The sequence below is a fragment of the Phyllostomus hastatus genome, unplaced genomic scaffold (genome assembly GCF_019186645.2).
Source record: "Phyllostomus hastatus isolate PE091 unplaced genomic scaffold, TTU_PhHast_1.1 phas_contig_86, whole genome shotgun sequence".
Taxonomy (NCBI): domain Eukaryota; kingdom Metazoa; phylum Chordata; class Mammalia; order Chiroptera; family Phyllostomidae; genus Phyllostomus; species Phyllostomus hastatus.
The window spans coordinates 81942568-82014656 of NW_025333977.1; the positions used below are offsets into that span (position 1 = coordinate 81942568).

Below are 72089 nucleotides of genomic sequence, written 5' to 3' on the forward strand. Positions count from 1 at the left end.
ACCTCTCCCTCCTGCCCTCGTCCCCCCTTCCCTCTGGCCATCACCTCACTGTGTCCATGGGTTTTTTTATATATGTTCTTTGGCTAATCACTCCCCCTTCTTTCATGCAGTCCTCCTCTTCCCCCTCCCCTCTGACAACTGTCAGTCTGTTCCATGTATCTATGTCTCTATTTCTATTTTGTTTATCACTTTATTTTGTTCATTAGGTTCCACATATAAGTGAGATTATATGGTATTTACCTTTCACCAATTGGCTTATTTCACTTCACATAATAATCTCCAGGGTCATCCATGCTGTCACAAAAGGTTAGATTTCCTTCTTTTTAACAGCTGCATCGTATTCCTTTGTGTAAATGTGCCAACAGTGGAAAAGAATATATACATCCCTATGTTCATAACAGTGTTATTTACAATAGCCAAGATCTGGAAACAGCCCTAGTGCCCATCAGTAGACATTGATGGTGTCAAGGTTAATGGTGTCTTAACCCTGACAATGTCTAAGGAGCCTTCTCAAGGGAGAATATGGGACTTCCAAACACCATGAAATCCCTTCACTATAGACAGCAAGTGGGTCATTGCCATGTGCATGAATTCTGCCCCCACTCCCCACAGACTGTAAGCTCTGGGGCCAAGGACTGTGTCTTCCTCCACCATGCGTCCTAGCACCAAGCACTGTGCCTGGTACATAGAAGGCAATCAATCAACATTTACTGAACAAGTGATTGATTTAGTTAATGAATAATGCATGGACTTTTGGAGCATAGTGTCCTGGAAGAAGGAAATATAGTTCTTATACTTAAGGTCTGAAATTGAACATTGGTTATAATGTATTTGGATTTTCCATACTATTTGTATTTCATTCAAATAGTGTAGATAGAGATGAGGCTACTTTGAGCCCACACACGGTTTGCCCCAAGAACTCTGCCCTGCTTCATTCGGGCCAACACCTTTCCTGGGATTTTAGGCCTAGCTGGCTCTGAAAGTGGCAAGCCCTGAGGTCACATAGGAACTGTGGAGGTAGAGGAGGTAGAATGCAGAATCCTGGAAGGAGGAGGCTGAAGCGAGTGCTTGGGATTCCTCCAGCAGGGTCTTCCTGGATAAGAAGGAGATTCTGGGAGGGGGATGTTGCCTTCTAATACACACTGTTTAGGGAAAAATTACCTCTCAGTTTATGGTGGAGGTGACAACATGACTTTCACCTCCTATCTATATGATAGAAGTTTATAGTTTTTATAGGGTTCTTGGGAAAGAGTGCTGAACTAGGACTCAGCAGACTTGAGTGCTTTCCTGTCGTTAACCAACACAGGACAACAGTTTTAGGCTGTGTCTGTGAATGAAGGAGAGGGCAAACCAAATACCCTCTAAGTTACTACTGTCCCATGATTCTGTAGAAGTAGATTATGGATTTCCCATGTGAATGTTTCAGAAATTGAACTTGTCTGGAGAGGGAGAGTAATACCTTGGTCTGGGTTGTTAGGAAAGCCTAGGGGTGGAGGTGGGTGGAGTAAAGTGAGATTCTCCCAGAAACCTTGTTCCATCTTTTTCTTCCCACCCCTTTATCTCTCTGGTGGGAGGAAGTGATTAATTGCATGGGCTTGGGAATCAGAGAGAAATATATTTGAATCCCAGCTCCATCACTTACTGTGTGTGAGTTGGGGCAAATTTCTAACTTCCGTCTGCCTTAGCTTCCTTACCTACAAATGTAGTTTGTCTTCCTAAAGTTATCAGTAGGGTTGAATGACTTGATGTGAAGAGAAGATACACAACATTTGCTATCATTCCTCACAAATAGATTAGTAATGATGTTGTTTATGTTTATATCCTAAAACTCTAGTTTTGACATGGAATTCTGTGACCTTTTACCCCACTGTCCAACCTGTTTACTATTGACTTTGCATGGGAAAACCTAGGAATCACATACTTTTACTTCTTCAGATATTTAGTTGTCCCAGTCCCCAGTTCTGCTTGGACCGTAAACCTGTTGAGCTAAATGCACAAGGTTCAAGAACTAGTGGGCAGTCAGAGTTTTCTGCCAAGTTACAGTATGAACATTGCTGCAGACAATAACGTTTAAAAAATGCTGTCATCCAAAGCATTCAGGAATAACAGGTAACGGACTCAGCAGGGGTAAGTGTTTCCTCCATACACTTTAAGGGCTAGAGGAACGGGGAAGGGGAAGCCTTGGGTCCCTCATGAATTTCTTGTGTACTTTAAAGTTGAACAGCTTTGCAGAAGGTATGTCATGCCTATGTACTAATAGCTAACAGTAAATTTACTGAGGTTCGGGATGATGACACTTCAAAAATTATCCACAAATTGTATGCTGATTCTGTAATCAACAAGAAATATCTTCTGAAGTGAAAAGGTAAATGATGAAAATATTCAAGTTCCTTGCAAATGTGATTTTGAATGACATGTAAACGTTATTTCTAACATTATTTCTATATACCTTTAATGTCAGTTGTTGGATGGGTGACGTTTAGGATCAGTGGTAGGACTTCACCAAGACCGTCCGGGTGATGGCTCTGGACAGCCACCCTGCCCGGTACACTCAGTTCTGAGGGCCACTGGCCATCTGAGCAGGTACCTACCATCCTCCAACAAGTGAATGGGCAAACGTGGGAGCCAGCGCTGGGCTCCTTGTGGGCAGGATCTGTCTAACTCATTGTTGTGTATCTACAACCTAGGAGGTGATAGGCACTTTACAGACACTTCATGCTTAATGCATTTCAGGGTCTGAGATCACTGGGTCTCTATTAAGCAGAAGATGGAGATGCCTGGGTAGGAAAACCTTATAGCATTATGAAAAGTGTATCTAAGGCCTGTTCTGAACTACAAGGTTCAAGAGTGATACCTCCTCAGTGGGATTTGTCCTTCCTTTTTCACTTAACATCCCATCTTGAATACTCTGGAGTTGAGACTCTGAGAGTAAGGGGAAGGAATCCAAGGGCTTTCGTAGCTAGAACTGAAATACAGGAGTAGCGAGGTTTGAAATGAAGCCTGGGTCCCAATGTGGGACAATGTCTCCTTCAGGGTAAGCGGCGCCCCTCACCAAATATAGCCAATCAAATTTTATGAAGAGGTAGCAGCATTAGTTTTGCCATTATATTTCAGGGTGCAATGAATGAAAGGAATTACTGAAAGGGAGTGGGCCCACAGAAGTACAAGGTTAGCCTGACAGTTAATTAGAGGTTTGAAGGAAGAGAGACTGTCTGTTCTGCAAGATGGCTTCCTGGCTGAGACTTCAAGGAGTCCTGGCAAGTTGAGAATTATGAGATCTGTTCATTTTTCCTTCACTGAAATGAATCATGCCTTTGATGATGATTTTGTGTATGTGTAGAGTCACGTTTTATCAGCTTCTTTCTGAATGATTGCTTATCACCAGGGGCCTTCCAACCAGCTAAAGATTGCCAGAGTGAAGTCAGACTTGAGCTGGAGAGGTAGAACATTCTGTTTTGGAGGAAGCAGTTGGTTGCACCTGCTACTCAGAAACATCCTGGTTCCAGCAACCTCCTGCCTCCCCATGCCAGAGGATATGGCCCACTCTTTGTGACCAGGCCCTGGCCAGTGGCTCAGTGGCATGGCGGCTGAAGGTGGACACAGGAAGTGTTCTTTCCTCTCCCTCAACAAGACAGGATCTTGAGGAAGGCTTTGCGGAACTCAATGTTGAAGGTGGTATAGATCACAGGGTTGAGGGCGCTGTTCATGTAGCCCAGCCATGTTGTGGCTCTGTAAAGCACTGGAGACACGTGGCATGCTGGGCAGTGGGCATTGAGAACGTGGGTCAAAAAGAAGGGCAGCCAGCAGACAATGAAGGTCCCTAGGTTGCAAAGGAAAAGAAACACTGGGTAACAATTTTGCTTCTTCCTTTTGTTATAATGTGAAAGTGACTCACGCTTGTTTCCTTTATGCCAGCTACCATGCTAGAAGTTTTACATACCCATTTAATTTTTAAACCGCCCCTGTGAAGTAGGTGTGATTAGCCACTTTTTAATTTTTTGATGAGAAAACATCAAAATGTCTTTGATTCATCTTAGGTCTTTGTTTCTAAATCATTTTCTAGTTTGATCTTTAGGTAGCTCTTTACTAGTTTTTTCTACTTTTCAATTTATTTTTTAAAATCTTTTTTAAAAAGATTTTATTTCTTTATCTTCAGGAGGAGAAGGGAGGGAGAATGGGAGGGAGAGAAACATTAGTTGGTTACCTCTCACACACCCCCAACCAGAGTCCTGGCCTGCAACCCTGGCATATGCCCTGACTGGGAATTGAACTGGTAACCATTTGGTTCGAAGGCCAGCTCTCAGTCCACTGAGCTACACCAGCCAGGGCTCTACTCCTCAATTTAAAATAAATATTTATTTAATGTCTAGCCATCAAGTCATAATCCTAGGTGCTAATAGGAAAGAAGACCCTAAAGTGCAATCGACACAACTCTCGCTGTGGAGGAGAGTGCTTCCAGGGGCGCCCACAGAGTCCCTACGGTAGGAGAAAGTGAGGTTTGTCAGTGATAATGAAGAAAATGAATTGCTCTCACTAACTCTACACTGTGACTTATCAATTTTTTGGTGTCTGTGACTTATCAATTTTTAATTTAAATAATTAATATTTATTTAATGTTACATTTTTCTACTCTCAAAAACTACCTTTGATTTTATAAATTATGGCAAACTTGGTAGCTACAGAAAAATGGAAAGAAAAAAAAATAACCTGGCTAACACCACTCTAAGTCAATCACTTTTGACACCTTAGTGAATTCATTTTCAGGGTTTTTTTTTTCCGTCCTCTGTATTTAAAATAATGTAGATGTTATCATACCACATGACTGACTGTAGTTTCTTGCATTGCTATTTTTTTTACTTAATATTCTAGGATAAGTAAGCATTTATTAAATATCTAATATGTGTCAGGCACATTTGTTTAATTGTTATCTTATCATTTGATTTATCTATTATTACAAGTCCATATGGTGAACAGCAAGCACAATGGATAAACACAGTTCAATTAGGTGACATGTTGAGTTTCATATTTCACAAGTTTCAGTCTAGACCTTGTGATTTCTACCAGGTAATACTTGTATATAAGCCCTTTTCAGTTGTGTTATAAACATTTATAAATATCACAGTTATTGGATTTCTAATTTCTGACAAATGTGGTTACCTTAACCTGCCAGCTCTGCTGAACTCACCCCAACCCAACTCAACCTAACCTAACTCAGGTTAACCTGATCCAAACTCACCAAGCACAATGGCCAGCATCTGCGTTGCCTTCTTCTCCCGAAGTGGCACCCCCCGAGGCTGCATGGGCCCCAGCTTCAGGGATGTCGACAACCTGCCGTTACTGAGTTTTCGAACCTCTAAGCTGAGCTTGGGTGCCATGGTGGGGCTGAGGGAGTTCCGAGTGCTCTCCTCCCTTTTCAACTCGCCTTCCCCTTCTTGGAAGCCTGGTGGCCCGAAGGCAGTATCTTGGCAGATGCTATAGTACCGCCTCAGCTCCATATGTGCCCGGCCAGGGGACAGGGGCTGCAGGTGTGACAACAGAGGGTCCTGACATTTTTGGGGATACTGTTTATCTTCTGAATGTTCCTGAAAGGAAAAAAAAGAAAGCAACGAAGGAAGGGGAATCTGATGTTGTGTAAAACTGCAGAGGGCATAACTGGGAGTGGTAGGACCTTGGAAAGTTGAGGTAAGTAAAATCTGCTTTGGACTACACTAAAAAGTACCTAGCACATACAAGTATACAACATTTGAGAATCACAATAAACACTTGAGGAGGATAGTACAGGATTATAGCCTGGCCTTTTGAAGTTCAAATGGCTTAGTACATAGAGGAACATGTCAAGTGACACCACTGGGTTGTAAGCAACAAAATGTAGACTGTGGTAAACCCTTTAAGACAAGCTGTTCGGTTTCTTCACCAAATTAATTGCAGTGACATCAACAACAATAACACCAGTTGCAAAATATGGGACTTATTTGAATTTTGATTTAAAAAACCAACTATAAAAAACTTATGAGACAATTGAATAGATTTGCACACTGGAAATACACATGGGGGGGCACAAAAAAACCCGGAATTATCTTCTGAAGGGCAGGCCTCTTGTAGTTCACCCCGAGCGAGATGAATGTTCTAGGAGCCCATCTGTATCAGGGTACCAGCTGGCCTTGTAAGAGGCTGTGTTTGGCTTCAGTGAATTATTTTTTAAAGACTCTTTCAACATATTTGCCCGTTTCATAATAGGTGACTTATGAGCACACCTGCCCACACCTCACAGAATGTTCTTCAGTTTTTGACCAAAAACAGCATGACCCCCATGTCCCATTTACTCAGTTTCACCTTGAGCAACTTTTTTTTGTTGTTTTCCCCCATGAAAAGAGTCCTCAAAGGGAAATGTTCTGCTGATGTGGAAGAGGTGAAACAAAAAACAGCAGAATCACTAAAAGGTGTGAAAATCAACAAGTTCAAAAACTGTTTTGAGCAGTGGACAAAATGTCTCTATAGATGAACTGTATCACATGGACAGTACCTGGAAGGTGACTGAAGTTTAAGCATGTAAGAATAAATATACAGGTATTTATAAATAAATTCCATTTTGGGGGGTCCCTCCATATATATCCTCACCCAAAGATATCCTTATTGGTTTTAGAGAGAAGGGAAGGGAAGGAGAGAGAGATAGAAAGAGAGAGAGGGAGAGAGAGAGAAACAATGATGTGAAAGAGACACATCAGTTGGTTGCCTCCTGTACACACTCTCACCAGGGATCAAACCTACACTCCTGAATTGAACCCTCGACCCTTTGGTGTATGGGATGACGCTCAACCAACTGAGCCACCTGACCAGGGCTGCACATTGGATAATAATATTAGGGAATTAGGGATATTATTAATTTACTTAGTTTGATGTGGCATTGTGATTATGTGTTTTATAAAAGAGTTCATATTCTTTATTAACTTATAGAAATATTTTTAGTTGAAATGCTGTGATGTTTGGGATTTGCTTCATAATCCAGTGGGTGTATGTCAATGTAGGTGGGAGTGCAGATGAAATAAGATTGGCCATGAGTTGATAATTATTGAAATTGGGTGATGGCTAATGAAGGATTTGTTATATTTGTCTTTCTACTTTTTTTATTTTTGAAATTTTCCACAATAAAAAGTTAAGAAATGAAGGAAAACCCAGGATATTTATCTCAGCTTTTCTACTAAGTAGAGGTATCTTTGGGCAAGTTAATTAAATGTCTCTAAGCCTCATTTGTAAAACAGAAAAGAAATTGGGAAAAATGGCTTTGGGATCAGTAGACTCGGAGTAGAAAACTGAAGGTATGTGGAGATTTCTGGTATTTAGGGCAAGTATGTGCATGCTCAACATCTGAACTTCTTTCCCTGTTTGAAGAATCAGACACTGTTAACCTTGAGTAGCCAGCAGAATCCCATAACTGAAGACGTCAACCAGATAGTCATTCTCCCCCTCCTCCCCACCCAGCAGCTGGAACTCTGGGACAAGAACCAAGCCCCACCTTTTGGAGATTCCCACCTAGGACCTTGAATGGGGGCTGGTAAAGCAGAAAGACTTCAGAATTTATCCAGCAGTGGTGGCGGTCAATGTCCAGTCTTCTACCAGACTCTTCCTTAGGCATGAACAGTAACTTCTAAAGCTGTTCTCCAGCTTTCTCATGAGTCTGAGTTACCTGATCTCCTTCCAGTAAATTCCTTTTACTACATAAGTTAGTATGAGGAACCAAGAACCCCCACTATCTTTCCTTAGTTCAAGGAATCACAGTCTTCCAGATACATAGTGCTAGAGTGCTAGTTCACTGTACGCATCCAGAAATGTTGTTGAATGAATCAATGCAAGGGACCTTCAAGATTATATAAAATTTTAAAATTGTGTTTCACAGAAGTATCTATAGGGATTCTAGTATAACACACTTTAAAAAAATTTGGATTTCAATTTGATGGAGTTTTCTACTTATTAATATAAGTTTATTATGTTTTAGCTGAATGAGTGTGATTATGTTTATGATTGTGCTGGTATCTCGTGATCTTCTAAAAGTGACAATATTTAACTTGCAATACATTATTTCTGAGTCTAGGACACTGGGGACAAATTCTTGAGAATGCTTATACAATCTCGGATTTGAGAACATTGACCTAGTATACCCTGTCTCCATTTACAGTATGTTGAAATTCAGTGCTATGGAAGGAAAATTATTCTTTTAAGATTATATATTTCTGAGTGTCTTTTTTGGCTCTATGAACCCTAATCACTACCTCCAAAACTGGCACCGGGAAACCCTGGACCCCTCTCAGTCTGGCTGGCAGAGCCCTCCACTCCCAGGCGGCAGGACAGAAGCCTTTCTCCACTTTCCTGGCAATGCAGACTCTTGGTCCTCTAATATGTCCTTAGCAGTGTCAGCAACCCAGTCACCTGAGCATGTTGGTCTCCCTCTTGTCATAACCTCGAAGACATTTAATATTTTGGTGCTCAATTGTCTTCACTGCACATTTCACAACCAGCCAACCAACCAAGTGGATACTATAATATTCACTTTTTCTCCACTTTTTCTCCTTTTGGCCTTGGTGACTCCTCCAACCTTAAATCTGCTAAAGGCAACTTATACATATGTATATACATATGTATACATATATACATATATATGTGTATATATATATACATATGTATATTTTATAAATAATTTACAGCAAGAGTCTCTGCTATACGAGGCTTGTTTAAAAACTGATTAATTAACTATACATACAAAGATTGGACAAACCTCAGACCTTCTTCATGGGTGTTTGAAGCTTTATTCCTAATATTTAATTGGCTGTGGAGTTTAGGGAGAGGAACACTGGTCTTATATTTAACACTTCCAGGCTCCATTTTATACTAAGCTTGCTTAGGAAGGCAGGGCTGGCTTGAGTTGGAAGGACAAGATTCAGGGTGACCATGAAATTATCTCATTTGTCCCCATATTAAATGGCAAAGAGGGCACTTGAAAGTCTCACGTTAGCCTCCCCTTCTCTAATTTTCTTGGCTCTGCTCATGTATGCTTCACTAACACCCCACTCCCACTAATGCAAGTGGCTCTGGATGGCATCCTCACACCAAATCCAAGAGTCTTTGGCTTCAGTCATTGGGATCATTTGCAATAATCATATGCTTTCTGGATTTCACTTGGTGATTCCTATTCTGAAGTTCAAATGAGGCAGAATCTCAGATCTGTTATAGATACTAGTGTGGGATTATGGCTAGATTCCATTTGGGGATGGAGGTGGAATCAAGTCAAGCCAGCATCTTTGAGAAAAGATCTCTTATTTTTTCCTTACAATTAAAGACATGGTTTACTTACCATTTTCCCTGTGGCATCTGATGGAAATCTGGCCCTTAGGGAAAACTGTCGAATGGGGTGTAGTCGAAGACAGGAAGACTAGGGTGAGTTGAAGGAGAAATAATTGTGGGTTAAGCTCTATACAGTTGAGCCATATAGATGACAATGCCTTAAACACAATATGCGTGTATCTTCATCCTCTAGTGCTGACCTCCTATATCCTTGTTCTACCCAAGCCTTGGAACTTCAGCTTTGAGAGTTTGACCCTCACTCGGATTGATCTGGACATCCAAATGCCTTCAAGATCAAATTCAGTTCTTTGTCCCCAAACCTCTTTCCTGAGCATGTGGAACTCTCTCTTCTCATAACCTCAAAGGCATTTAATATTCAGGTGTTCAATTCTCTTCACTTCACATTTGGCAAACATCCCATTCAGTGGTGTTCAGTTATTGAACAACCCAAATGTTTGGGTTGTTCAATAACTTGGGGTAGAAGTGGGCTTTATTTGCTTGTTTAGAGTCCAAGCTCCATGAAGGCAGAGGCTGTATAATATTCTTGCCATCCCTTCCCTAGAAGATTGCAAGTGATTGGTATCCATCTGTTCATGCTTCCAGTACTTCGTGGGTAAACTACTATGACATTGGGCACTGGGATAAGCAGAATTTGAAGCCCAAGAAATCAGAAGGTCAGTGCTGAAGCAATAACCCTCTTTTTCAGAGCCTAAAAAGACCCCAAAACGTGTCACCAGAATCCCATTCTACCACCTCATCGATGTCTTGTTACAGGGGCAGATCTAATAAGGAAAAGAGATTCTGATGGACTCCAAAGATTCTTGGAATGAATGATCTAGCCAGAAAGTGAATCATGGGAACATACCAGCAGTGCATGGTACAACTGTCACCCTAAAACTTTACACCCTGTATGTGACACCTGAACTTCTAGCCCTTTGGAGACAGTGAAAGACTTTGAAGGGAAACAGGAGAAGCCCAGAAATTATCTTATCGTGTTGCCAAATAAGCTGTGCTCTAGGAAAAGACTATCGATGCACTTCTTGCTTGGGTTTCCTACCACTAAAGCAGAGCCGATACCAGCAGATTAGAAGGTGGGGGTCATACGTGTGTCTCCAGTGTGGCAGTTTAGGCAAAAACATGCTCTGCTGAACACAAAGCTGGGAGGCCATGGGGTGGGGTGTTGTCTTCCCTCTCCCCCTCCTACGAGCTTACTTGTTGGGGAAAGCTGGGCCTGACACTGATGCACTGACTGTTCTGTCGTGTGAGAATCCGTTTCCGCCTCCTCTGCCTCAGTACCACATAGATCCTGGCATAGACGAGGACAGTCACTCCAAAGGGCAGATAGAAGGACACTACTGAAGAGTAGATGACAAAATCAGGGTTGGAGATGGAGCAGACACTGGGATCTCCTGTGAGTGAGAGAAAAGGAGAAAGCAAAGCAGTTTGCCGAATAAAAGCCTCAGTGGGGAGCACAAAATACAGCCCCAAATCATCTAATGCACATGGAACTTTGAGAAGCAGGGATTTCTGGTCCCACCTACACCCTCATCATGTCCTGGTTCACAGACTGCCTTATCCAAGGAGGCTTGCTTGAGTTTCTCATTCAGAAACAACTCTTTCTTCCTTTGTGCCTTGCAGCCCTTTACTTTTGCCTCTTTTACGTATCCAGCACACACGTCCTGATCGTTAAGTTGAGGGGTGGGGGATGCAGTCCCAGACACCTGTGTTGTCAGTTCACTGAGGGTCTGCAAGTTCTCACTCACCTTTGTGTTGCTCACAGTTCACTTAAAAGGAAATTTACCAGTGATTACATGCCAGACACTGCTCTACACTGGGGGAGTGAAGACCAATGACACTATGTCTGCCCTTGAAGGAGCTCCCAGTCTAGAAGACAGATGATCCCTTCGATATGCTGTGCTACATGCCACAGGGGAATGCAGGCGGGGAGTTTGGGGCAAGTGTCACTGAGCAGCAGGCCAGAGGTTCGTGGGAGGGATGCAGCCCCCAGGAAGGATCGTTGAGTGCACTGAATGGAAGAAGCCTTCTTTGCTGAGAATGCCAGGTGTCCATTTTGAATCTGCGCTACAGGGCAGATGGTGGCTGAATATGAGACAGCATTTGCTTTTTCAAGGAATTTCAGTGACAGTCAGGGGTGAGATGGGAAGAGGGCCAGAAAGGATATTGTCACTGTGGGCAATGTGAATTGAGGAGGGTCCTTGCCCCTGTTCTATGTCCTGGAGTGCCCCTGCCGACCCTTCTTAGGAAGGTCTTGTAGCTTTGTCTTGTCACTAGCAGATGCTGAGGTTCCTCCAATGCTCAGGAGAGGGACTGGAACTTGCCCCTCTTGTAAGAGAAATGGGAAGCAAACCAATGTCTTCTAGGTGATATGCCTAGGGCTTTATATACGTTACCTCACCTAAATGTCATGGCAACATTATGTGACACAGGCACCATTACTGACTCTATCCTTCAATGAGCAGAGGAAGGTTCAGAGGGGTTTAATAAGTGGCCCAACATCAAAGAATCGGACCCCCAACCCAGTGTTTTTTTTCCTGAGATTTTTACCTTCTACCTCCCCCTATTAGTGGGACACAGCACATTTGCACTTTGTTCAGCACTGTCAGCAACAGCTGTTGGTACACCTGGCTGATCTTCAGAGTTAGGGATTCTCCAACCCCAAATCTGGTGTGAGCTGGTGGGGAGAGGGCAGCTGCCACGTGGACCCCTCATTCTGCTTCTTGGTCTTCTGAGGTAGTAGAGGCCAGGCAGCCCCGAGGTATGAGCCCCAGGAATGCCATTTATTAACTATGTGATCTTGGGCAAATCATTTAACTATGCCAAGCCTCAGTTTCATTACCTATAAAAAAAAAGGATAAAAACGTTGTGTCCTACAGTAGAAATGAGAACAAATGGCAGCTAATATTATTATTTACTCTTTACTCTTATTATTTAATTTTTACCACCTCTGAGCTTTTTAAACTTAAAAGGGATGGTGTCATTTGCAATGGAAGTTTGGAGAGAGACTTACAGGGAACAATACTTGTGGGGGACGGAAGGGAGCAATGGCTTAAAATTAAGACAAAAAGAAGAGTGTGCTCAGTGTTCAGTGAGGCATTTTAGTGACAGCACTGCCGCCAGAATCCTTATGAGCTACTCCCAAATGCTCTGATTCTCTTTGGCGGGGGTGGGGTGGGGTGGGGTGGGGGAGTGGGGGTGGGGATACAATTCAGGTCAAAATAATATCGTCTCACCAAAGCTGATGTCCACATTCTTTAGGAAATGGCTCATAAAACTTTGAGCAGTGGCCACCAAATTGGCATCTTCTCGTCCTTGATGGGGACAGGGTTAGAGGTGGGACTAGGGTGGCAGGGTGTGGTCTTGCTGAACTTTTAAGAAGCCATGTTGGTGGTGATCAGCCCTTCCCCTAAAACCAGCTCCCTTGTCATCAGCATCTCACCATGATTTAAATGCCTCCTATAATGAGAGATAGCTCAGCACCTTTTGCTAGTGAGAAGTGGGCCACAGGGGTGGCATAACTATGTCCCCGCTCTTCATCTTGTTGCCAACCTTGGTGTGCCAGATTTGTACCTCCAGATATACCTTCTACCCTTCTGTACCCTCCTCTGGATTCTGGGAGCCTGACCTCTAAATTCTATATGTTAACTATTACTTAAAATGCATATACACACATACACACAAACATCCATGTGTGTGCATGGCCATGTGCATGCACTTGTTTCAAGCATTATCTTTGAGGAATATTAGTGTTTGCATCTAGGGATGGGATGGAGGAGTTAGCAGTCTAGGGAAGAAGGGAAAGCTACATTTAAATATACATAGGTATCCCATTACACCTTATGCTTTATCATGTGCAAATATTTATTTTTTTGGTAAGAATGTTGAAAGTATATGTGTGAGAAGAGAGTGAGAAGAGAGAGCACATAGTGATTTCAAGATTGCTGATCAATGAAGGCTCTCATACATAATCACTGAGCCTACATTGTCATCCTGTCCTTCTGCCCCTATTTAAGAAACTGCTTCTGTCCTTAGACCAAGTTTTGCAGCCTCTTCCACAGCCCTGTGAGGACTGTCAGCAGGCAGAGTGATGTAGGAGGCAAGTGGACAGTGAGTGGGGCCCTGCTCCAGTGCTCCCCAGGTCTGAGCTGGGTATATTTCTTATTTGCAGGGCAGAGTGAAGCCCTACATGCCAGCAATTCTGGAAGCTTCTTTCTGCTGAGTCCCAAAGAGGCAAGGGCAGTGAGGTCCCCACAGGAGCTGAGGCTCCTCTAGGAGATGAGGTACCTCATTTTAATTATTTCATTGAAACAGTACTGTGCTGTTAGCACAATAGTTATTGAATGAATACATGAATGATGAATAAATGAGCAAGGTAGACAAATGAGCATTTTACATAAACACATACACAGTCATTGACTGGAGGATAATGGGGAAGGCCAAGGGGTTACTCTTCATTCTCGGAGGCTGAGATGTTTATCCCAACTAATCTTCACATTTAAGGAGGAAACAATGATGATGAGGACTCATTCACTTACCCCTTCAACACAATTTTGTGGGGCACCTACTGTTGGGAACCACCCTGCCTGGTTTCAGAAGCTGTAACCCTCCATGGCTAAGGCTGAGTAAAAAGACCTTGGGACCATAAGCCACTAAGAAGATAAAGGTTATCCTCCAGGCAGGGGTGCAGCCTCTGTCCTCTTTACTTCACCCTGCTGGCCCCAAGCCTGACCAGTTAGCTAATGACAGGTAAGATTCCTCAAGTGAGGGACAACCTAAGACAGGCTTGGTCATGAAGGGGCCCCCCAGGGAAGGACTTGGGGGTCTATAGAAAAAGGGGGTGATGGACCCTCGCCCCTTGGCTTTGCCATAGCCTGAGTCCTCATTCTGTCTTCGAGAAGTCTCCTAATCTCTTGGCTGCCTTACTTCCCCTGCCTGACTTAAGCCTGAAACAATGACAGAGGGTGGTGCAGCCCTGTGCTGGAAAGGGTGGGTTCCCCAGGTTGATCAGGCCTAAGAAAGAATGCATAAAATCCCATGAAACCTGCTTTACTAAGAATTCTCTCAATTTTCTGATAAGGATCCAGCAGGAAATGAGTTTGTTGCCCAAAGTTTTATGGCCCTTTGACTATCTGACCCTGATTCAGAATAAGCCCTCAGAGTTCTTTGAATACCATCTATTGTTTAATCATTTCTGCCTGACAATGATTGATGAGCTTTACATATCTACCCTGTATTCCTATGCAATTTAACCCAATAAAAGCCCATTGAGGAACAGGTTCTAGGCTCTTCTTTGAGAGATTGGTCACCTTTCCTGCCCAAGCAGATCATGTCTTGGTAGACTTTTCTCATCCGTGGTAGACTTATTCTCATCCGTGGTAACCAGGGGTCCCTGAGGGCAGAGTCCCCCCACAACCTACTACGTTCAAGGCACTGTGTGGGGTGATAAATACACTCAATAGCTCTGCTAAGGAGTCTAAGAGGCTTTTGTGGGCTAGCCTGGCTACTTGAGTCCCACAGACATGTGATCAGCGAGGAGGCCAGAAGCAGGTTGACTTGAGAGATAATGAACTTCAAGCTCATTGAAGGTTTTGTCCTCAACTTGTTTGCAAAGACAGGAGATCCTGATGAATCTGATTTTAGGATGATCCTACTATTCTTTTAACTTCATACTTCTAAAGCAATCCTTCCCACTCCCCCACCCCCCAGACCCAGTGTTCTGAAAGCCAGGTGAGCTGTTCTATTGCTAAAATCACATAAATAGCACTCCTTCATTTCTTAGTTTCAGAGGAAAATTAAGCCAGCTGATAGGATTTTCTTGCTTTAGGTCTTCCTCCCTTGAAGATTTCTTACACCCTGTCACTAGCTATTGCTTATTCACTCTAGATTTTTTTGTGTAACACAACAGCTATCTGATTTGGCAAAAATGTAAATACTAGTTATTTTTCTTGTCTGTGAAATGAGAGGAATGTGCTGCTCATTCAGGGATCTTTAGGGTTTCCTCTAGCACCAACAGTCCGTGCTCTTCCACTGCTGTTAGGGCTGTTGATAGTGTGGCATTTGCCTAGAACTATGGGCTTCTGTGGGGAGCTGGGGCGACACTGGTCAGTCAGGCCCCACAGCCTTGGAATTCTCTGTGACCCAAGACCTTGCCTTAGGTATGCATGCAGAAATACAAACTGACCTTTCTTCAGTCAATAAGCGCTACTCCAAGTTGAAAGAAACCGAAGTTCAACGCTTTGCTACCTTCTGTTCTCTGACAATTCACAGTCCCATGTGGCAGCTCATTTCATAAAAACAAACTCTGTCAGAATGTTCTTTTGTGCTGCACATCTAAGTAAAAGTTTATTTACTTCCAATGTCAGGTGTTATTGGCAGAACCCTGCCCTTTTTTCCTCTGCTTTTCACAGGAAGGATAGGAAAAAGGTCTGAGAGAAGTCATTTATATTGGGTGTTTGAATGAACTTGGGAATTTCCTTACAGAAGGAAGAGGTGCTGGAGGCATCCACTTCTGTCAAGATAGTGACGCTGTACAATGAAGGTCAGACTGAGACAGAGAAGGAAGGACACTGAGCCTCCCTGCCTTGAGTTCTGCTCACTACTTCCCAAACTGACTTCTTGCATGAGACCACTGGTCTCCTCTGTGACCACCAGCAGAACTACACTGTTTGGGGTGTCCTTAGAGTAGGCACGTAGTTACATTTTGCGGCACAGAAACCTTTCCTAATATGTAACAACAACAACAACATCAATAACATTAGCTCATGTCTACTGGGCTTTTCTGATGCACCTGACATTTTGACACAATATGCGAATGAGTGGAGTGCTCAGATAGTCTTATTAGTAAACTTCAAGGTCAGAGGGAGGAGATTGTGAGAGAAGCGAGAGTGTATATGCTAAGTCATGGGCCTTCTTTGCCTTCTCAACTCTGCATTTGAAAATCCTTTTGGAAAGATTTCTCTGAGTTTTGTTTCTGGAACAATAATGAGCTCACTGGTGGCAACAGCACTGCAATTAGCTCATCATTCTTCTTCACTTTTGATGTTGACATTAACTGGGAACTCGAATGTCAGATTTTGAGATGGTTTTAACTCTTACCAGGGTGTGTGTATGTGTGTGTGTGTGTGTGTTTCTGTGTGTGAGACTGAGTAAGACCTCACTGCCAGCCTCCAGGAATAAGAAAGAGGAACCACCCAGTCCTGCAAATGTTGGTGGGGTTGGCTGCTGGCTGGGAGTGAAGCAAGGCCTTGGTCTAGCAGTGGTAGTGAGTGCCCTATACTTAGAATGCATTTTTGTACAGAAACAAGGATATAGAAAGTGGCTTAGTTATCAGACTTCCCAAAAAGCATTCTTAACACTCATCGGAACTGATATTTTAGTGCCAGTCAGTCTCTAGCCGTGTTGGGGAATGTTTTTTTGGGAGGCGTGTGTACACTTACTTGTGTATATAAATGCCATTCAGTGAAAACAACAAAGTAACTCACGGTAAAGAGTAATGCAAAGATGACAATAACATCATATTTTAGGAATGCCAGGTAAGTATTTGTTGGATAACTTGTCTACTTAGCCTTTCATGTGGCAGATAAACAAGCCCCACTTGGAACAGGTGGTATGTACTGACATGTCTGTGTATGTTATCCCAATTTAATCCTCATTTAATTGTAAAAGTCTATGAAGGAGGTAGAGTGGAATTATATATATGTAGGGTTAGATTCTAAAGTCAATGAATGAGTACAGTAAAAATTTCCTTTGAAGAATCCTCTGAATCACATATGAAGATATACATGATTTGATTACAGCCCTGAACAGTAATAAGCTAAGATGAATGATACATACAACAATATGTCATACATTATAAAGAGTTGAAAGTGCAACCTGTAATTTTAGAGGTGGAGTTGTAGGGCTTATTTGCAGGAAGTCATTTATAAAAACAAATGTGAAAACTTTGTAACTGAATATATAGACTGAGTCTACATATTTGAATCTGCTGAAGTTTATGCTCCACTCTATTATTGATCAATAAGGAAACCAGTCAAAAAAGTTTACTTGTTCAAGGAGACACAGCTTGTAAATAGTGAAACTGGAACTTCAATGTAGGTTGTTCTGACTCCAGAACCTCTGTCTGTCTTCCTAAATGTGTTCTGACTTCTAAACTCTTGTCCAGCAAATGACTCTTTGAAGATTATTTATAGGTTAGAATTTGCTTGTATTTATATGTAATGTGTTACATATATCTGTACCCACATAAACACACAGCTAGCTATGTGACTTGTACATATACTAGAAATTCATAAACCTGCAACATAATAGAAATGGAATGGATCGATTCAGGTGGACAAAATAAGAAATCCAAAATAACAGTAGAGCAAGAGTCAATCAGTTTGCTCAGCAAAGACTCAGTATTTATCACCAAAACCTGTAACTTTTCTGTATGTGATAATAGTTTTCACTCAACACATGAAATTGCTGGGGCTAACACATGGACATGGAACAGACACAGAGGGCATTGATCCACAGAGGTATAAATTTGGATTGGTGTTTTATGTCAAAATCCCAAATATCTTGATATACACATTGTTTGTCCATCCATCCATCCATTCAGTAGAAGATGTACCATGTGCCAACAAGAATAGGCAAAATTTTTGTATGTTAAAATATAAGTATAAGTATATACTTATCAGTATATAAGTATATTGATGGAAATACACCCATCAATAGTTTAGGAATCTATAGTAGTTCCCCAATGCTAGAGATGATTCTTATCAAGCAAAGGCTCAAAATGTGTATCCTACTCCAGGGCTTTTATGATATGTTATTTTGCATTGTAAGTCAATTATGAAGAGTCATCTTTTCATTAGCAAACCTCATCTGAATTATTAATATGATTTAATTTTTTAACTGGTACATTTTTTCAAATGAATACAATGACATTTCTTTCAATGTAGGAATAAGCCAGATTTTTCATTAATTTGGGCAGAACTTTATCTTTGTGCTAGTAATTGCTGAAGTTTGCTTTATGTTTTATTATAATCAACAAGGGTCAAAGCTTTGCACTCTATAGCGTCTTCATTGGATTACAAAGTGCATTGACCAGGGGTCAGAAATTTCAGGGCTGAGCTCCACTTGCAGCCCCTCACGTGTGCTATGAGTCACATGGGTTTTGGAAGTGAGGCCGTCACTGTTACCTGTGGTGTTAAAGCCAAAGAGGAGAGGGCAAGACACGGCAAAGGCCAGTACCCAGACAGCTGTAATCATGAGGGCCACCCGCCGGCAGGAGCTCTGTCCCGTGCCATGTTGGTAGTGAACTGGCATGACCACCGCAGTGTACCTGTAAAAGGAAGGGGAGAGAGAATAGACACGGTGAGAAAGGGCAGGGGAGACAAGTTGAAGGAAGTTTTAGAGAAACAATCAGGTTGATAAATGTGGCAAGAGAAAAATGATTTTGATGGAGAAAGAGAAATGGTGAAAATAGTAGAAAGGTTGAGATAAGATAGATTAGATGAAGAACTCATTGGGAGGGGTGATCAGAGAAAAGGAGAGAGAATTAAAAAGAGCACAGGAGCACTGGGTTGCGGGAGAGCTTCTTGCTGGGTCTTGACTGATGGCCCAGCAGGTGCACGCACTGTGTTCTCCACCCTGCACCCTGAAGACTCTGGGTGTGGGTGTGTGTCCTTCCTTTCTCCCACAGTTCTTCAGATAATGATAAAACTATGTCCACATAGGTATTTACATCTGCTGTTATTCTAATATAAATTCCAACTCTTATAGTGACAACCATTCCAAACAGCAGAGATATTAAAAATAGAGAAAAATAATATCCAATGAAGTAAAATTTAGTTTTCATCCTGACTTAGTCTGTTCGGATTGCTGTATCACAAATACCACTGTCTGGATGGCTTAAATGACAAACATTTATTTGTTACAGTTCAGAAGACTGGGAAGTCCAAGGTTAAGGCACTAGCAGATTCGGTGTCTGGTGAAGGTCCACTTCCTGGTTCATGGACAGTCGTCTTCTCACTGTGTCCTCACATGGTGAAAGGGGTGAGGGAGCTCCATGAGGTCTCTTTTAAAAGAGCACAATATCATTCATGATTTCTGTACCTAATGACCTAATTACCACTCAAAGATCCCACCTCCTAATACTATCACTTTGGGTGTTAGTATTTCAAAGTATGAATTGGGTGGGGGGACACAAACTTTCAGTCTAATGCACATGCTTTCACATGGTCAAAGCATAATTCTTTATTCTTGTTGGACATTATTGTATTTTTTAAAATTTACTTTTAGAGAGCAGGTACTGGAGACAGAAAGAGAGGGAGAGAAACATCAATTGGTTGCCTCTTGAACACCCCCAGCTGAGGACCTGACCTGCAACCCAGGCATGTGCCCGGACTGGGAATTGAACCAGTGACCTTTTGGTTTGCAGGTAGGCACTCAATCCACTGAGCCACACCAGCCAGGAGACATTGTTGTATTTTCTGTGGCAACTCCTCACATATACTTCTTGTTGGACTTACTACCTAAACATTTGCTTCACAATCATCTCAGACTCAAGCTATCTGAAATATATTTGCCTATCTCCTCACATTCCTTAACCTGGTTACATCTCCCGCCATTCTTTAAGAAATCTACACCCACTACCCAGGCCTTTTGGCTCTCCCTTGGCCTTTCCATATAATTTTCTCACTCATTCACTTAACCTTTCATTCAATGTTTATTGAGTCCCTACTATATGCCAGGCTTTATTCTGGAAATATAGAGATGTGCAAATGGGACATCATCCCTGCCCCTATGGAACTTGGAATTGGACCAAAAAATGTTAATATAAAATGAAGAATATCATGAATGAAATAAGCTGTGTGACATGTTTGAGGATAATGGAGGTTGTCAAGAAGGGGTACACCAACACAGGCTGGGCACGGAAAGGAGAGGAGTACGAGGGGCCAGGCCATGAGAAAAGATAAAAGAACATTTTAGACGGAAGGACAACAGATCCTGCAAATTCACCATTATGATGTCCCTGTAGAATCCCCTCCTTTTGAATGTAGCCCAAACATGTGAATCTGGTATAATGTTGTTCTTCTGATTAGATTACTAATCAAGAGACTGAAGTAATGAAAAGGGAGATTATCCTCAGTGGGCCTGATCTGATCAGGTAATTCCTTAAAAAGGACTGGGCCCTTAATTTAGAGAGATTCAAAAAGCATGAGAATTTACCCTGCTGGTTGTGAAGGAGAAAATGGTCATGTTTTGGAAAAAAGTCATTTGGTAAGGAAGGGTAAGAGGCCTACAGAAGCTGAGAACAGCTCTTGATTGACAACCACCAAGAAAATGGGGACCTCAGAGCTACAACTGCAAGGAAGCGAGTGGAATTCTCCTGACAACCTGGGTAAGTTTGGAAGGGGACCACAAGCTCCAGATGAGAACACAGCCCCACTTACACCCTGTTTTCAGCCTTGTGAGACCCTAAGCAGAGAACCTATCTGTTGTACTACTCACAGACTTCTGACCTACAGAAATTGTTAGATTAAAATACAGCTATAGTTTAAGCTATTACATTTGTGATAATTTGTTCCACAGCAACAGAGGAGACTGCTGTCTTTGTTCAATCTGCTGTCCCTTTGCCTTCCCTGGGTAGCTCCTTCTTGACCCCCTTTAATCCCAGATCAGCTCTCAAATAACCTTCCCAGTCTCTTCATCTTATAGAGACTTCTAACTCTGAACACACAAACCTCCTATGCCAATTAATCACGTTGCTCTTCTGCCTGCAGTTGTCTTGCATTATTATTGAACTTGCCTCATGGAGGGAGATAGTCCCCATATGATTTAAGCTACCTGATGGCTTAACTCATCCTATAGACCTGGTATTCCCCATAGGTCCTTGCACAAAGCAAATGGTAAGAAGCTATTAATTGACTGATTGCCTCATGGATCCCGAAGGCCTCCTTCCCTATAAGAGAACAATTCTTGTCTTAGCCAGGCCCAAGGGATCTAACGTATATCACTGGATCTACATATGCTCACTTTGTCTTTGCTTTCTCAGTGTCCAAGGAACCTGGAGACCAGATTCAGGCAGGAGATGCACAGAGAGGTTAAACGAGAGCCTACTTAACACCTTTGTGCACCTCAAGGCTTGCGGCTGAGGAAGGGAAGGACAGACCCCAGACTGGAGGGACTGGGACAGTACTCCCTGGTGCTCCTCCTGTATGTGCCAGCCCTGCCTGAATCATCTGCTTCTTGTGCATCTAGCATTACAGCTCATGTGTTAACATTTGTAACCCCCCAGAAGCAGCTTGGGGGTCAGCTCTGAGGGCTGAGATGGAGGCAGACTCTGCAGAACTTACCTTGGCCCCATAATGTGTGACAGAGGTGGCTTCTTTCTCAAGAAGGAGTAATAGAGGCCCTTAATTAATAAGGTGAAATTAAGATCCAACCCTAAGGGAGGCCTATGACAACCCAGTTCCCTTCTACTGATGTACATACATTGCAAATCTCTCTTGAGTTCCTAATTTGGCAATGAAGAAACATAGCAAGTAGCACCTGTGGTTCTTCCAGGCTGTTTATTTATTTATTTAAAATGTATTTTATTGATTATGCTATTATAGTTGTCTCAATTTTTCCACCTTTGTCACCCCTCCACCTGGTACTCTCTTCCCTCCATCAATCTCCTCCCTTAGTTCACATCCATGGGTCATGCATCTAAGTTCTCTGGTTACTCCATTTCCTGTTCTTAACCTCCCCCTGTCTATTTTGTACCTACCAATTATGCTTCTTATTCCCTGAACCTTTTCCTCCATTCTTCCCCATTCCCCATCCCAGCTGATAGCCCTCCAAACGATCTCCATATTTATGATTCTGTTCCTGTTCTGGTTGTTTGTTCAGTTTGGTTCTTTAGATTCAGTTCTTGATAGTTGTGAATTTGTTGACATTTTATTTTATCTTCATTTTTAAAGATTTTATTTATTTATATTTTAGAGAGAGGGGAAGGGAAGGAGAAAGAGAGGGAAAGAAACATCAATGTGTGGTTGCTTCTCATGTGCCTCCTACTGGGAACCTGGCCCACAACCCAGTCATGTGCCCTGACTAGGAATTGAACTGGCAACCCTTTGGTTGGCAGGCCCGTTTTCAATCCACCGAGCTACACCAGCCAAGGCCATTTGTTGCCATTTTAATGTTAATAGTTTTGATCTTCTTTTTCTTAAATAAGTCTCTTTAACATTTCATATAATAATGGCTTAGTGACAATGAACTCCTTTAGTTGTACCTTGTCTGGGAAACACTTTCTCTGCCCTTTCATTCTAAATGATAGCTTTGCTGGGTAGAATAATCTGGGTTGTGTGTAGGTCACAGGTGGCAAACACAAGGCCTGTGGGCCAAATCTGGCCCTCCACCTTGTTTCATCTGTCCAGGCACCTTGTTTCTACCCGGTGGCAGCACCGAGCTCCTTGCCTCTAGTTGAGGAGCAGTTACATTTATACAGTCCTAAAATTACATTGGGCCCTTTGAAGGCAACTATGAGGCTGATGTGGCCCACGGTGAAAATGAATTTGACACCCCTGATGTAGGTCTTTGCTTTTCATCACTTTGAATATTTCTTTCCAGTCGCTTCTTGCCTGCAATGTTTCTTTTGAGAAATCAGCAGCTAGTCTTATGGAAACTCTTTTGTAGGTAACTCTCTGCTTTCCTCTTGCTGCTTTTAAGATTCTCTACTTCTTTTATCTTTGACATTTTAATTATGATGTGTCTTGGTATGGACCTCTATGGGTCCAACTTGTTTGGGACTCTGTGCTTCCGGGACTCGTTTGTCTATTTCCTTTGCCAAACTAGGGAAGTTGTCTTTCACTATATTTTTAAATAAGTTTTCAATGTCTTGCTCTTCCTCTTCTCCTTCTGGCACCCCTATGACTTGAATATTGGTATGTTTAAATTTGTTTTAGAGGTTCCTAAACCTATCATTGTTTTTTTTTAAATTACTTTTTCTTCCTGCTATTCTAATTGAATGCTTTTTCTTCCTTGTGTTCCAAATTGTTGATTTGATTCTCGGCTTCATCCTCTCCACTGTTTGTTCTCTGTAGATTTTCCTTTATTTCACTTATTGCAACCTTCATTTCTTCCTTTATGTTTTTGCTATACTCAGTGAGTTCTCTGAGCATCCTGATTACTAGTGTTTTGAACTCTGCATCTGATAAGTTGACTCTCTCCATTTCATGTATTTCTTTTTTCTGGGGTTTTGTCCTGTTCTCCTTTCATTTGGGCCATATTTCTTTTGTCTCCTCAATTTGGCAGCCTCCCTGTGTTTGTTTCTGTGTATTAGGTAGAGCTGCATTGACTCTCAGTCTTAGAAAAGGCATCTGTAAATTGTGGTGGAGCCGTAGGTAATTGCCAGGGCAGAGCAACTCACTTCACCGCTTTGTGGCTCTGTGTGGAGGGAGGGCTGGGAGTGGGGACAATGCCACTGTCTGGCTTCTGGAGGTTTGCCCAGCACTTGTCCCATTTCTAGTCACTTCCCCCACTTCCTGTATGTGACTGGTGCCATTTCAGCTGTTGCCCTGGTGCTGAATCCCAGATGGGGTGGGTCTGCATGCGTCCTAAATCTGTTGTGAGCCCTTTAAGAGAAGTCTCTTGAGAATTCTGGTTTCTTTTGCCACCCCAACCCCCATCAGTTTTTGCAGCCAGAAGTTATGGGGGCTTATCTTCCTGGCGGTGGAACCCTGGGTTAAGAGGTCTGGTCTGGGGCTGGGATTGCTGGCTCACAAGGTGTCCCTTCTGATTTTTGCCCATCACACAGGAATGTGGGACTGCCACCTCTCTTTACCTCTCTGCGCCTCTGTGCCTCCATCCCTCCTACTTCTCTGGGTGACTGTGGCTTCTTTAAATCCTTGGTGGTTGGACTTGTGTACAGCTCAATTTTCTGACAGTTCTGGTTGCTGTTTGTTTTGAGTTATAGTTATAATTCTTTCTGTAGTTGCATGAGGAGCAAAGCATGTCTCCCTACACCCCCATCTTGACCAGAAGAAGAGACTCTTCCAGGCCTTTTATTCTGCTCAGGAATTTAGACTCTGCTGGGCACTGAGCTGTGGCTTTGAGTCAAATATGTCTACATGGGTCTGGCTCTCAGCACTGATTGCTGAGGTACCTTGGAAAAGAGACTCTGCCTTGCATCCTGCAGCTGTCATAGCCAGATAGCTGTCAGGGTTGGGGAGGAAAGATAGGACACACCTCCTTGTGCCCACACTTGCAGTTGGGCTCAGGCCTTTCATTACATAATGTCATTTGATGTAAAAACCTGACCACCCCATACATCCAGTGGTATGCTGTTAAATGGCTAACAACTGGCTCTCTGGGTAAAGAAAGCTTTAGTGTGTACCATTTGCCAATTTCCATGGTACAAATACTCCCACCATTGCCCATTTCAAGATACAGCAAAGGTTTAATAGCTGGACCAAAGAATTGTTAAAATTTTGCCAATTACCTTTCACTAGCCATCACCAGCTGGCTTCAAGCACACCACTGAGAGTTGCATGCTTTCCTAAATATGCTTTAATGTTCAGCAACTCCATGCAGGCTCCTGTTAATCTAATAAGCCAGCAAGTGCAGGGAACACTGGCTTCATTTCAGAAAGCTGGAATCAGAGACACAGAGAGGTTACATGGTGAACGTGAGGTCCCACGACTGGTCGTGGCAGAGCCAGGGCTCCCATCTCCGGGGCCAGCATCTCTCCTGGGTGCCCCAACCCCTTTCAAGGGCATGGACAAGTCTCTGAGGCCTTATGGAGACACGGGCTCCCTCAGGAAAGGTGGCTTGAAGGGTGGCTTGTACCTTGAGAGTGCTGTGGATGTCCAGACCTGAGTTTCCCCAATTAATTGGATTCTATTACTTGCCTGGGAGGATGTTTTAAAATACATATTCTCAGGCCACATCCCTGGATATTTTGTTTAAGTTTTATGAAGTTAAACCCAAAAATGTGTAACAAGCGAATGAATCATATGATTAGACAAGTTTGAGAAATTCTGTATTAAGGAAAATTTTTGTGTCAAAATTACTTGTTACCTTGGGTAAGAAGGGAGAGATGAGATTACATTTACCACTGTTACATAACATTTTTTTTCTAATTATTTTTTTAAACACGATTAAGCATTTAGAATAAATAAATGAGACTCTCAAATCTGCCTCCAGGGTTTTTTTCCACAGGGACTGAGACATAGAGGTTGTTCCTGAATTAGCCATCGGAGGGCACCATAATGCAGCAAGAACTCCGCCAGCTCCGCCGGGGTGAGGAGTTCATTGCTCACCTGGGGGCTCTCTAGGCCCAGTGGGAGGCAGGGAGGCAAAGCTCAGCCCCCTGGTTCCTAGAGCACCGCAGGGACCCTGACTTCCCACCCAGGCAGGCTGTGCCACCTCTTATCTTCCAAATTAATCGCAGATGACCGACTACAGGCAAGGGCAGGGCTGGGCATGGATGCGAGCAAGGAGAGAGACCAGGGCTGCCCCCACCCAGGACCGCCTCTGGACACGTGGGCCTCTGCGCTCACCGCAGGGTTCCAAGATCTAGCTTACCTGTGGGTTTCAGCGAGTAGAGTAGCCCACGCAGCTCCCTCACCAGGCCCTCTCTCCTTGTGTTTGAGCTTCTGACTCTCTGGACTCTTTCTAGCATGGCCCGAACATGGACGGTGTGCAAGGTGGTTAAGTTGGTGGACACCGGATACAGATTGACTAAAATCTAAGTTCCAGTTCTTCCATTAACCGTGTGGCCCTGCACCTGAGATTTGGCCTCTTCTCTAAGACTCATCTTCCTCATCAGCACAGAGGGCATAATGATTCAGCTCCATAGGGCTTTTATGAATAGTGAATGCGAGTATCTCTGTGAAGGTTTTTGTTTGTTTGCGTGTTTGTTTAGCACAATGTCTGGTACATATTAAATATTTTAAAAAACAGTATTGTCATTATTATTGTGCTAGCCCAAGGGATCTGTGTTTGTTCATATCAAAGAATTTATGGGTGTCTGCCCCTTATTCCTGATTACTAGAGGACATTTAATTTATTTATCAAGCAGGTATATAATAGCACTTCCTATGTGCCAGGCAACTGTATGAAGTGTTTTACTGACATTACTCATTTAATCCTCACAACCCTTTTTCTGTTTAGCTAAACAGATTAAAACAAAACAAAATGAAACCAGGCCCAGAGAGGTTAACTGACTTGACCAAGGAAGGTGAAATCGTCACTAAGCAGGGCAGGCGGTGTAGCTGGGCGTCTCTGCTCAAGGCAGTGTGCAGTGGGGAGAGAGGCTCACTGAGTCCCTCATCCTGCCCCTGGCAGCTGTGCAATCTGGGCGAGCTTACCTACCCAGTCTAGCCTCAGCGTCTTCAGGTGGAAAATAGGGATAACATACCTGCCTGCTGGGGAGTTGTGAGGGTTATCGATAATGAAAAGCTCTTAATGCCTGCCATATAGTACACACCAAATAAATGGTACCTGTTTTTATTGTTGTTGCTTTTATCATCAGGCAAGTTAGGATGAGCACAGAGGTAGCTGGGGCATTAAAGGCATAGGAACTGTGCCTTGTTTACTCCGGGGAAAGAGCACCTGTGGAGCTGGGCTGCTGGCATGGCCAGAGGCCCTTCCCCGGGTGCCCTGGCCCCACCTCCACCGGTGAAAGGTCCAGTCACTGGAACAGACGGAGTGCTGGCAGGGGAATTAGGGCACTCGGGTTCCAGTTCGAGACCTGTGCAGGAGGCTGCAGGACCTCGTGCAAGCATGTGACAGGTCTGCACAAATGCGTTACACTAGGTGCCTTTTTTGACTCTCAGTTCTGTGGCTGGGGTTTGGGGGCTTGTCATCCTACTGAAGGTCTCAAGATCCTCGCAGAATTCTATCTCCACCTAAAATAAAGCCTTGTCTCAGAGTGGGAGGTGTGTGTGGGGGGAACGGATGATGAATTCTCTTGAGGAAGCAGGGGGTGGGGGAGGTGAGAGGCTGCGCTGGGTGAGAGGGCCCGGGTCTAACTCCCCCCTGGGTTTAATGAGCCCCAGAGCTCTGTGAGGGCTGCTTTTCACCATCTTTTATTTCATCAGACAGGGGGCTCAATAAATCCTTAGTTCTATGGACTCCCCTCGTGGAATTGTTGAAGAAAAAAGCTTCTTGCAAATGATTAGAAAGCCCTTTGCAGATATAAAGTGCTTATTTAGATGCAAACTAAAACTCCAAGGTGCCTGTGACTCATCTGGTACCTATTGTGCTCCTGCGAAGGCGCAGAGGCTTGCCTGTGTGATGGGTGCCATTTGAGAGCCACTTAAAGAGCTCCCCAGTGAATGAATTTGGTTGCATTATTCACGGGCTCCTGGAGGAGGACTTGAAATCTCACCGCTCACATCGTGTCCTCCTCCCCTGACACTTTCTCAGCCCTCTCCCCAAATTTGTTCTGACCCGCAATGTGGTGGGAGGGGCTGGCCCACTGGGGAGGCGAGGAGCCAAGGAGGCGGGGCCTTGTGCTCACCCACTCTGCTTTGTAAAAAAGAAAAGGCAGCTTTAGTCCAATTCTTCAGCATCCAGAGCTATGCCTAAGAACCTAATGACAATAGTATTGCTTGCTTTCAAAAACCCTTTCATCATTTCCTTTTCTTTCCTATCTCTTACTCCCCTGCTATTACAGATCAGGGCTTCATGACCAAAAAATGCTGAATCCATTTGGTCAGATTTGTCAGACTGGTGTGACTGGTTTGTCAGCATTGTGTGAAGACCAAAGGTCTGCATGAATGACTGCATTTTTAATGAATTGACCAGTTATTTGGCATCACACGAACAGAATTTAATTCTGTGTACCACCAACTGCTTGTGCAGGATAATGGAGACCATTTTTCCAAGGCCTATGTTCATTCCTAGGATAGAAAAAAGGCTCCATTTTGAGGTTTGGTGAGGATTTGTTTATATCGAGATTGAGCCACGCAAGGAGCATCCTTCTCCATTGGGATCTAAGGCATAAGCCAATTGTCCCTTCAGGTTTCAGGTAGGTGAGTGCTATGCACTCTGGGAGTTTTCCTGTATGAGACAGAAGTTGATTCAAGATTTATTCTTGTTGGTTGTATCTTCAGTGGTCAAAGTAGAAGGGTGTGTCATGACTGCTGCCAGTAGAATGGCACACCTGTGCAAATTAGAAAATGCACCCTCTCCTGGTGGACTTAAGGCTTGGCAAAGGAAGCACTGGCTGAATTCGACCCCCACACCCTTGAGCAAGGCACAACCCGCAGGGCCTCACCCACCAGCTGCCTGTGTGAATGTGTGTGGATGGAGTGGACAGACGTGTTCTCGAGGGGGGAGAGAGCACAGTCAGACTAGCAGGCTGGGTGGGAGCTGTCCCAGAGCCTCTTCTAGAAGCTCTCTTTATATAGTTCTTTCCTCCTTCTTCTGAGGCTGACCTTCTCCCACTCTCTCATGTCCTTTCTGAAGGTGCACACTTGTGATATAAGCACTGGCTACCCTCAGGCAGGGACTCCTGAATTCAGTTTAATATTCTTTGTTCAAGGCTCTGTAATAGACTCGGAAGGGAGATTCACAGTCAATAAGGAGCTAGGACTAGAATTTAGGTGGTAGAGGTGGTGATATAGAAAACTGGATGCTCTGTGTTACTTCTGTAAAAAACATTTTTTATGTAATAAATGTCCAGAAATCACACAAAAGACTCCCGTCTGCCCTCCTTTTACCAAAAACAAAGTAGTAACAGGAAATTTTCTTCCCAACCCAAATCAGCTCACCTTTCATCCTTGTTTTCCAACCCCCTCCTCCCAATTAGGAATCACAAAAACCCCAAACAGAATCCTCTTCTGTGACCTGGGTGGAAGGAAAAGTTGGGAAGCCTATAGAATAATCATTTCTTTCCTGTCACAGGGGTTTCTTTTCACCCACAAACCATAGTTAAAGAGAAAAAGAAGAAGGAAAATGTCCCAGCGCTAAGTTCTACTTTGCAGATGCAAAGCCTGTGTGTGTCTCAAATACAGCAAGGGCAGCTTCCCCACCCGGTCTAGGCCACCCCTCTCCTAAGCCAGGAAGGGGGAGCCCCAGCCCTACCTATCGATGCTGATGGCACAGAGGTTTAGGATGCTGGCTGTACACATCATGACATCCAGGGTGACGAAAACATCGCAGCAAAGGCGGCTGAAATTCCAGACTCCACCTGTCACCTGAGCATCGGAGACAAGGATGTTAGTGTTCCCCCAGTGAAGGGACAGCAAGCCAAACAACTCTATGCCTTCCCTAGGCTGCCCTCTGTAGATAACAGGCTGACATGCCTTCCCTGTCGGTACATCATCATGACTAAGGACAGGCAGACACCAAGGGAGTGACAGGCTGCCCAAGATGGGTCACACGCAAAAAGGACAAAGTCACAGAATGTTAGAAAGTTGGAGATGGAAGGGATCTTCCAAATCAACTAGTTCAGTATTTCTCAGTCTGGTCCAGAGTGGGGTATTCATTAAAGATGAAGATTTTGGAACTCTTTCCTAGACCTGCTGAGTTAGACTTTCTGGACCTAGGGCCCATGAATCTTCATTTTAAAAAAATAACTCCTCTATCTCTAATCACACCAACATTTGAGAATCACTGATTTGATTCAAACTCTAGAGGCAACTAAAGCTCTATGTGGTGAAGTGATATGCCCATAGGTGCATAGCAGGCAGTCAGTGAGCTTGGGTCACCGCCAGATGTGTGCAGTGAGGCAAAACTGCCTCTCTGAAGCTCTCCATCCAATGGCAAGCTTTTCATGCACCCAGAAAATAACCAGAGACACATTTTTCATAAAACTTACCTCCCAAGTGGAATTCTATCTGGCTTCTGGTTTTAAAGTTTGGAAACACCCTGGAACATATCTCTAAAAACCTATGTAAGTTAAGTCTATGCCAATGTGCCTGCTTTTGACACTCAGGTCCCAGGCACCAAGAGTTGAGAAGACAGACTGGACCAGAGCATTGGAAAGGGTCCCAGATCCTCCCTACCACTCACAGAATTAGTGAGGATGGCTATGACCTTGTTCATTTTTATGTGTGTCTCAAGCTCTAGAACTTCCAGTAACACTTGAAAAAAGTCAGGAATAAAGCAATTTAATTTCCATTCTGGTACATTTCTATTTTATTAAAAAAATTTATATAACCTTATTGTACCAGAGAGATCTGTCAGGGAGACTGCCACCTGAGAGTGTCCACAAATGCCCATCTTGGGCCTGAGGCCTTTGTTCATTTACTGGCTTCCTGCCTGTGGGGAGCAATCATGCCGTTCTCAGAATCATGGCTCTCAAAGAGAAACCTGGGAAGCTTTGGGTCCCAGGCTGTAGCTGTGTGTCCTTGCTGCGCAGGCCCAATGGCTAATTAAGAGGAAGGGAGAGTGAAAAATAGGTACACTTGCCTCTGAAGTATCTTCTCAAGGAAAAAAGAGACATTGTTGAAACAGTGCTTAAAATAGTGCTGTGGCATTTGATTTTATCACTATATTTGGTCATCTCCAGACCCTATTTTGAGAAACTCTGAGCAAAGTTATTTTGTTTAAAAGCAACAATGAAAAGTTCAAGACTTCCGGCAAAGATGGAGGCATAGGTAGATATAGTTTGCCTTGCACAACCAAAAGAAGGACAACAACAAATTTAAAGACAAAAATAACCAGAACTATCAGAAAATCAAACTGTATGGAAGTCAGGCAACTAAGGAGTTAAAGAAGAAACATTTGCCCAGACTGGTAGGAGAGGCAGAGACAGGCAGCCAGAAAGGAGAGGACTAGTGGCAAGGCACCAGCTGGTGGACCAGAAGGGCAAGGCAGTAGCTGGCAGACCAGGCAGTCCCACATTTGCATCTGGATAAACCGGGAGGAACAACTGGGGAGCGACACAGATCATGCAACCCAGGGTTCCAATCCAGGGAAATAAAACCTCAAAACCTCTGGCAGTAAAAACCTGTGGAGGTTGTGGTGGTGGGAGAATCTCCCAGCCTCACAGGAGAGTCCATTGGAGAGACCCACAGGGTCCTAGAACTTTCACAAACCCACTCACCAGGGAATTAGCACCAGAAGGCCCAGTTTGCTTGTAAGTAGTGAGGGAAGTGACTGAAAGCTGGGCAAGCAAGCGGCATTGTTTCCTCTCTGACCCCACCTGCACACACAGCCTGACAATGCAGCAATGTGGGTTGCCCCATCCTGGTACATACCTAAGGTTCTGCCCTTTAAATGTAACAGGTGCACTGAGACAAAAAAAAATATGGCCCAAATGAAAGAACAGATCAAAGCTGCAAAAACAGAGCTAAGTGATGAAGAGATAGCTAACCTATCAGATGCACAGTTCAAAACACTGGTAATCAGGATGCTCACAGAAATGGTTGAGTATTGTTGCAAAATAGAGGGGACAAGTGAAGGCTATGAAAAGTGAAATAAAGAAAAATATACAGGGAACCAACAGTGAAGGGAAAGAAACTGGGACTCAAATCAATGATTTGGAGCAGAAGAAAGAAATAAACATTCAACCAGAACAGAATGAAGAAATAAGAATTCAAAAAATAAGGAGAGGCTTAGGAACCTCTGGGATAACTTTAAACATCCAACATCTGAATTGTAGGGGTGCCAGAAGGAGAAAAGAAAGAGGAAGAAATGGAAAGTTTATTTGAAAAAATAATGTAGGAGAACTTCCCCAATCTGGCAAAGGAAATAGACTTTCAGGAAGTCCAGGAAGCTCAGAGAGTCCCAAAAAGTTGGAAGGAAGCACACACCAAAGCACATCATAATTATGTTACCCAAGATTAAAGGTAAGGAGAAACTCTTAAAAGCAGCAAGAGAAAAGGAGACAGTTACCTACAAAGGACTTTTTGAAAGAAACCTTGCAGGCAAGAAGGAGCTAGAAAGAAGTATTCAGTCTTAAAATGCAAGGACCAACATCCAAAATTATTCTATCCATCAAAGCTATCATTTAGAATGGAAGGGCAGATAAAGTGCTTCCCAGACAAAGTCAAGTTAAAGGAGTTTATCGTCACAAAGCCCTTATTCATATGAAATGTTAAAGCACAGGTGGCACACAAAAGGCCTAAGGGCCAAATCCAGCTTTCCACCTTGTTTTATCCGACCTGGCACCTTGTTTCTACCTGGTGGCAGAGCCAAGCTCCTTGCCCCTAGTTAAGGAGTAGTTACAGTTTTACTGTCCTAAAATTACATTCAGCCCTTTGAAGTCAACCATGAGGCTGATGTGGCCCCCGGTGAAAATGAGTTTGACACCCCTGTGTTAAAGGGACTTATCTAAAAAAAAAATCAAAACTATGATAAATGTAAAATGCCAACAAACTCACAACTATTAACAACTGAACCTAAAATAAAATGACAACAAATTCGCAACTATTAACAAATGAACCTAAAACAAAAACAAAAACACACTAAGCAAACAACTAGAACAGGAACAGAATCACAGAAATGGAGATCACCTGGAGGGTTACCAGCAGGGAGGGGGAGGGGAGAAAATGAAGGAAAAGGTACAGGGAATAAGAAGCGTAAATGGTAGGTACAAAATAGACAGGGGGAGGGTAAGAATAGTGTAGGAAATGGAGAAGCCAAAGAACTTATAGGTATGACCCATGGCCATGAACTAAGAGGGGGCAATGTGGTTGGCAAGGTGGAGGGGAGTAAAGGGGAGAAAAAAGTGGGACAACTGTAATAGCCTAATCAATAAAATATATTTAAAAATGAATGAATGGATAAATAAATAAACAAATAAGGATCTTAAAATAAGAAAATAAAAGCAATGATGAAAAGTTCAAACTAGCTCTGAAATCACCATTTTTTGCTTATTTGGCTGTGTATATAAAAAGACCTAATGTGAATTTAGGAATTCGCATTTATAGGAATTCTTACAATGAAAAACTTTAAAAAAGGAGTATGTATATAGTCATAATAACACAATGATTTAAGGAAGTAAGGAGAATAAAAGATAGTGTTGCTTTTTACACAGGATGATTGTTTGCTGTAAAAGCTTCTTGCAAAAAGTTGAATTTTGTATTCTAACTCTCATTTTAACATATGTCTATTATGTAATTTATGTCCTAAATTGAGGAAAAAACACTTTTCCTTCCAAACTTCGATTGCCTATTTGTGTCTGTGTTAAAGGTGCAAAATAGATGAGAGGGTTATTTAGAACAACAGAAACTCTGTCACTCCTTCACTCACTCATCCATCCATGAAGCTAGTAGTTGTGAAGGTCCTAATACTTAGTTCATAGAAAGAGGGTATATGCTATGTGTTTTAAGAGGTTTTACTGAGTGTACTTCAGGCCCTGTCCTTGAAGAATTTATAAGATTATTGAAGAAGCAAGTCATTTGTAAGTAACATAACTAGAGATTATCACAAGATCCTAATGTTATTAATACAATCTAACATTTTTTTAGAACTTACCCTATTATGCGCCACTGACCCACATAACCTATTTTAGGATTTCTGTAGCTTTAAAACTTCAGATTCAGAAAACTGAATGTGCTCATACAGGTTTTCAGGGCAAAGCATACACTTCTTTGATAGGAAATTAAATGACTGTTACTTAATAAACTCCGTAGGAGCAGGGACTTGTACTTGTGTATTGCTGCATCCTCGGCACCTAGAGCAATGCCTGGCATGCAAGTCTGTTCTGAAAGAATGACTGGTCTCTGACACAATCTATATTAATACTAATAGCTAGTGTTTGCTGAATGCCTACTTTTTTCCTTCTTCCTATTTTTTTAAATTCAATTTATTGGGGTGACATTGGCTAATAAAATAATACAGGTTTCAGGTGTACAGTTCTATATTATCTGTATATTATATTGTGTGTTCACCACCCCAAGTCATTTCTCTTCCCATCACCACTATCTCTCCTTGACTTTCTTCTACTCCCCCCTACCCTCCCTTTCCCTCTGGTAATCACCATATTGTTTTCTGTATTGATGAGGTTTTTTTTTTTTTCTTAATCCCTTCACCTTTTTCACCCAGCCCCACAACCCCCCTTCCCTATGACAGTCTGTTCTCTACTTATGAGTCTGTTTCTATTTATGTGTTTGTTTCTATTTTGTTAGTTTATTTTGTTCATTAGATTCCAAATATAAGGGTCCCTGTCTTTCTCTGGCTTACTGGGTCTTGATGTTCTGCAAAGCACTTTACGTACACGGACTCCACTGATGATTATAATCCAATGAGAGAGGACTACTGTTGAGACAGGATAGTGAGAATCTAGGGAAATTCCTTGGTAAGTGGATTAGGGAGACCAACAGATAGCTGAACATAATGGCTGAGCAATTTACAGCCAGGGGCAGATGGTCACCCAGGTGCCTGGCAGGGGCAAAACTGGGAAAACAAGGACCTCACTCCCCAGGGTAACCTTTCCTTCTCTCGTTTTTCCTCCTTGGAGGTCTCAGGTCTATTTCTGTTCCAGGCCCAGAAAAGCACCAGGACCAACTTCAATGACTAAAGACCCTCTGTCCTGCCACTGACCAATCAGTGGAGACCATGACCTTGAAAGGGCACACCTGGAGAACTGATGAATATTCTGATGAAACCCTCCTCTGAGACCTCCTCTAAGATTCCCAGCCACCATCAGGAAAGAGATAAAAGCCTCAAGAGAGAGGACCCAGCATGTGCTTTCCCTCTGGGGAGCAGCCCTTGCCATTCTCTTTGCCCTCTTCTCCCTCCACTTCTTTCCCCAGAGGCACATGTCTCCTAAACTCTACAGCAATAGGCAGCAGTGGCAGCTGGTCTCAGGCTAGTCCCCTGAACCTGTCCCAAAGGCCCCCTTTTCTCTGACTTCCCAGTGAGCTACAGTAGCCCAGCCTAGGCTCTCTTGTTGCTTCTTCTGTGCTAAGCCCTTCCTTGTTTCAGTGTCCTCAGCTTTAATAAATGGATCCTCATAGTCACCTGGGGTCATGTTGTGAAATCTTTCCTATATGAAGTCAAGAACCAACACACTACAGCTGGCACTAGGCAGACTTATTTGGGGCCAGGCTCCTGTCTGGTAACACTGTCATCTTCATCACAAACAAAGAGACTCAAGCTTAGAGAGGTTCCATGCCTTTCCTGAGGTGGCACAACTCCTCAGGTCAGACAGGGCATTGGAGTGTTGGTTGCTTCATGCTCTGCTATGTAGAAGTGTCAAGTGAGGAGGGGGCAGTTAATGAAAAGGGATGGAACTGGGTGAATGCAAGAGGAAAGGAGAAAACCTTGTGCACATCAAGGATTTTTGTGTGTGACAGAATTTGTCATCTCCCTTCTAGGATGCCCTCCTGATTTCCTCTATCTCAGGGCTGCAAAAAGCGGTGGTGGCTGCTGACTTTGGGGCCTCAAGAAAGTACACGCTGGGCAGGTTTCCTTGGTACCCTGCTTCTTTAGCTCCTATGGGCCAAACCCCTCAACCTCTCCACTGCTTCCACTCCCCAACTATACCTCCGTATTTTGGCTATCTTTTCTTTTATTCTCCAATTCTGCCATCAAAATTTCCATCCTCTCCTTGAGCTCAGCTAAGTCACAAGAAGAAAACAATTTGATTAGCTGGTTCTAGTAATAAGTAAGCCTTCCTCAGAGCTTACTCATTAAAATGAGTCTCTAATTGGTGGGATGTGTAATGGAAATACTTTTTATCTATGGAGTCCTCCACACCAAGTAAATAATAAGTGATGAATAAAGAGCTGTGAAGGGCCAAGATCAAATAACTCCCAAAGCAATCCAATGAGTTAAATATTATTTCCAATTTTTCAATAACAAAATGGTGATTGAAAGGGGTTGAGTAATTTGCCTAAGACTACATAGCCAGAGTCACTTCCAGTCAAGATGGAAGCATGGGTAGACATGCTTCACCTCCTCATGCAACCACAGAAAGGAATTACAACTAAATCTCAAAATAAATAACACTCAGAACTGTCAGAAAATCGAACTGTATGGAAGTCTGACAACAATGGATTTAAAGAAGCCACATTCATTGAGATGGGTAGGAGGGGCGAAGATGCGGAGACTGGTTGGAGATGTGATGAGGTGCAGTGTGGTGTGGAGAGGCAGCAGTGCGGAACAGGCAGGGCATGGGCAATCCCACATTCACGTGTGGTGGATAAAAATTGTGAGGGATACCATGGGAGTGAGTGATCCCAGCCCAGGCCAGATCACACAGCCCAGAGTTTCAGCACTGGGAAGATAAGTACCCATAACTTCTGGCTGTAAAAACCAGTGAGATTTGGGGCAGCAGAAGAAACTTCTGGACTTTCAGAAAACTTTGCTTAAAGGGCCTGCATCTTAGAGCATATGTAAACCCGCCCCCTCTGGGATTCAAAACCACGGCAACAGCTGAAAGGGAACCAGTCTCATAGCGGGAGTGGGTGAAGTGATGGGAAATGGGGTGAATGCTGGGCAAACCCCCAGAAGCCAGGCAGTGGTACAGTCCCCTCTCTAAGTTGTCCACCAACACAGAGCCACAAAGCTGTGAAGCGGGTTGCCCTGCCCTGGCAATTACCTAGGCCTCCACCTGACACAATTTACAGGCTACTTTTACAGGGAGTCAAAGCAGCTCTACCTAATACACAGAAACAAACACAGGGAGGCTGCTGAATTGAGGAGACAAAGAAATATGGCTCAAATGAAAGAACAGAACAAAATCCCAGAAAAAGAACTAAATGAAACTGGGATAGTCAACTTACCAGATGCAGAGTTCAAAACACTGGTGATCAGGATGCTCAAAGAACTCATTGAGTATGGCAAAAACATAAGAGAAGAAATGAAGGTTACACTAAGTGAAATAAAGAAAAATCTGCAGGGAACCAACAATGAAGGCAAGGAAGCTGGGATTCAAATCAATGATTTGGAACATAAGGAAGAACTAAACATTCAACTAGAACAGAAAGAAGAAACAAGAATTCAAAAAAAATGAGGATAGTACAAGGAGGCTCTGGGATATCTCCAAATGTGCCAACATCCAAATAATAGGGGTGCTAGGAGAAGAGGAAGATGAAGACATTGAAAAGTTATTTGGAAAAATAATTAAAGAAAACTTCTGTAATTTGTCAAAGGAAATAGACATACCAGTTCAGGAAGCACAGAGAATCCCAAACAAGTTGGACCCAAAGAGGACCACACCAAGATACATGATAATTAAAATGCCGAAGATTAAAGGTAAGGAGAGAATTTAAAAACAGCAAGAGATAAGCAGACAGTTATGTACAAAGGAGTTCCCATTAGACTAGCAGCTGATTTCTCAAAAGAAACCCTGCAGGCAAGAAGGGATTGGAAAAAAGTATTTAAAGTGATGAAAAGCAAGGACCTACAACCAAGATTACTCTATCCAGCAAATCTATCATTTAGAATTGAAGGGCAGATAAAGTGCTTCCCAGACAAGGTAAAGCTAAAGGAGTTCATCATCACTAAACCATTATTATATAAAATGTTAAAGGGACTTATTTAAGAAAAAGAAGAAGATCAAAATCATAAACATTAAAGCGACAACAAACTCATAGCTACTGACAACTGAATCTATAAAAACAAACAAAGCAAACAAACAGAACAAGGATGGAATTATAGACATGGAGATCATTTGGAGGGTCATCAGCTTGGAGGGGGAAAGGGGAGAATGGGCAGGGAAGGTGCAGGGATTAAAAAAGCATAATTGGTAGGTACAAAATAGACAGGTGGACATTAACAATGATATAGGAAATGGAGAAGCCAAAGAACTCATATGCAAGACCCATGGAAATGAACTAAGGGAGGGATTGATGGAGGGTAGAGGGGTACTGGATGGAGGGGGCAAAGGGAGAAAATGTGTGACAGCTGTAATAACAAAACCAATAAAATGTACTAAAAAAAGAATACATAGCCAGTAAAAGGAGCTAACATTTCAAACTCCTAATATTGATCATGACTCTCAAAAGTCAGCACCTTAGGCCTGGCTGGTGTGGCTCAGTAGATGAGTGGCAGCCTGAAAACTCAAGGGTCACTGATTTGATTCCCAGTCGGGACACATGCCTGGGTTGTGGGCCAGGTCCCCTGGTGTGGGGCACATGTGGGAGGCAGCCACACATTGATGTTTCTCTCCCTTCCTTCCCCTCTCTCTGAAAGTAAATAAAATCTTTTTTTAAAAGGTTTTATTTATTTATTTTTAGAGAGGGAAGGGAGGGAGAAAGAGAGAGAGAGAGAAACATCAATGTGCGGTTGCTGGGGGCCGTGGCCTGCAACCTAGGCATGTGCCCTGACTGGGAATCGAACCTGCGACACTTTGGTTCACAGCCCGCGCTCAATCCACTGAGCTATGCCAGCCAGGGAGAAAGTAAATAAAATCTTTAAAAAAATGTCAGCACCTTTAACACTCTGCTTCTGGGAAGCATGCAATTTAACTTCATTCTAATAACAGAGGAGGAAAGAGTAGGTGTGTGTTCCTCCATCCACCCATATCCCATATTTATCAAGTGCCCATTATATGCCTGATACTCCACAGGGGTAGGTGTACAGGAATGAATTAAAGCTGTTTTTGTCCCCAAGACCTCAGAATGTAGTGTGTGCATGTTAGGGAGAGAAATGTGTGAACTAGTGAGGATGAACTGAGGGCTCAGGAGATGGATGCTAAGAAAATAACTATAATATAATGTGGTAAGTGCTGACAGTGAGATAAGTAGAAAGTGTTGAGAGAACTTGAAAAGTAAAGTGATTTTTGAAATTAAATGGGGAAAAAAAAGCAAGAAAAATCTGATTGATTTAAGGCTCTTTAGAGACATGATTCTACCTTTCTCCTAAACTCTAATGAATAACTCACTTCAGAATCATACAGCAGCCAGGTGGTGTTACTCTCACTTGCTAATGAATATAACTAACTCCCTTTGGCAATACAGAAGGTGGGAGTAAGCAAGAAATTGTCTTCAGGTACAGAAGTTGGCTACTGAATTTTCAACAGACATAGCCTGCGGCAGCATTTCCCTAATTTACTTTTTATAAGGCAGCATTTCCCAAATCACCGGAGGCTTTTGCTAAACAAAATGATTCTCAGGTTCCTCTCAGAATAATAAGTCCCTCCAATGATTCCTGCTGCCTGGGAAGTTTGGGAAACAGCTGTGTGTGTGTGTGACATTATCTTCAGAAATGGTTGTCCTAAAGTAGGGCTCCTTGAGCATTCTTTGTTCCAGGGGAGACTTTAGCCTCTGGTTCCCTTCTTAGAAGTGCATACATAAAATACAATGGATCACAAAAGATGCCAATTACATTGAAATATCTTTACCAAAGTATTTTAAATATATGTGCTTCTTTAATAATGCATTAAGTGACAAGACTTAGTGGCAGGTCCAAAATTCCTATAATTTCAAAGTACCGATGAATGTAAATGGTATTTCAAGGTGTGTGCAACAACTGGAATGTGATTTGAAAGTAGAAATATCTGGATGTCTACTGGTGACATGAAGGATTTCTTCTGCTGTGGGTTGATATCTACATTCATAATTGATGAAAGTGCTAAATTTCAGCTTAGTGAAAATGAGAAAATAGTTTTATTTACAACCAGGTCGATGGACTCCCCGGATTAAGAATTCTTGCTCTCAAGGATGGATTTGTAGTTGCTTTGGGGGGATAGCCAAGGAGCAAAGATGGAATTACTTCTCAAATTAGCCTCTTCATTTCATTTTTGTTTGCCACATTTGGGATTTTTTTTCACAGAAGGGGGATTTCTGTGGAGTAAGACAGAGGATTTACGTCTCTGAATTCCAATGTCTTTATCTGTGAAGTGGGGTTTGTACAGATTAGTGGTTCCTGAACATCAGTTTGTAGCAGATGGCTGGCTGGCTGCAAATCCCTTGGGGTGGGAGTGGGGCTGGGGCTGGGGCTGGCTAGGGCTGGGGTTGGGTGACTGGTTATAATTACTATATATTTCCAAGGCCACCCTGGAAACTCCAGTTTGGTAGATCTGAGATAAACCCAATGGTCCATATTTCAAGTGCACAAAAAATCATAGAGGAACCCATTTAAAATGCAGGCTCTCTTTTATTTCTAATAATCAATGCTATTACAAGGCTAAAAACTCCTCTCTCCCCCCGACAGTGCTGTTCTTTCACTCTCTGTGTGGCGAGTTTCCCAGCTTGAACCCACCCTGCTCTCTTTGGCTTGTCTACATTGCTTAACCCTTGAGTCTTTTCTCCTGCCTACACCGGGACTCACATACTCTGAGTTCAGTTTTTCAGATGTCCCCTGGCTGCTTATGTTGCCTTTCTCTTCTGATATAAGTGCATCACACATCACAAAAGGTGCTTAACTGCGTGGGACAAAATGGGACGGTTGTGCTTGGAGAGGAAAGTTCCAAACTGACTGTAGCTTCTAAAGTGGGAAATTAAAAACTTGAGTGGGAATCTGAGATAGAACTATTTGGTATGGCACAGAAAAGAGTTTTTGAGAAACTGCTGCAAACTGAATTAAAAAGACAACCAGGCCAGGGCCCTATGGAATGTAACTATGCTGAAGTCGCCTGCATGGTTTTTATCACAAATTTCTCTGCTAGACCTGGGGGCAGAGAAAACGGAAGAGGATGAGTGATTGGTTGCTGCTTGTTCACCTTTCTATATTGCTCAAGCTCAGGTTCCTGTGTGCCTTAATGATGAGAATGATAACAATGAAAGCCACCATGGCACCCACTTGCTGACTATGCTTGTCCCTCCTTCTAGCAGTCCTTGGGTTCTCCTGGTAATCCATGAGATTCCTGAGCAGTTGATGTGTTTCATGGAAGAAACTCTTCTTTGCTAAGCTAGCTTTTCTGTTCAGTGAGTAGTTCAGAGAAAATCATGTGCCATAAGACCATCCAATCGAAATACATCTCAATGCATGTACTAGAAGTCTGTGGACACAGATGTTCTCTCTTGCTTGTATTGTACACATGTGAGGCTTATTGCTTACCCTTTGCCTATGGATACAGCCAAAATATAGAAAAAGACAGAGCTGAGAGAATTGTAGAGAAATGAGATGGACCCTTGTCCCAACTGTGCCTGTAGTCCACCTTACCATAAGACTTTAAAAGTTCCTGGTATGTGAGTCAATGCTTTCTGTTTACTCTTTAGGTCAAATTTTGGAGTTAAATTTTCTTTTTTACTTATAACTAAAAGTGTCTTAACTGAGATAGTTATAGATTACACTTTTTAGTTATCAAAACACTTCCTCAGCTGATGATGGTTGAGCCTAACACATAGCCTATGTGATAAGAAAAGTATAGTTGTCACCTCCATTTCATTCACTTAATTCCCAGATCTTTTGATTCCAAATTTCGGAGTCTTTCTCATAGCATAACTCTGTGTTAGAATGAGAGTTATCCCAGTGAATTCGATAAGAAGCATAATGTTATGTGATATGTGACATTTTATTGTCTGCCTCAGCAATTCCTCATCTCCACATCTTTTTTTAAAGAAATTCACATTTTCACTCTTTCTTTCTATCTTCCCTTGCATGCGTAAGTGGATTTATGATCCACTTCTGGCTACTTAGACTTAAGTGAAGTCCCTTAGGGAGGAGTTTTGAGCCACGCTAGGGAAATGGCTTTTCACCCCCTCTGCAACCCCCATTTATCCTATTTTGAATACAGCCATGATGTTGGGTCTATGGCAGCCATCCTGTGAGCAGCATGAGGAAGTAAGCCAGCTTGTCAAAGATGGTGAACAGAAAGGATGGAACAGCCTGGTTCTTGATGACACAATGGGGCAGCTAAACCATCAACAACTGTCTTCTTCCACAGTTCTGCTATGTGAACAAAATAACTCATTTATTTAAGCCACAGTTAGTCAAATGTTCCAATATGTACAGCCTAAACATTCCTAACTCATACATACTAGTGTCAATTTACCTTTGAAGGAAGGTATCTGGCCAATATGAGCCAATATTCCCTTCAAAGAAGATGGATGTATTCAAATCAAACACAAGAAGCTGTGAATTGGGCAGCTAATTTGTCCCCCACATGATGTTCTTCTCATTTCTGTCCTTTCATCTTGAGGGCTCTCAAGCTTACAGCAGTCCCTGCGGTTAGCACTGCATTCTTCCCTCTTTTCAAGGGAGCTCTTATGTATAGTCATTCAATTACTAGACCAGCTACTCAACCACCTGTAGTAACTTGTCATTAGGACAAGTTACTGGGAATAATGCTTTGACCTTCTCTGAGACACATGGATTTATATATTCACAGTTCCTTTAAGGCCCGTTGAGGCTTTAAGTATTCTTTTCTCTTGTTAAGGTACCCCATCTACTCCCAAGTTCCACAGAAAGCAGGCAGGTATTTAAGATTAAGACAAGTATATACTGGGGTGGAAAAGGGAGATCTGGTCCTTTGGACTTCAGACTGCTAATATTTTAACCAGTCATCTGTTAATGATGGCTACTTTAAGTCATATTCTATCTTTTATTGAGGTAGACCCTGAGTGTACTGTTGGAGAAAGTGGTGCAGAGATATTAAGTTGCATTGACTACAGCCTTGAAGCAAGTGGGAAGGGCCAAATCAAGGTGCTAAAGCCCATTTCTCAGTGGAGAGGTGTCTCTGCTGCCTCAAATCTTCTTTATATGGTCATAGACTCATTTGACCATGCTCTTGATTACTGAGCACCTACACCAAATAGCTTTTTGGGAAGATAGCATATTGGTTTTTATGAGAGGAGATCAGGAGCTCCACCACCATTCTCCTCGTAGGGGAAAACACATAGATCCAAACTGCTGAGGGTTCACTGAACCTTTGGCAAGATTTCGTGCCCGCCCTCTATAGACTCAGCTGTTCTTCATGCTCAGCCGTAGAAGGGGTTGATTATCTTTATTGGCAGGTGTGGCTTGAAAGAGCTGGCATGGTGTGGAAAAATCACAATGTGCATCTCTTATACCGATAGCTACAGAGATTTTCCAGTATGGTCCATCCAGAGTCCTGGAAGCTATCACAAATGGACACTAAAAGAGTGTGCCTGAATGACTTTGTTACAGATGTGGAAAGCCTGGTTTTATCTGGGGGCAATTAAAATGCTTATTAGGCTGAAAGTCCTCTTCCTGCCTTTGCTTCTGAGGTCCATCTTTCTGAAAGACTTAGGAATCCTTCTAAGGTATAGGGATGGACAGAAACACTTTGGTGGAGGGACGGTGGTGGTATGAATTATTGACTAATCCATACTGGATTATAGCACCTAAAATCTGCCTTACTTTTGAACAAAAACATCACATGCTTTTAACTCCTTTCAGTCTCATTATTATTGAATGTAAAAATAAATAGTTCATTGTTACAACAGACACAGTAGCAACTGGTATAAACAGGAATTGGCCATCTAATGCAGACATTACAGAACAGACTCATTTAATCAATCACATATCAAATATTTATTTAGCACATATTATGTGCCAGGTAGTGTATTTGGACTACAGGAAAAAAAGAACAGAGACATAGCCTCTGATTTCAAGATTGTCTCAGAGTAATTGGGTTGACATAAAAGTCAAGATAACCACAAGACCCTTTGCCATCAGGATACTCTGAGTATCCCCCTAGCCCTGTGATTTACAACTGTTGTGCCACAAGAATTTTTAAAACATTCAATACTTATTTAGTCAGAAGTGCTGGCTTCTTTCCCCTTAGATTGTCAAATTAAGAAAATGACAATAGCTAACACAACAATAGTAATTTGGTATGGATGCCTTGTCTTGAACCATAAATATATAGGTCATATAATAGAGTTGTATCTTATTTGTCACGTTGCATAATAAGGTTGAGTCTGATTGGTTAAATCTTGGTACCAGAAATCCTTATGTACAGGTATAAGCACCTGACTTTTAAAAAGTCACTTTGGAGCAAAAAGAGTAGGTAATTACTGTTATTTTTTTTTTTGGTAAATCAACTAAAATTATACCTATTTTTGTCAGATTGGCAAAAGATACATTTTTTGGTATGTCACAGAATTTTAGCAATTAGTTTATGTGTGTCCTGAGATGAAAAAGGTTGAAAATTGCTGTGTTAGCAGTTAAATCTATTCCTAATAATCCTAGTTGTTTTTTTTTCTTTTCTTTGTCTTTTTTATTTTCTTTTTTTATGTCTCCCTGTTGAGATCATGTCTAATTTTAGTTTCCAGTCATCCTTTAATATGAGAACTAGCATAGGCAGTCTATGTTTGAGATTTTTGCTCTCCTGTGATATGTCATACTTAATTAACTGTCGTCTTCACTATTAATATTAACTGAGATATTAATTTGATGAATTTTAATTTCTCTTAATCATAGCATCATTTTGTCCTTCATTGGATACCTCTTTAGAATGATACACAGTGCAGAGAAGAAATATTAATAGCATATTAGGATGTCTTTAAGAAAAGTCTTCAGTCAATTGCATGCTTTCCCAGTAAGAATATCTATTTCTTGAACAGGTATAGGCACCCTGGTATCTCTGTTAGCAAATGAATGTTTTATCTTTATCACCTTCTGACTCTGCTTTGCACCTTTGAATGAAAATACTTTCAAATTTAAGAAATGTTTCTCTCCAAAAGAATTCTCTGGGGTCTGTTGCATTATCTGATTGGTGAAGGTGCTTTACTATTAATAGAGGCACCAAAAATGTGAATTGGAAGGTCTGGTTGGTTCTTTAGGTAGTAGTCTATGGATAGCTTATGTCCAAGTGGAAAGAGCCAAGTCTAAAGACAACTGACCCATGTAAAGAAGTCTGATCTATTTGTAGGCTATTCTTTCTCTCTTTTTTTCCTCATTCATTATTTTTTTCCTGTAATTCCTTTTTCCCTCCCCATCTTTGTCCTGAATTCCTCCTGCACACTCTCACCTCCACACACATGGAAACCCTGATGAAGGCGCCTATTGAACTGCCTCCCCCAACCCCTCATGTCTTTGTGACATGCCTGGCAGAGAGTAAACTTGGTGCATTTTCAGGATGAGTAGTCCTATCACTCAAGTCTGGCTACCTGGATACTGGAGACCTGAGAACAGAATCATTCCCAGCTCCCTGGTTCTGATGTGCACAAGTGGTGCTAGATAATGACTGCTCTCCAAACTTTTGGCTTCCTCATGAAAGGTAGAAGGACAGGAACTCTCCCTCCTTCCCAGTCCCCAGATCACAGCAGAAAGCATTCTGAGCTCAGAAGCACAGGAGCTCAGGGATGACAAAGACAAACACAGTCACGTGAGCAGCCCAAACCTGGGCTCACTTACCTCCAGGTACACCACCCAGGGCATCACCAAGGTGGCCACCAGCAAGTCCGCCACAGCCAGGCTCACCACCAGGTAGTTGGTGGTGGTCTGCAGGGCCCGTTCCCTTAGCACAGCAACACACACCAGACCATTGCCAAAGACAATGGCAAGGATGAGCGCACAGTAGGACAGGGCGTAGTAGGCATGTGGGCGGGCCCAGCTGGCCCCTGTGGAGTTGTCTGCCCCACAGGTGGAATTGATGTGGCCACTCAGCTGATTTAGTGGCACCATAGCCCAGAGGGAGAGGAACGACCTCAATAGGTGTCCTGAGGGGAAGACAGAAAAAAAATGTTGGTAAAATCAGACTCTTTGGAGCTAGGCTGCTTGCATGCAAATATTTGATTTCAACATACATTTATTGAGTACTTTCTATATGACAGGCACTGTTCTAAGCACTAGAAATACAGCACTGAACAAAGGGATGATAAAAATTCCTGTCCTCTGGAAGCCTCCATTCCAGAGGAAAAGCCTAATAAACAAGATAAATAAAAGATGTAGTACGTTTGATGATACATATTTTGGAGAATGGTAAATCAGAGATGAGAGTGAGGAGAGGGAGAGGATCATGTGTATGTGAGCAGGGTGTCTGAGTGCCATTTTTAATTAGGGTAATGAAGCCCTTGGGGAGCAGGTGACAACTGAGTCGAGACCCAGAGCATCTGAGGAAGCCAAGTCTGCAGATTCCTGGGGGGAGAGTTGTTCAAGCACAAGGAACAGCAGGTACAAAGACAAATGGCTGGCATATAGAAGGGACAGCAGAGAGGCCAGTGTGGCTGGAACCAAGTGAGGCGGGGCAGTGTGGGAGGGTGCGAGATGGAGAGGTTGTGCGAGGCTGCTGCAAGAACCAGGCTTGGACTCTGAGTAAGATGGGGAGCTGTTGCAAAATGAGAATCCTAGCTCTACCACCTCCTAACTCTGGGACCTTGGGCAGGTCACTGCACCTCTCTGAGCTTCATTTTCCTCTTCTGTAAAATGAGGGACATGATGGAATCTGTCCATAAGGTTTTTGTGAGGATTGCATGAGCTATTTTACATGTAAGACATTGAAAGCCATATGTGACACATGAGCATTAGCTCTTTTTCTTTTACTGGTCTGTTTCTATTAGCTTCCCACCCCTGTCTTTGTTTCCTCCCTTGCATTCTCTATTGCCACTGTTTGCCTTTCCCTGCCTTCCTCTGTATCTCTTAACTTCCTTCAATCTACCATTCTCTCTCTTGTATCTTACATGGGGCCTGGTAGGGTTGGGAGAGAAAATCTCAAGAGTAATGGAGTCAAGAGGCAATATAGTGGTTTTATATTTTGGGAAAATACATGTGTGGAATCTCATTTGAAACCTAATTTTTAAAGATTGGTTACCAATTAGAGAAATATTTAAGCTCCATGAAGTCTTCCCTGCTGCCCTGATGCCACATTCAGAGGTCAGTGAATGACCCATGAACCCCCTGTTTTCATGCTCTGATCTAGTCCAGTGCCTTACTTTTCAAACAGGGAAATTGAGACCCAGAGAGGTGAATGACATCTTTTAAGTCACACAGTTTATTTTTAATTTATTATTAAAAAATTTTAAATCCTTACCCAAAGATATATTTTTATTGATTTTAGAGAGAGAGGGAGGGAGGGAGGGAGGGAGAGAGGGAAGAAAAGAGGGAGGAGGGAGAGAGAGACAGATTAGCTGCCTATTGCATGTGCCCTGGGGTGGGGGGTAGTTTCTCCTCCCCTCTTACATTTTATATGGGATTATTAAGGGCCTAGGAATGTTAAATTCAAACCTGGTCTTTCAGATTGTTAGGAAGAGGATTGTCAAGGCAGAGGATTAAACATTTTGTTCAGTGGTTTGTTGGTTATAACTAAAATATTTAGACATGGAGTATGTGGGTCTCCATGGGAACTCTTGTTCCAGGCCCTGGCAGAGGTAGAGGCTGGCTTGGTGGCCTGGAGCTGCTCTCACTTTTGATATCTGCAGCTCTTCTGTGATTAGGAGATTGGCCTAATCATGGCTGTCATTTCATGTCTCGTTTTGAAATATTTCAGCCTGGAATGTCTAAGTGTTAAAAATGAACAAATGATTGTAAGGGGAGACTAGCTTGGACTGAATTCAGACAATTTAAAAATTTTCTTTATCTTGGTGCACTGCTTGCACTCAATATATTTTAAAGCATAATAATATTTTTTGATAATAATTACAATTTCCTCATTATTTGGAGAAGGGCAGCCTTCATCTGGGAGATAGTGCAGCTGCAGCCAAGGGCTTTTGGAAAGTACAATGCTTTCTGATTGTTTGGGGATATTTTCACCTCTGAGGCAGGCTCAGGCCCAGAAAGCCTTTTCTTCTGCAACCTGGAAAGCAGTGGCCAGGAATCACTCTTTCTTGGGGGTCTGCAGTTGGCTAATGTCTTACCCTTTTCTCACTTGTCACGTAAGAGAGAAGAGGAAACCTTGGGATATTTGTTACCATCTTGCTGGACATTTTACTCTGCCAAGGTTTGACAGCTAATTAGAAGCAGCACAGCTGAATGTCAATGACTAATTATGTGAAGGGAGACCTTCAACTCTGAAAATCAATTCTGAGCCTGGTGATGGAACCACAGTCTCTTACATTTCTGATTTTTTATTTATTTTGCCGTGTGCTGTCTCTGGTCTCTGATCCTGTATAGCAGCAGGTGGGGGTAGGCCTTGGTTGTGCGGCAGCCCTGGTGAGTTGTGGGTGTGGGAGACAAAGGCAGAAAATGAGTAAGATGCTAGATGGCTCCCCGTCTCTCAGCTGTTTCAACTTCCTCTCTCCTTAGATTTTTCTTTTAAACCAGCATTGCTTATATAACACAAAGCTCAGCCTGCCTTTCTCCTTTCCTTTTCCCTCTGATGGAGTGCTGACAGATAGTAAATGGGTCTCAGGTAGGAGAAGTAGAGAGCCTAGAGAATTCATTAACTGAATGATCACTCTCTAAGTAATTCATAATGATAGCCTGGTTTCCTCATCAGCAAAATGAGAATAATCATATGCACTCTACAGGGCTATTATAATAATCAAATAAAATTATATATGCAAAGGCTTGTAACCATTGACAGTTGGTTGTGGGGGGGTTGTCCTGTGAATCCATTGGATGATTAGCAGCATCCCTGACATCCACCTAGTAGGTGCCAGTAGTGCTCCCCTTCCCCTAAATTGTGACAACCAAAAATGTCTCCAGACATGCTCAGTTGTCCTTTGTGGGGCAAAATTGCTCTCCCATTGAGAATCACAGCTATAGCATAATGTCTGGCATGTAGCACTTGAAATAGTGCAGCTCTATTGTTAAAGGAAAAGTGGGAATAGGTAAAAGGGTTGTCAAATGAGGTACAGCTGCCGAGTGCCAATGCACTCAGAAATTAGGAGATGACTGATGACCCCAGAAAGAGTGTTAGCAGATAAGAGTGAATGGGAGGTGAGAAAGTGAAGATGGCAAGGACTCAAAGGTTGCTGCTGGGTGTACTCTTTTAGATTCATTACATGTAACACCAATTACAAATTTTAATGAGCCTTTCAGTTTCTTACAAAGTATTGACTAATGTTGGTCTTTATAGTTTATTTTAGTATCTTTTAGAGTGAGAGTGTAATCTGCTTTAAAAAGCAGAGGGGCAGAGAGTGGTTAGGTCCCTGACCGCTCTGCTGCTCATCCTGCTTTGCTGATACTCAGTACCTCAGTTCTGAACTCCATGCAGTCTGCCTGGAATGTGTGTGCAGTGCCTCTTCGGCACCTGGTTCCATACCAGGCTCCCACTGAGTTTGTTAGAAAGATGCTTATTAGGATTTACAGGGTTGTAATTTTTTCCTTAAGGTTATTGAGTTAAGCAAAAACCACAAACAAACAAACAAAACCCACAAACACTTGTAGTTCTTGACCTCCTTCTGAAAACAGTAGTTACTACCACTTCTGGCTGCTACTGTGTGCCAACTACTGCCACTATATACATATTATCTCATTTTAATATTTATAGTGGACCTGAAGATACATGTTGATATCTTTCTTTTATAGATTAGAAAGCTGAGAGAGAGAGGCCCAGGAACCTTTTCAAGGTCACACAACGTGGAGGGGCCTGTGTTGAGCCAGCTTAGATCTGCAGTTTCCCCAAATCCAAAACTCATAACCTATTTTCTGTGTCCATGCTGGCAGTGGTGTTGACATGGCAGTCATCTTCAGGCAGGAATGGTTTTTCCTAAACCCAGAACAAAACACCTTGATAGCAGGGTTCCATGTATCATAGATTCCTGTCTTTTGCTGTCTCTAATTTCTTACTTAGTTGTGTTCTGACCTCTAGTCTCCAGAGATTTTCTGGTTCTGGGCTTCAATGCAGACTTACTATATTGCCTGAAAAAATTAATACTTATAGCTAACATTTATAAGCATTATCGTGTGTAAACCTCACAACAACCTAATAAAAGAAGTAGGTGCTGTTATAATTCCCACTTTTGCAGATGAAGAAAGTAAGTAGCAGAAAGGTTAAGTATATTGCTGCAGTTGTACACCAGTAAATGATGGAGCTGATTCAAACCAAGAACTGTTTGTTTCTGGATAGAGTTCATGTTCTTAAGTACTCCAGTATTGGGGTGAGGAACACAAACCTGAAATGGGGACTGATTTTCAAACCTCCCCTTTTAGGAGTAATGTGTGCATGTTGTCTGACCTTGCTCAGCAAAGTCAGTGCAGGTGCACACTGCACATGGAAACAGTGGGAGTTACATTGTCATTATTATTAGAGGTTGTCTTCAGCATTTGTGTGGCACTTTATTCTTGAAAGTTGGAGTCTAGTTTATTTTCCTAATGAATATTCACAAGTGCATTGAAATGTATAGCATATTTATATATTTGGACACATTTACATTATTGGCAAATGTGCAGAGGAAAACCATAGCTGGTTACTGAGATCTCACAGCTAAGGTAATATACTTTTTTTCCTAATTAAATCTGCTCAGTAAAGCAGAGCATCCTCATTTTTCATCACAACCTCTAAGGACTGAGCATCCTATCCTTCTAATCAGAGTCAAAACAGGGAACTTAGTGTATCAGTCAATCAATGAGCAAATATTAATTGATGCATTAATTACTTCAATATATTAGAAATTGAATTTAATATCAAGTAAAACCTATTTGGTATTTGCTTTAATTCATATTTCATAATAAGCAGCTTTCTGTATAGATGCTTTAATATCAGATATTTATTTGGATACTGTCAGTATTTTCCTTGTTAACACCCCTGCTCACTGCTAACCACGCAGACCCTTGAAGAATGTTCAGTTATAAAACTAAACAAGCACCCGAGTAAGACTCTTTCTCATATTGTATTTGCTTCTCTTTGGCTATAAGAAATCCAACCAATGTAGTGCAAAGCAATAATTCTTTATTTTTATCCAAGGATGTACATCTTGCTGATCTTTTAGCATTAATAAGCAAAGGGCTTCACCTATAAAGTACAAACAAGTAGGCAGCATAAGTTTAGAATCCAAGTTCCAATTTGCTATTGCAGCATTATTATTTGTGTATGCATTTTAATAGTATTTGATTAAACTAAGTGCATGAACTGGAACAAATGCCTAATTTCAACAACTTCATTGATCCAATAAGCTACAGTAAGTATGAAAGTCCCACAATTAAAAAACAACAATACCCTCAAAATTATGTGTTATCATTAAAGAAAACATACACAATCATCATCTCAAGCACTACATATCTCTGTTAGGAATAAATGAATTCTGACTTGGAAACAGACTTGCTTGAAATAGACCATTGAAAACAGTGTCTCTCCAAGACTTCAGTCCTGGATTACCAGGGTGCTGTACTGGAGGAGTTTATAAAAAACAGAACCTTACAAGTAAGTAAAACTGTTAAGAGTAATACAATCATACAAACCCCAGGAATACTAACAGTTTTTTATTTTCCTTCTTTTAACACTGCCTTGATATATCTGCTAGAGCCCATGAGGATCTAATTTTGGGGGGAAAAGTAGAACAGGTTTATACTGCCCCCAAAATGAGAAAAAATGAAACAGTTACCCCAGAGTTTCAGATTTTTAAGTAAGAGAGGGCACAGCATTTTAATGCATTTTCTTAGAGAGCCACAGAACCCCAAACTGATTAAATAATCTTCCAGGAAAACACTGCGTATTAAAGTAGAAACAAAAAGAAAAATTACTTACCCTGAAAATTTCTTTTGATTTACGGAGACTGTGAAGTTTATTCGCCTCAGCTCCTGTAGCCATTTACTGACTGCAGACATGCCCAAGCAAAGCAAACTTTGCCTTTCCCACGACACAGAAACTGTGGAAATGAACAGAAAGAAAATCACCCATTTTTGCCTCTGAGGTGAAATCACTTGTGTGCTGCTTTCCCAGCTTCCCTAATAGACCTTACTGCATGTGTCATAGCAGCTTTCGAATGCATCCGTTTTCTCTAGAGGATTTTAGAGGGACCCTAAACTGAATGTGGCTTGGGGCAGCCCTTCGGAGTCTCTGTCCTTGGTGCTGAAAGAGGTGTGCTAGACGCACGAAGGATCCGTTTTCTACCTTGCTCTACCCTCTGTGCCTCTATCTGTTCCGTGCTATGCTTTTTAGCACATGTGTGTTTCCCCCTCGGTGCTCTTTTTAATCCCACTTTCCCACTGTCTTTACTTCTATGCTTTAATTTCTTCATCTTCCTCCATTTAATTGCCGTTTTAGCTTTTGGTGGGTGTGAAGATGATTGGTTCAGCAGAAGGAGCAGACCAACAAATTGATGCCACAAGGGGTTAATAGAAAGCAGTGCAATTTAAAACACAACTGACAGAATAATTGAACTTGGAGGTGTAAGCCTGTGTGGGAAAAGAATATTAAAAAATATATATTACAGTGGAAGAAAAACTGGGGCGTGGAATATAATTGGTGATAGACATGAAATAAGCTTCTTAGTACTGTGAGAAATGTTAAATGTTCATTTAACAGCACGCTTTGTTTTCAGAGAACTTTACAAAAATATTTCTCACAGATTCAAACTTACTGCTCCTTGGAATCTACATGAGTAATTTTTGTTAACTTCAGGACTGGCTAGAGTGAGGTGCTACTAAGGACGATGTCAGTGAAAGTCTGTCTCTGAAGCAGCGCTAGAACTTAGGCAATCTTAATTCATGGCCAAACACCTGTTCACATAGCATTCTACCATGGAATCCTGACTATTTCTTATTCTTTTGTTTTGATTTCTTCTTCTTCCTTCATACAGCATGCTAATTCTTTCACTGCTTTCTTTGACGACAATGGATGTGCTTGGCAGCTGCAATGCAGGCTGCCATGGGGAAACCAGTCCAAGTTTGGCTGTGATGGAGACCTCTGCTGGCTAAGGAAGAGGTGGCGGCAACAACAAGGTCTAAATGCTGCTATTAACAGCAGCCATCACTTATGGAACATGTACTATTAGCTTGTCATTTTAATGCATTCCATCTTCTAATACTTTCAAAACCCCAAAAGGTAGGTACTCTTTTTACATCTCTAATTTATAAATAGGAAAACTGAAGCTTAGAGAGGTTAAAATAATTTTTAAAGATCACACAGCTAGCCAAGATTTGGATCTAGACATCTTAATTCTGGAGCATGTTCTCTTAACCACTATGCAATAATTCTTTAAAAGGTGAAAAAGTTATATTTCCCAAGAAACTGACAATATGTCATAGAAAATAATAATTATAATGGCAAAAATAATGACATCAATTATACAATATTTGTATAGTGACATAATTTATAAAGCATTTTCCAATTCATGGTCTTGTCTGCATTTTACATAAATCCTCACGATGCCCTTATGAGGCTGTTATGAATTAAATTATCCCCCCTTGCCCCACCAATTCATAATTTGAGGACTTAACCTCAGAATGTGACTGTATTTGGAGGTAAGGTCTCTAAAGAGGTGATTAAGTTAAAATGAAGCTGGTATGGTGTGCCCTCATCTGACCTGACTGATGTCCTTATAAGAAGAGAAAAACACCAGGGAGACACATGTGAAGACATAGCAAGAAGGAGCCATCTGCAAGCCAAGAAGAGAGACCTCAGAAGAAACTAAATCTGCTGACATGTTGATCTTGAACTTCTAGACTCTAAAACTGTGAGAAAATTAATTTATGTTCTTTAAGCCACCTAGTCTGTGGTATTTTGTTATGTTAGCCATAGAAAACTAATACAAAGGCTTAGAGAAGTTAGGTACTGTGTTGAAGGTTGCTCATGACTTATAGGTCATATGTGTATTGTTATATGACATAATTCTTTGAACATGTCCTAAGACTAGAACTCCTGCTTGAATGTGAACCCCCAAACTCTTCTCCCCTTGGGTTAGGGGGCCAAGAGAACGTGTACTGTCAAAAGTTGGTATGTCTGTTATTTAAAAACAGAGAGACAGAAAGTGAGAAGAACAGAACACAGGCATATTGAAGAGTTGAGAGTCTTAATTACTCATTTTTGGCATCATGGTTCCACCTTTGAGTATCTTATGTTTATTTCTTTAACATTTGAAGATTGTGAGGATATTGTATCTAATGATAACACTGCCCTGACAATGCATAAATGTAGCAGGAAAGGTCATATTTCTAAAATTTGTGTATTGAAATAACATGGTGTATCCTCAAAGGGCAGCTATAAATGTTTTTGGTAGAATTTTTCTTAGCATTTTTGTAATGCCTTTCTTTGAAAAAGTTCAAAGGAAGATAAGGAAGAATAAAGACTTTTATTCTAATACTATATAGAAGCAAGAGATAGAGAAATTAACTGACATGCCAAAAGTCACGCATCAAGGCAGTCGACTCAGTTTGGACTCCAACATCTCTCTAGTAGACTCTATGACAGCCATGGTGAGTGGATATGGATAGGGACTGGTGTAGAGAAAGAAAAGTGGGTGGTGAGTGATTTGGTCCTTTGTTTGAGGACATCAGTTTAGGTGAAGATCAATAATTGTTTCTTTTAATCTGGCACATTTTATTCATACAACACTGAACAAGTTTCATTCTTTTAAGTAAATGGAACTCTTATTCATGATTGGCATTGAAGATGTTGAGATCTTCCTTCTGGGAAGAACTCCAGGATGCCTACAAAACTGACATACTTGGGCAGAAATCAAGAAAAATACAGATTTTTTCCTCATGTTCCTTCCAGGAACCAATTTCAATAGCATGGCTGCAACATTCTCATGTACTAGCCAACAATGCTTCATCGGGGAAAGCTTTATCTTTTAAACCTGAAGTGGAAGGTTTAAAGGTAGAGTTAAGAGGTATTGGGTGTCTGATTCATAGGCATGCTCAATGGTTTTGTTTGAAGGGAATTGGTGTGAGTTTGTGGTGAAAATATTCCTTTCTATTCTTTGAAATGCTGCCCCAGGGTAGCAATTCTTTGGTTTCATCACAAGAATCTTGCCTTCGACTTTCAGCAAGATGGAGGCATAGGTGGATGCACCATACCTCCATGTACAACCAAGATTGGAACGACAATTTAGAGGCAGAATAACACCCAGAACTGATAGACGATTTATCTGAATGGAAGTTGGACAGCCAAGAAGTTGAAATAGACCCATTTATCCAGACCAGCAGGAGGGGCAGAGACAAGCAGCTGGGTGTGGGGTTGCGGTGCAGAGAACAGGGCGCATAAGGCAACTGGGAGCGTATAAGGCATATGGGGCATGCAAGATCACAGTGGGTGAACCCTGAATATGCAAGTGGCAGCTGGCAGAACCAGTGAGGTGGCAATTGGGGATCAGGGCAGAGCGCGCAACCCAGGATCCCAGAGAAGGGACTGAGATCCCTCGGAGAATGGAGCTACTGCCATAGTTCCCTCTGAACCCCGCCCTCACATACAATCTAGTGACTGGGGTGCCCAGCCCTGGTGAATACCTTAGGCTCTGCCCCTCACCGTAACAGGAGCGACCAGTCCAAAAAAATAAATAAATAAAAGAGAGAGAGAGATGGCTCAAACAGAAGCACAAATCAGTGCCCCAGAACTCATCCTTTTGAGCAACCAAGAGATAGCTAACCTATCAGATGCACAGTTCAAAACACTGGTGATCAGGAAGCTCACAGAATTGGTTGATTGTGGTTGCAAATTAGGTGAAAAAATTCAGGTTAGGTTACCATAAAAGAAATGAAGAAAAATGCACAGGGAACCAACAGTGATGAGAAGGAAACTGGAACTCAAAATAGTATAGTGGACCAGAAGGAAGAAAGAAACAACCAAACAGGGAAGAATGGAGAAATAAGAATTCAGAAAAAATGAGGAGAAGCATAGGAACCTCCAGGACATCTTTAAATGTTACAACATCCGAATTATAGGGGTACTAGCAGGAGAAGAGGTAGAGCAACAGATTGAAAATGTATTTGAACAAACAATAAAGGAGAACTTCCCCATTCTGGCAAAGGAAATAGACTTCCAGGAAGTCCAGGAAGCTCAGAGAGTCTCAAAGAATTTGGACCCAAGAAGAAACATACCAAGGCACCTCATAATTACATTAGCCAAGGTAAAAATGAAGGAGAGAATCCTAGAAGCAGCAAGAGATAAGGGGACAGTAACCTACAAAGGAGTTCCCATCAGACTGTCAGATGATTTCTCAAAAGAAACCTTCCAGGCAAGAAGGGGCTGGAAAGAAGTATTTCAAGTCATGAAAGACAGGGACCTATACCCCAGATTACTCTATCCAGTAAAGCTTTCATTTAGAATGGAAGGGCAGATAAAGTGCTTCTCAGATAAGGTCAAGTCAAAGGAGTTCATCATCACCAAGCCCTTATTTTATGAAATGTTAAAGGGACTTATCTAAGAAAAGAAGATTAAAAAGAAACATGTATAGTAAAAGGACAACAAACTCACAATTATTAACAACTACACCTAAAGCAAAGCCAAAAGAAACTAAGCAAACAACTAGAACAGGAACAGAACCACAGAAATGGAGATCACATGGAGGGTTAGCAACAGGGGAGTGGGAGGAGGAAAGAGGGGGAAAAGGTACAGAGAATAAGTAGCATAGATTGTAGGTAGGAAATAGACAGGGGGAGGGTAAGAATAGTATGAGAAATGTAGAAGCTGAAGAACTTATAAATATGACACATGGACATGAACTAAAGGGGGGGTAGTGGGTGGGAGAGGGTATACAGGGTGGAGGGGAGTGAAGGGGGAAAATGGGACAACTGTAATAGCATAATCAATAAAATATATTAAAAAAAATCTTGCCTTCAGCATCAAACCTGGACTGCAATGTGACTTTCTCACGCCACTCTAATGTTCCCCAGAGCTCACACTTAGCAGGACAGTGTGGAGACCAAATGAGGCAGCATGAGGGCACAATTTGCAGAACCTTGTATAACAGAGGGACATTTGTTTCCATATCTTACTATAACTATAATTTCTTACTGTAAATTGGCAGGTTGAGATTGATGATCTTAAGTTACATGGATATCTATATCTGCTTCAAAGAACAGCCCTTTGGTGTATTTTTCACTGGAATCAGCTCTCAAGTCATAGAGTGTAAGTGTAAGCTGGAAAATATAGTAAGTGGACCAGGCAATATGATGTTGCTTCTACCCAACATCAGCCGCCATTCCTCTTCCAATGACACTATGATTTTGCTGTAGATGACAGCTGTTGGAGGGAGCCCTAGGTTTTATGTTTAAATTCACTGTGCTGAAGTAAAAAATGGATTGAAAGAAAAGAACAGCTAAATCCACTCATTATTTTCCAGTGCTGGCCTCCAGTCTTGCTTCCTTTCCACTGGAGAATGGCAGCAAATACCAGAGGAGGCTTCCCAACCAATCAGATGGGTGCTCACCCTACTCTTTCACAGGTAGTGGAATGAGAGTAGGGAAGGAAGTGTATAAGGGATATTTGTCTTCATATTTACACCTATTTTTCTGTGTGCTTGCATCTTACTTCCATTTTATACTACCTTCTTTGTTTTCCGCCTATTTTCTTCCTTTTTTCCTACTCACCATGTTATATTCTTCTACCATTTTCTCAATTTCTTACAAGCTAGTCTATATTTCTTTTCTCATTTCCCCAAATATGAATACTCATAAGTAGGAATGGGACTGGGCTAGAATTAGAAAAGTTTGTATCTTAATGAATTTATCAGTACTTCAAAAATATTTTGGTTTTATGAGTATGGCAGATTGTATTTTCCAAACATGACCACAATTATATTTCCACCCTCTCATGCTCTTCTAGAACCTTGCCCCTCCACCATCAAGAAGTAGAGGCATATGTTCCCCTTCTTGAACATGGTAGGACTTTGTGACTGCCTTGGCCAATAGAGTATGACTGTGTTATCTTGAGATACTCAGTCTGGGAATTCAGTCACCATGATATGAGAAAGCTTAAGCATCCCCTGGAGGGGCCCAAATACAGAAGAACTAAGATGGTTGTACAAGCCCTGGCTGACTTTCCAGCTGAAAGCCATCATCACCTTGGTAGCCATAAGAGTGAGTTATTTTGCTCTGAAGATATCAATTAAATCCATCTGGTATAGTTTGTTGTTTAATGCTGCTATTTCCTTGTTTATTTTCCTTCTGGAAGATCTATCCAGTGATATCAATGAAGTGTTAAAAACCCCTACTATGACTGCATTTCTGTTGATCCCTCCATCTATGTACATCAAGATTTGCTTTATATATTTAGGTGCTCCTATGTTGGGTGCAAAATGCTTACAAGGGTTATATTCTCTTGTAGGGTTGCTCTCTTTATCATTTGTAATGTCTTTGTCTCTTATTATAGTCTTTGTTTTACAGTCTTTTTGTCTGATATAAGTATTGCTACCCCAGGTTTTTTCCATTTCTTTTCATGAAACATCTTTTCCAACCCTGTACTTTCAGTCTTTCTGTTTATTCTGAGATGGGTCTCTTTTGGAGAGCATATATGTGGATCAGACCTTGTTTTCATAGCCATTCAGCTACCCTGTGTCTTTTCATTGGCACATTTAAGCTATTTACCTTTAAACTAATTATTGATAGTATTTATTGCCATTTTATTGTTTATAACAATGTTCCTCTGTGTTTTTTTTTCTTCCTTTTCTTAAAGAAGAGTCTTTAACATTTCTTACAATACTGGTTGGGTGGTAATGAGCTCCTTCAGATTTTTCTTGTCTGGGAAGCTCTTTATTCCTTGTTCCCATTTTAAAGGATAACCTTGCTTGATAGTCTAGATTATAGGTCCTTGCTTTTTGTCACTTTGAATATTTTGTGACAATCCCTTCTGGTCTGAAATGTTTTCATTGAGAAACACTCAGGTGGCATCCTATGCTAAGATTTATCTGGAGCCCTGAAGGGGCTCATTTCCCCTGCATGGAGGTCTGTGCAGACAGAGGGATGGGCCTGATCAGGGTGCAAAAGGTCCAATGGGCAGAAGCAGCAACAACTAGGGCAGGGCAGGGCTTGAGGCCTCTAGACCAGCTGTTGGTCACTGTCATTGCAAACATCAATCCAAGTCACTGGGGAGCAGCTGGCCAATGGAGCCCTCACTCCATCTCCACCAGTGAGGAGTAGGTACACCATACCCACTGAAGGCTAGCACACTCTAAAAGTGAGCGTGGCCACTGTGTGGGGGGGTGGTGTGTTTGGGGAATCAGGGCCTGGGGATGGCTGGAGGATTCCTCTTCTGAAGCCACCCAAACTCTACAAGCAGGTCATGACTTCCAACTCCAATTTGGAGCACAGTGGCCATGTTCAACCAACCAGACTGAAAGACCTGGAGTTCATGGAGGCACATCCCAAGGGTGAGAAGGTGGAGGAGGTGAGGGTGAGATAGGGGGTTGAGGTACATGTGAGCTTGTGGGGAGAGATTGGTGCCAGACACATAGGGAGAACCCTCAGAGACTGGCATCCCAGTAGGAGCAAAGACCGGCCTCAAACCAGCCATCTGCTGGACTGCCAGCAAGAAGGATGTCCTGGGCTGAGGCTTCTGGGGAAGGTTCTGGCTGTGTTCTATCTTTTGGTGGGGGTGGGGCACATGGAAAGAGAGGCAGGTAGGAAAACTCCAGTACCAGCCTAGGAAGCAGAGCTAGCTCCTGTTTAACACCTGATGTACATCCTGAGGAACCAGATGTAGACCAGGAGGCTGCTCCAGACCTGCAGGGATGTCCACTTCCAGTGGTTGTGCCACCTCCAGAGGCCATGCCACTGTGGCAACCATTCCAGTTGCAACTCTGGAGCTGGGGCTGGCCTGCGCAGTACCTCTTGATCTAACTGAGGCCCACCACCTCTGCCTGAAGAGCCCTCCTCAGAATCTGTCCTGGCTCCTCCCAGGGACAAGGAGCTGGCTCTGAAAAATATCTCAGGGTCAGCTCTCGAGCTGCTTGTACAACCTGCTCACCCACTCCCATCATAATTTGTTTTACCCCTTGCTTTGACCTTTCATTTTTGTTAATTTTTATGTTTTCTTTTTAAATTCTTTACAGTGTGGTTTATTTAAGTTATAAGTAAAAGTTATTGTTTGTATTTTAAATTGCGCCATTCCTGAGCATGAAGTACACTCATGATGCTGTGCAACAATCACCACTGTCTAGCTGCAGAATCTTCCATCATCCCAAAAGGAAACTCTGCACCAAAAGTACTCACCCTGCTCCTCCCACCTCTGGAACCCCCTGACCTGTTTTCTGTCTCTGTTCTTTTACCTATTCTGAATGTTTCCTATAAATAGATTTTTACAATAGGTGCCTATTTGTGTCTGCTCACATAGTTTTGTTTTTATCTGAAATTGCATTTTGGTTATTTGAAAAAGAAAATCCCAGATGGATTAGAAATCAGATACAGAAAAATATACCAATGGTATATTTTTATACAATTAGAACTTCAAAATTTTATATGGAACCACACAAAAAAAACAGAGAAAGAAGAACAAAGTTGGAGGAATTATATTATCTAATATCAAAATATACTACAAGATCATAGTAATCAAAACAGCATCATGCTGGCATAAAAACAGACATATGGATCAACAGAGCAGAATAGAGAACCCAGAAATAAACCCATGCCTTTATGGTCAATTAATATTTGACAAAGGAAGCAAGAACATACAGTGGGAAAATTGGACAGATAAGTGCCAACAACAACAACAACAACAACAAAAACTAGACCACTTTCTTACACCACACACAAGAATAACCTCAAAATATGTTAAAGACTTAAATGCAGGACTCAAAAACCATAATAATCTCAGAACAAGCACAGAAAGTAAAATCTTGGACATTTCTTGTAGCAACATTTTTTCTCTATATCTCCTCAGCAAGGGAAACAAAAGAAAAAATAAACAAATGGGACTATATTAAACTAATAATTTTTTGCACAGCAATGGAAACCATCAACAAAATGAAAAGATAGTCCACTGAATGGGAGAACACATTCACCAATGATACATCTGATAAGGGGTTAATATCCAAAATTTATACTGAACTTATACAACTCAACACCAAAAAACCCCAAACAATCTAATTAAAAAAATAGGCAAAGTTGCCCTGGCTGGTGTAGCTCAGTGGATTGAGCGTGGGCTGCAAACCAATGGGTTGCTGGTTCAATTCCCAGTCTCGGGCACATGCCTGGGTTGTGGGCCGGGTACCTAGTGGGGGCATGTGAGAGGCAACCACACATGTTTCTCTCCTTCTTCTCCCTCCCTTCCTCTCTCTCTCTCTTAAAAAAAAGAATAAATAAAATCTTTTAAAAAATAGGCAAAGTAACTGAACAGACACTTCTCCAAAGAGGACATACAGAGGGCCCGTAGTTGTATAAAAGTATGTTCAATGTCACTAACTATCAGAGAAATGCAAATTAAAACCACAAAGAAATATCACCTCATGTTTATCAGAATGTCTATCATTGCCTTGGTTGATGTGGTTCAGTTGATTGGAGTGTAGTTCTGTAACCAAAGGGCTGCCAGTTTGATTCCTGGTCAGGGCATATACCTGGATTGTGGTTTTGGTCCCCGGTAGGAAGCATATGATCCCTGGTCCCCTGGGTGCATTCAGAAGGCTACCAATCAGTGCTTCTCTCATTGATGTTTCTCTCTCTCCCTTCTTCTCTCTCTTGCTCTCTCTAAAAAGCAATGAGAAAATTTCTTCATGTGAGAATTAAAATAAAAAGAATGTCTGTCATCAATAAACAACAAACAACAAGTGTTGGGGAGGGTGTGGAGAAAAGGGAACCCTTGTGTACTGGTGGTGGGAATGCAGACTGGTGCAGCCACTGCGGAAAACAGTGTGGAGGTACCTCAAAAAATTAAAAATAGAACTGCCTTATGACCCAGAGATTCCACTCCTGGAAATATATCTGAAGAAACTTGAAATGCTAATTCAAAAGAACATATGCACCCTTACGTTTATTGCAGTGTTATTTACTATAGCCAAAAGTTAGAAGCATCTTAAATGCCCATCAGTAGAAGAATGTATAAAAAAGCTGTGGTACACACCCTGGTCAGTGTGGCTCAATTGGTTGGAGCATCATTCCATAAACTGAAAAAAGTGGTGGTACATTTACACTATGGAATACTACTTGGCCGTTAAGAGAAGAAAATCTTGCATTTTGTGACAGCATGGATGGACCTGGAAAGTATTATACTAAGTGAAATAAGCCAGTCATACTATATGATTTCACTTGTATGTGGAATGTAATGAACAAAATAAACTAATAAACAAAATAGAGACAAACTCATAGCTACAGAGAACAGACTGACAGTTGTCAGAGAGGAGGGGGGTTGTGGGGTTGGGAGCAAAGGTGAAGGGATTAAACAAAGAGAAAAAACTCATAAACAGAGACGACAGCATGGTGATTACAAGAGGGAAAGAGGGTGGGGAAGGTAGAAAAGGGTAAAGGGGGGTAAGTGGAGAGGGAAGGAAACTTGACTTTGGATGGTGAACAATACAATATACAGATGATGCATTATAGAACTATAAACTAGAAGTCTATATAATTTTATTATCCAACGTCACCCCCAAAATTAATTCAATAATAAAAAAAGAAGAGTGAGACATTTTGAAAATGGCTTCTCCAATCTCTAATTGAGCTGTCCCAGTTGACGCTACAGAGAACAGAGACAAGCTATTTCTTAAAAGCTCTACCCAAATTTCAGATTCATGAGCAAAATAAATGTATTATTTTAAGCCAATAATTTTATTGTGTAGTGATAGATAATAGATACACTGAAATTCAATTTTTTCTAGAACTTTTCATATTTAGTGTTTAGGAGAGCACATCTCAAATTCTATCAAATTCCATCGCATTTTAAAGGAATTGCCATTTAATTATTTAGTGTGTTTTGTTTGAATCTCATGTGCTATTTATCTTGCAAATTTTATAAAATCTTGTCACTCAAAGTCTGGGCCTGGGACCAGGACCAAGAGCATCAGCTTCACTTTGGACATTGCTAGATATGGGGAATCTAGGGCCCTACCCAAGACTTACTGAATTCAGAATCTGCATTTTAACAAGATGCCCACCCAGATTTTTAAAAAAGATTTTATTTATTTATTTTTAGAAAGGGAAGGGAGGGAGATAGAGAGAGAAACATCAATGTGTGGTTGCTGGGGGTCATGGCCTGCAACCCAGGCATGTACCCTGACTGGGAATCGAACCTGTGACACTTTGGTTTGCAGCCTGCGCTCAATCCACTGAGCTATGCCAGCCAGGGCTCAGATTTTTTATTAGAGTGTGAGAAGTACTGGTATAAAGAACAAATCAGTAACACAGATGCAGCTATAGATGCTAGACAAAGAATTCATTGTTTACTTTTCATTTGCTTTTATTGCCCCCTTAGAAATCAGGAGGCTATATGTGTGGGGGTTGAGGATGAGGGAGATGCAGAAGAAGTGTCATGATAGAAGTAGAGATGGCTGGGAAAGCAAGGATCTTAGAGCCCTTTGTAGAACTTTGTATGTTGATGACAATAATATTGCATTTAGGTAGCTTTCTTGCCTCTACAGTTGTCCAGGTATCACACTGTGCTGCCATGACTGCAGTATTGTCACTTACAGAGAGTAGAAAAGTGACGGACTGTTACAAGGTAGCTGGTTTGAAAATGGACAAATACAAGCATCCAAAGAAGAGCATTTGGTGTCACTAGGACTCTTACAGGAGCTAAAAATCTCAGATTTATTGGGATGACATCTTTATCCTAGAAATGCCTATTTTCTCCTCTTTCTGACCCTATTTTCTCATAAGAGGTGATTTCTCTCTCAAACAGGTTACAACTCTCTTATATTTTAAAGATGCCATATGAAAGATCTAATGGCCACCAGGCATATTAAGATATGTGTTAGAACTATAACTGGTCACTTAGGCAAATGGATTATGCTTATATGCATCCTGACCACATCCCTGAAATGAGACACTTGAGAATTTAAATGTAGTCATACTATCTATGCCTTAGGAAGGGGAAAGGATATATGAAGGTGTACTCCCTTCTCTATAAAGATATCCAAGAATGCCTTCCAAAATACAAGGGGGAGAATTGAGTTTGTTCTTTTTTTAATCTTTTTTTAATTTTTTTTAAAGATTTTATTTATTTATTTTTTGGAGAGGGAAGGAAGGGAGAAAGAGAGAGAGAAACATTAATGTGCAGTTGCTGGGGGTCATGTCCTGCAACCCAGGCATGTACCCTGACTGAGAATTGAACCTGTGACACTTTGGTTCGCAGCCCGCACTCAATCCACTGAGCTACGCCAGCCAGGGCTGAGTTTGTTATTTTTGTTGAGGCTTTTGCAGACAACAGAAATCGCCCTTCTCAATGGAATTAAATGATACGGAGTTGATCTCACATAAGAAGTCCAGAGGTAGGTGACTTTGTATTAACTCGTTAGGGTTTATTTCTATCTCTCTGCTCCGCCAGTCTCAGTATACGCACACGTCTTGTCCTCAGGCTGGCTGGCCTCAAGGGCAGAGGAGGCTGCAGCAGCCCCAGGTCCTCATATTCTCCTGGCAACGACAGGAAGTAGGTGAAGAAACCTGCTTTTAAAATTGAGGAAAGGTTTTCCAAGCAGTCCCTTAGCAAATTCTCTTTATATTTCATTTGCCAAATTTACATCATCTGTTCGTGCCTGAACCAGTCACTGCAAAGGAAATGGGAACACTGCCGTTGACAGATTTATCAGGACAGTCTCCCAGGTCTCAAGGGAAAAGCCTGGTGTGTTGAGACTGTTTAAGGCCTGACAGGCTCATGGTATTCATGCAGACGGAAGAGTATTCACGGGCCGTTTGGGATGTCTGGCATGCCTGTATTCACGGGTGGGCGAGCCCTGCACACTGCAAACTGTGTGTCCCTCTGCATGTCTCTGCCAGTCTATGCATGTCACCTGTCCCTTCTGCACGGCATGTGGTGTGGCTCTTGCTCCCCAGTGTGGCACATGTGGTGGCTCCCAGCAGGGAGTCCCTACCTGCTCAAGTATTAGAGGCGAGAAAAGCCAGCTTCAGGCCAGGAAATTATATAATGTAGCACGATTCTGCGCAAGTGAGCCCACTTCATATTACAGGAACAGTGTATCGGACCCAGTCTCAAGGCTATGAGAACACGACTCATCAGGCCTCTCCAAGGCTGTGGGAACACTGCTCCCCTTAGTTACCCAGACACCTGGGTGGGGAAGCCAGACTGCCTCCACTTACCCTACACCTCGGTTACTGAGCAAAATGCAGTGTTTTGCCAGCAAGGAAAAAGATAGTAAGTGGCAAATAGCTAGTCCTGAAATGAGAATGAACACCCATGTTAGAGAATCATCTAAAATCCTATAAAGAATATTATAACAGTATTAAAATGATTAAAAAATAAGGGGAAGGGTCAAGTCAAGGAACATGTGTAGAGGACCCATGGGCCAAGACAACAGGGTCGGGGGATTGAATGTGGGAGGTGGCAGGGCCGGGGAGAGTAATGGGGGAAAATGGGGACAACTATAATTGAACAATAAAAACAAAAAATAAAATGATTAAAAAAGAATAACAACAATCATGCCAGTTGAATTAATTTTGTTTTACAAATTTCACTCTAGTCTTTTTCCATGTGCATATATACTTTTACATAGTTGAAATCTTAATTTTGTAGTCTGTATAATATTTATATGTATTTTATATTATTATTATCACCTTTAATAATCAAATTCTCTTTTATTGAGTTGACATAACATTTTAATCCATTCTATCATTTGCATTAACTACTGCTTTTAATCTCCGTAAGAGAAATGAAGTTAACAAAGGATGATTGGGTTCCCTCTAAACCGAAGTTTCCAGATCTCAGGACTACTGCCAATTTGAAGGGATCTTTTCTTATTATGGACAACACTATAATAAACCTTTAAAATGGATATTTATATTGACTGACACATAGGAAAAATGATGGCAAGCAGCCGAAAGATCACTAGACTTGGAACTGGAGTCAAGAATTTTGTTAACCTCATTTGCTACATGCTTGCTGTGTACTCTGGACTCATTTATCAATCTTTTGGGTCTCAGTTGTCTTATTCAGAAAAGGTAAAGTTGCAATAAAATTCTAAGGTCATTTCCAGCTCCAATTGTCCACAATTTTGTGATTTCTCAGATCGTTTGAGTAGTGTAAGTGCTTGGACCTCAGGTTAGAATACTTAGTAGAGGCACAGAGATTGAAAGCTGGACTTAGAATACCTTGGTTTAGCCAGCATATTTCAATGTAAAGTGAATGCGAATACATTTTCAATAGAGCATGCGTTATCCGTTTAGCCACAGTTTTCTCCACTTTTGTTGTTTTGCTCCAGGGCACTTTCATAGCACCTATTTCGCCCCTGAAGGGCTTTGAGTTTGCATCCTCTGCAAGGAGGGGAGACTGTGACAATGAAACAAATCACTCACCTGAACCCAGGACTCAAGTTTCCACGGAAGTCTTCTTTCAGAGTATTGTGAAAGGCAGCCTTGTTTGTTCGCAGGATCTAGTGATGGTTTCCATGTTATGCACATAAACACCTTGTCAGGCACCAGAGACAGGTTGGAGAGGATGATTGATGGGAGTGGGCTTGTGAAATCACACCTGCTGTCACAGCAGATGGGGAAAAGAGTTTGGAATAACCTGTGGAATTGCTGATCCTTTTTTGAAAATTCACTCCTGAAAACATTATTTTAGCTTTTTTTTAACATACTTTAGAAAGAGCCAGTATCACAAACCAGACTCTAGGGGAGTGACTACTAAGCTTTCAAGAGTGTAATTTCAATAAAATAGCAAGAAGCCTTCACCAACCAGGTGAACTGGTGCTTAAGCTCTGGGGTGGTAAAGCAACTCTTTCTTTGACAAGCAAAAAAAAAAAAATGTCATGCAAGCTGCAATTACTGGCTGGCTGCCCATTGGGTATATAAACCTGGCCTCAGTAAATGTTATCCTAGTCCATGCCTAGCATTGCTGTTGCGGCACATAATTCATTCTAGGGACGAAAAAGGAGTTGCAATAGGCTTTGTACAGAGCAAACCAACGGATGGGCTGTGGAAAATACAGTCCATTTACACCAGCAGGGAATCCATGTGGAAGTGCTCTGAGGTCTCAGTTTTGACCTCATTCCATTGTGGGCCCTATTCTGTATAACTTTTACACTACTCCAATTTTACCTGATATACATTTTAAAAATCATTCAACAACTAGTTATTGAGTTTCCACTATGTTTACTGCACTGTTTTATGGAAGATACAAAGAAGTGTGTCTGGGTAGGTAGAAAATGCAGATGTACTAAGTTAAGAAGAAAGGGAAGAGTTTAACCGAACTGGGAAGCAGGCTTCAAGAGAATAACTTCAAGGTCAGATATGATCAAATCCAAATGGACCCTTCAGACAGCTATGTGGGAGGAGGAGGTAAAGGCACAGCATTAGAGTGGAATAGGAAGACTTTCCAGAGAAGCTGAGAACTGATTTGGGCCTTTCAAGGTACATAGGAGTTAGGCCTGAGCTAGGGTATGGTAAGGAAGAACAGTTTCACCTACCAGCAACTAAAGTCTCAGAGGGTTCATTCATTCATTCATTCTTTTGTTCATTCATTCATTCATTTGTTCAGCAAATACTTATTGAACATTATAAGCAAGTAAATTATTGAGCAAACAAGCCTGGCATAGAATCTCTGCTCTGATAGAAAGAGATAGAAAATAAACTAACAAAGGAAAGTCTCAGGTGGTGAGCTTTATGCAGAGAGGTAGAATTGGGTGACATGACAATGATTGGGTGTCAACGGTAGAATAGGTACTTTCTTTGCTTCTCTGAAGAGGTGATGGCTAAGCTCATATTTGAACAAAAAGAAGCAGCCAGCCATGCAAAAGTCAGAGGAAGAGCATTCCCTGCAGAGGGAACAGCTGGTGCATGTTCCCTGAGGTGGGACATGTTCGGCACATTTGAGAAGGCCAGTGTCATTGAAATGTATTGGATGACGGGAGGAATAGAAGAGGGTGAGGCTGGAGAGGCAATATGCCAGGTGGTATTGGAGTTTGTATTTTATTCCAAGTGGGATAGAAGCCATTTGAAGGCATAAGAAGAGAAATGCTGTGTCTGATATGCGGATCTCTGGCTGTTGTAGGAGAATGAATCACAGCAGGAACAAGAGGGGAAGCAGCGATCAGTAAAGAGGTCACTGTGGCAGTCCAGAGGCGCACTGATGATTCTTTGGACTCCAGTGGAATTACTGGAGGTGGGGGAGAAGTGGTTATGTTTGGGTTACATTTTGGAAATAGAGATGATAGGATTTACCTATAGATTGGATTTGGGTGTGAAGGAAATGGAGTTGCTAAAATAGTGACAGAGTTGGACTCGATTATTAAGGGTGTGCTGGTTTCTCTGAAATGCTTATGGAACCTCTATCACAGCACTGAGTTCTCCAAACAAAAATAAGCATATTGTGGGATTAATGAAGAATGGCCAAAGGAGAAAACCAATGGCTATTTATTCAGAACTTGCTACAGCAGAGGAGTCAGCCAGTGTCGCTTGTGTTTTGGCAGAAGCTCAAAGTTAGGCAGAAACGCAAAAGCAGTCAGCCTTCTTGTGGCAAAAAGAGGCTTCAGGTATGCCCCAGTGGGAGGCTGTTAGCATGGGGAGCTGTAGACAGGCCAGCAGGAAGTGAGGCATCTTATGTGATGGTTAAGGGTACTTATTTGGCTTTTCTTTTGATTGGCCCTGAGATGCAAGTGAGGACAAAACATAGGGAAGCTGTCAGTTACTAATCAAGCCCTGGCCATTTGGGGCTGATTGTTACATAAGTTATTTGTTTGTTAGCTTCCTTATTGTCATTACAGACAGTAATCTCTGTTCTGGAAAGTCTGACTTATAGGTACCTTGCTCTCTGGGTTGTTTATTTGTAGATAATGGGTTAGATTCCGGGGGGCTTGATGCATTTCATAGGGCAAAGTTCTATTTTTTTAAAAAAAAGATTTTATTTATTTACTTTTAGAGAGAAGAGAAGGGAGGGAGAAAGAGAGTGAGAGAAACGTCAATGTGTGGTTGCCTCTCATGTGTCCCCTACTAAGGACCTGGCCCGCAATCCAGACATGTGCCCTGACTGTGAATCAAACAAGAGACCCTTTGGTTTGCAGGTCTGCGCTTAATCCACTGAGCTTCACCAGCCAGGGTCCGAAGTTCTATTTTTATATATGGTCTGCCCTGGCCATTTTACAATTGTATATTCAGTCTCTCAATGTCTTAATGTACTTGTTTTTATTTTCAAAGCAGGTTATAAATTTATATATGGGACCTTCTTTAAGCTCCTGCAAGTTTATATCACCTCATCTCTTCATTGTTCCCTGTGTCTACCTGCTCCAACCTCAGCTTTCCATTGGAGATTAGACTGTCTTTCAATGGTGACAGGGTTGGGCTTATTTCCCAGCCCACCAGACTGAGTGTGACCCAGTCAGGCCAGTTTTCCGACCTGTTGGACGGCACATGACTCAGTTATCCCAACTCACCTGATAGCTCACGGCTTAATTGAAACTCTCTCTCACCTCCCACAATAGACATCTGGCACCAGCCACAATGCCCGGTGGTCAGACGGAGCTTCCTGCACCTGGGAACTGTCCAGCCCTTTACCTAACCATTGCCCGGCTCACATCCTGGAACCCTGAGGCACCTGCCTAGAAGAACAAGAGACTAACCCTTCCCTCATTCCCCCCCAAACCCTGCACTTTTTCTTTTAAAAACCCTGTGCTTGCCTCCCCTCAGGGCAGCAGTCTGTCCAGACTCAGCCCACCTGTAAGTGCAGCATCAGATAAAGGCACTGGGATCAGACCATCCAGCTCCTCCTGTCTGCCTCTGAAGCATTTCTAACAAATGGCTCCTACAGCTGTCTCCTCTCTTAGATGACTCTTTTATTTATTTATTTAACAATTAAACCATTTTTAATTATAATTGACATACAATATTAGATTAGTTTCCAGTGTACAACATAGTGATTAGACATTTCCATAACTTAGGAAGTGATCACTCCCATCTAGTCTAGTACCCATCTGACACTATTATGACATACTCGTTGAGCTTTCAATCCTAAAGCCCAGAGTTACTTAATGACATTTTACATCCACATATTCCCACTGAAAAAAGAACATTCTCTAGAGTTCACAGTGTTTCCCAAGTGGTGCTGACAGGTGAACTTTGTTTCTGGTCTAAGACAACATAAATATAGAAACGGGCAGGGAGCCTTCAGAAACATTTACAGTCATTTGACTAAATAATTTGATATCTGTCAAACTTTAAATTTTAGGCTTATGTCTCTTCCCCCTTCCCCCATTTCATCAATTCAAAGTGTGAATTGTGAGTTAGAAGAAAAAAGGCCTGGACTTTGACAGTGTTACCAGATGGGGACCAGGCTGAATCTGCCTTAGCCTGGCTGGAGGCTTGTGGGTTCTTGACTTTGTGCAGGAAAGATTTCACAACACAAGTCCAGGTGATTTTAAGAGTTTATTTATTAAAGCTGGGGACGGCAAGAGTTTAGGAGGGAAAAAAGAGTTCACGCCTGAGATAAGCTGTGCTGGGTGCTCTTGGGAGAGCCCCTGCCAGCATCCTTTTTCTTGAGGCTTTCATCTCTATTTTATCTCTCTAGGGGGCAGAAATCCTAGGGAGGTCTCAGGGAAGGCTTTCAGCAGAACATTCATCAGCTTGTCAGGTGTGCTCTTCAATATGTTGATGTGTCAAAATGAGTACATCAAGGGACCAGGGTCATTTCTGGCCAGCTTTGCTTCTATCTTGGATTTGTTTGGCTCTTGTTGGGTTTTTATAATTTGTTCCCCGGACTTCATCCATCCTTGGGTTTAGCTGGCACAACTGGCATAAGTGCATCTCTGTTACCTGTCTCCCTGACCACATAAGCTATTTACTCTTTGGCTAGGGAGGACAGGCGTAAACTATTTGCTCTCAGGTGTCCTCAGTTAGGGAAGACAAGGTCTTTCCCAATTTACTAGTGGGAATTGTTTGGCCCTATTGTCTAACATTTGCCTCAGCTTCCTTTTCCCACATGTGCAAAATTCTCCTAACATTTAACTATCCTGCCTCGATAACAGACAGTTTGAGAAGTACTGTGTGGATCCCTTACAGAGGCCAGCCCTTGAACAGCTGGAATGAGAAGAGGAATTGAGAGGATAGTGAATAGTTGATGCTTACACGTGGGGTCAGAGACCTGTGTTGGACCTGACTAAGGAAGGGCTGTCTACCAGCCCAGAGACTCTCTCTGCCAACCTCTCAGAGGGTTTCTTGAGTCAATAGGGGTTGCACTGGGCTTCTGTTTCACAAGCTTTGCTGACACAGAGCATCCCTACTGTATAGGAAAGCGTGCTACGGCTTGGTGGGCAGAAGTGGTGTGGGGAGGAGGGAGCTGAGGAGCACATTTCCTTGTATCCTAACTGGAATTGCTCTCAAACACTCTCACCTCCCCTTGTTGGGCCTTATGTGTGTCTAAATTTGGCTTCCTTCACCCATTAAAGACACAGAGGGATGCAACATCAAAGTCTAGAAGAGGAAATCTTAAAACAAGCATCCTAAATTTTAATTTTCAGTTTTTCTGGGTTGAAGTGATTGTGCACACATAGTTTGATTATGTCAACCCTTTTGTAACCAAAAGCAGGTCCAGCTGCCTGCAGCTATGAAAGCCAACATTTGAGAGGCAGGCGCTGATAAAAAGGAAAGTGGTTTATTTTCAGGTGCTTGGCACTTGGAAGTTGGGGGACTCACGGCTCAAAGTTCATTTTCACCTCTCAGTGGAGGCAGAGGTTTTTATAAGGAGGGAGAGAGGAACAGAACAAGAGATCAAGGGAGGCAGTTGCAAAGTTCTCTTAGTGCCGACTAGCACAGTCCATTCCGATAAGGTGTGTGATGGTCTGATGCAGTGAACCAGGTGTGCATCATCCTAGTTTGTTCATCCTGGCTTCATGTCATCCTGGCTCCATGGTGAAGGTCAGCAGCTCTCCTGGAGCTGAAATGCCTGAAGGTTGGAGTCTGTGTCTTTTGAAGTTAGTTCCTAGGATTCTTATGTAAGCATGCTGTTTATCTGTGGCACAGGTGGCAAACACAAGGCCCGTGGCCCGAATCCAGCCCTCCAGTTGCTTGTTTTATCTGACCCGGCACCTTGTTTCTACCCATCGGCA

General features: G+C 42.1%; 1 protein-coding gene across 2 annotated transcripts; it reads right to left on the minus strand.

Moving 5' to 3' along the window:
• Positions 1–3623: 3623 nt before the first annotated feature.
• Positions 3624–45765, minus strand: DRD3 (dopamine receptor D3). Of its 2 annotated transcripts, XM_045851777.1 has the most exons (7): positions 45496–45765; positions 29416–29528; positions 18537–18679; positions 10549–10745; positions 5384–5519; positions 5237–5284; positions 3624–3820 (listed from the first exon to the last, which is right to left on the minus strand). In XM_045851777.1, exons 1-7 carry the CDS (start codon positions 45763–45765, stop codon positions 3624–3626), a joined length of 1104 nt encoding a protein of 367 aa, XP_045707733.1. The 2 variants fall into 2 exon arrangements, with proteins under 2 accessions (XP_045707733.1, XP_045707731.1); XM_045851775.1 differs by having other exon boundaries at positions 5237–5519.
• Between the last annotated feature and the right edge of the window lie 26324 nt (positions 45766–72089).

Bases quoted from the DNA above. Each gene is read 5' to 3' on its own strand.
- DRD3 (XM_045851775.1), bottom strand. From the start codon at position 45,765: ATGGTGCCACTAAATCAGCTGAGTGGCCACATCAATTCCACCTGTGGG. The intron at 29,529-45,495 runs GTAAGTGAGCCC...TCCGATGCTCAG, and splicing joins CCTGGGTGGTGTACCTGGAG to GTGACAGGTGGAGTCTGGAA. The intron at 18,680-29,415 runs GTAGGGCTGGGG...TTCCTTTTACAG, and splicing joins TGTGCCATCAGCATCGATAG to GTACACTGCGGTGGTCATGC.